The sequence below is a fragment of the Tenrec ecaudatus genome, chromosome 2 (assembly GCF_050624435.1).
Source record: "Tenrec ecaudatus isolate mTenEca1 chromosome 2, mTenEca1.hap1, whole genome shotgun sequence".
NCBI lineage: Eukaryota > Metazoa > Chordata > Mammalia > Afrosoricida > Tenrecidae > Tenrec > Tenrec ecaudatus.
This window is the reverse complement of record NC_134531.1, coordinates 170515512-170585184: the sequence shown is the minus strand read 5'-3', so window position 1 is coordinate 170585184 and position 69673 is coordinate 170515512. Positions and strand designations below refer to the sequence as shown.

General features: G+C 40.8%; 1 protein-coding gene and 1 non-coding gene across 3 annotated transcripts; both read right to left on the bottom strand.

The window, feature by feature from the left end:
• Positions 1-11186: 11186 nt before the first annotated feature.
• UBLCP1 (ubiquitin like domain containing CTD phosphatase 1) lies at positions 11187-38058 on the bottom strand. Of its 2 annotated transcripts, XM_075541910.1 has the most exons (11): positions 37904-38058; positions 31640-31854; positions 30792-30883; positions 30324-30409; positions 30125-30240; positions 28768-28866; positions 25437-25474; positions 24833-24931; positions 19505-19621; positions 13991-14118; positions 11187-12218 (listed from the first exon to the last, which is right to left on the bottom strand). In XM_075541910.1, the coding sequence occupies exons 2-11, from the start codon at positions 31791-31793 to the stop codon at positions 12191-12193; spliced, it is 957 nt and encodes a 318-aa protein (XP_075398025.1). In that variant the 5' UTR covers positions 31794-31854; positions 37904-38058; the 3' UTR covers positions 11187-12190. The 2 variants fall into 2 exon arrangements, with proteins under 2 accessions (XP_075398025.1, XP_075398026.1); XM_075541911.1 differs by lacking the exon at positions 13991-14118.
• A 19690-nt stretch (positions 38059-57748) lies between these two features.
• Positions 57749-57885, bottom strand: LOC142441556 (small nucleolar RNA SNORA9). Its single transcript, XR_012782927.1, has one exon. It is a non-coding gene; the product is annotated as a small nucleolar RNA SNORA9 (small nucleolar RNA).
• Positions 57886-69673: the final 11788 nt, after the last annotated feature.

Here is a 69673-nt window from a genome sequence, read left to right as displayed (position 1 = left end):
GTTCTTCTCAAGAATAATCCACACAGTCAAATGGCTTCGTATCGTCAATAACACTACTAAACATCTTTCTGGTATTCTCTGCTTTCAGTCAATACCCATCTGGCATCAGCAATGAGAGCCATTCTTCCAGAACATCCTCTTCTGAATCTGGCATGGGTTTCTGGCAGCTCCCTGTCAATGTACTGCTGCAACTTGTTGCTGGATGATTTTCAGCAAAATTTTACTTGCATGTGATATTAATGACATATAATCTGAGCATTCACCTTCTTTTGGAATCACTGCCAATATGGCTCTCTTCCAGTCGGTTGGCCAAGTAGCTTTTTTCCAAATTTCTTGCCATAGGCAAGTGAGTGCTTCTAATGCTTCATCAGTTTATTGAAACATTTCTACTGGTATTCCATCAACTTCTGGGTGATTGTTTTTGGCCAATTCTTTTAGTGCACCTTGGACTGCTTTTATCAATATAATGATAATTGATCACTCACTCCCTGCCATCACATCAATGGTGACTTGCAATGACCCTATAGAACAGAGTAGAACTCTACTGGTGAATTTCTGAGGCTGTAACTCTTTATGGGAGTACAAAGCCCTGTCGTTTTCCCAAGGAACAGCAGGTGGTTTTGAACTGCTGGCCTTGCAGTTAGCATCCCAAAGCATAGCCCACTACACCACCAGGGCTCCTAAAATAACCAATAGGTTATCATAAAAACACGAAGGCAATGAATGTACAGATGGGCTTTACACAATTGATATATGTATGGATCGTAATAAGAGTTGTATGCGCCCCTAATAAAACGATTAAAAAATAAAATAAAAACACACAAAAAACAAAGCTCATTGCATTTGAATCCATTTTGACACACAGTAGCACTATATAGGGTGTCCAAGATTGTAAATATTTATGGGAGCAGGCAGCCTCATCTTTCACTCTCTGAGTGCTGGTGGGTTTTGAACCACTGTCCTTGTTGGCAACCTAATGCCTAGCCCATAGCACCAGTACAGATCCATAGATTATGAAACTCACTATTATCAACTCTGTTCTGCCTCAGAGTAACCTCATAGAACAGGCTAGGCTTGCCCCTGTGGGTTTCCAAGACTGTAAGTAACTCTGGGGAGTGAAAAGCCTCATCTCTCTCCCGCAGGCAGCTGACATCATGGTTTACAGTACGGCTTGTAATAACCCTGATGCCACCAGATTCTTGCAAAAGTGCTGGGGGCTGAGAGTCACTGCCATGATGCGTTCTATGCAACTCAGCCATAGCAGGCAAATGATACAGACTCTCCTTGTGGGGTTGATGAACTAAGCCATTAGGTTGGAACAGCTGCTGTGGCAAACCTGGAGCCTGGAGCAACTGAAACCAAGAGACTCTCTCTGAGGAAGATCACCTACCAAAATCCCCACTATCTTTTCAGGTATGAAGCTGAACTGACCCATAAAGCCACGGCTCCATCTGGGCCCCATAAGTTGCAATTACCAGGGGCCCTGGAAGGACTTCTTTCAGGCCATTTGTCTGCCACACATTTTCACTGTCCCCAAGAGGTGTTTGATGTGTGGACACTCCGTTGTTCAACGATGTGGCTGGCAGCCAGTGAATTGCAGCCCTCTGCTTTCAATGATTTGCAGTTCTGTGGCACTAGGGACTACACTTCCCTGTGACATTAAGATTACCCTATTAATCAGGATGGACAATCATATGGTCTTGGGCTCCTGGAAATCCCTGAGAGCATCTGCTGATGAGAAATAATTATGGCATTTAGATACGGTACGGTGAACTTCTATTATTCTCTTGTGAAGGTGCGGGTAATCAGTTTGCTGGTGCCCCAGCAGCAGGATATATTTCAGAGACAGATGAAAGAGCTCACCTCCATCCTGGAGACAGAATCTAGTACAGTTCACTCATCCAGCATCCTATAGGGAAGTAAGTCTTACAAAGTTCTTCCTTTACAATAAGTTGTCATGAAATTACGTTCCTTACTTCAGTGTACACTTTTCCCCTATAAAAAATGGGTTGAAAAAATAAATAAGCAGAGATGCAAATTTTGCATATTCTTTCATTTGTTAATTCAGCCTATATTTGTCATGCATGTACCCAGCTCACTAGGTTCACTAGGTGCTTGGCAGAGCGAAGAGACAGAGCTTCTGCTTCCAAAGCCTGACAATACCACAGGATCTAGTTCAAGTCCAGGGAGTCACTGAGACGTGTTTCGTACATTGGTACATAAGCTGGGGGAAAGCCTGGGAGGCACCATCTCTCCTAACAATGGGAATAGTGTTTACCTCTGGAGAGTGGTATAATATGTATTTTTACCACTCTGTATTTTACCACTCATATACTTAGGAGTGGTATTATATGTATCTTACTAATTATCTGAATTTCTTAAATAGGAATATCCCTTCAGACTAAAGCATTGTGTGTAGTTATTTAAAATCTTTTAAGCCATTCAAACATGCAACCACCCAGTCAAGTCTGACTCCTGGAAGCGCCGTGTGCTTAGAAGGCAGAACTTCTCGCTACGGTTTCCTTGGCTGTCCGCCTTGTAGAAACAAACTGCCCGACCTTTCTTCAGCAGTGTCGCTGAACGGTTTCAAACTGCCGCTAGTATTTAGTGCCGCTGAACGGTTTCAAACTGCCGTTAGTATTGCAGTGCAAACGATTGGGTCAAACCATTAAGTCTAATACAACCTCCACAGAACCAAAGGACTAGTGAACTTACCAAAGCAAGGATGCACATTCTTCTTTGAGCAAAGAACCAATTTGGGGGTGGAGATGAGGAGAGAATATTTACATTGGACATTCTTTCGAAGAAATTCTATCTTCTTAAAATTGAGCGGCATCTGCAACAGTGCTCAAGCATGTCTTCATTATTTTCCAGCCCATGTTAGTTTAGGTTTGTGTTTGAATTGTGTTCTGTTTTGCATGGACCTAAATTTCACAGCGTTTATAACCTTGTGTTCTAACCGATCGAATTGGAATGAACACCGTGAGGAATCAGTCTGCAGGAGATGAGCCTCGGGAGTGCTGGAGCCACAGGCCTGGGATTGAGAACTAAAGAGGCCTCTGGTCTCGTCCTCCACACACGGATTCATGCACACCCCAGAGGCCCACCAGATCCTGGGGGATAAGTGAGGGTAGAGCAGTCAGAATGTGGATGCAAAATGCCGGGTAAATGACCTTGCCTTTCCTGTGTGATACAGCTAGAAGGGCATGCTCCAACTGCCACTTTCTGCAGGAGGGAACTGGAAGGAGTCTGTCTTCCAGACTGTGCAGGTTGCTCACTCCCCCACACTGTCACAGGTCATGTAAGGTCATCCTGGCCACTTCATCCCCAGCCAGCCTCCAGACAGGTGGAAAGCAAGAATTAGCACAGAGACTGAGAGTTCTCTACTCCCTAAACCAAGCCTCTGACTGAGTGTGTGTGTGTGGGGGGGGGGGGGCGCTGTGCTTGTCATGTAGTCATGAAGTCCTGTCCTGGCACCTCACCTGGATGTGGCACATCACAAGGGGCTGTGGGAAGGAAGATAGGAAATGATGCAATAACGGAGAGTGGAGATACCCAAACTTTCCTTCCGTCACTTTGAAAACCTCAGATCTAGAAAAGACCAATGAGCTCTAGTATGTTGTACTGATGCCTCCTTGCAATTCATTGTCCACATGAGTCAGCGTAAACCTTCAGACACATCCCAGGTTCTGAAATCAGGGCCTGGTGATGGTGACACAACTCCGTCAATATACTAAAAACCATGAAATGCACACTCCGGATGGGTGGCTTTTCTAGAATGGTCAGAAAGGCGGGGGTGGGGCAAAGGGGTGCTGATATCAAGGAGCTCACGGAGGAAAAAAAGGTTTTGAAACTGATTGTGGTGGCAATTGTACAGCACTGTTTAATGTGACTACACTATGGAATGATGTGATGTCTGGATTCATTCCTAATAAAATGGTTTGGGGAAAGAAAAAAAATGCTGTTAAAAGCAACTACATTCCCACTTCCCTGCTTAACACCCACTAGTGGTTTTATTTCACTTAGAATCTCCATAGAATTTTCCAGGCTACTTCCGGTATTCTGTCCTGTATAAACCTACCTTTTTGCTGTGGTTCTACCTCCATCCCCAACCTCATCTCCTCCAAGTGACTTCCTTGCTTCCCTTTATTCCCCAAACAGACCTGCGGGGTTCTTGCTGAAGCGCTTGCACTTGCACTTGCCCTCTTCCTCCTGTCCACAGTGTCTTCTCCACCATAGCCTGAGTGGTGACTCTCAGCACTCAGCTCTCAGTTCAAATGTGCGCTTCCAAAACTAACTCATGGTATTGAGTGAATCGCTGCCCTACAACTCCACTACCCCAATCACCTTCCACAACATTGTAATATATTTTTTAATTAAAAAAACATTTTATTAGGGGCTCTTACAACTTTCATAACAATCCATACATCAGTTGTATCAAGCATTTTTGTACATGTTGCCATCATTCTTTTTTAGACATTTACTTTCATATATATATATTCTTTTTCCCTTGCTAGTAGTCCTTCCCCCGACTATCATGATCCCAATCCTACCTTACAAATCCAGCTAGACTAGAGGATGTACACTGGTACAGATAGCAACTGGAAACAGGGAATCTAGGGTGGATCATCCCTTCAGGACCAGTGGTGAAAGTAGAGGGAGGGTTGGGTAGAAAGAGGGAACTGATTACAAGGATCTACATATAACCTCCTCCCCGAGGGATGGGCAACAGAAAAGTGGGTGAAGGGAGACATCGGACAGTGTAAGATATGATAAAATAATAATAATTTATAAATTATCAAGGGTTCATGAGGGGGTGGGGAAGGAGGGGGCAAAATGAGGAGCTCATGCCAAGGGTTCAAGTAGAAAGAAAATATTTTGAGGATTATGATGGCAACAAATGTGCAAATGTGCTTGACACAATGGATTTACGTATGGATTGTGATAAGAGTTGTATGAGCCCCCAATAAAATGATTTAAAAGAAAGAAAAGCATTGTTATATTAGGATCACACTTCTCACTATTTGAAATTATCAAATTATTTATTTTATAACAAATCTTCAATTTATTTGAAGCAATTGTTTCAAAAACTTTTAAGTTACAGCAGTCAGTCACAGAAAAAACGGGGAAGAGTCAGAAACAATAAAAGAATGATCAGGAGTACTGCATTTTTTGTTTGTTGTTTTTTAATAACTCATGTTTATTGCTGTCCAATGTATGCACAGAAGAACCTGCACCAATTTCCTAGCTTCTCCATGTATGACTTAGTGACACTGAGCACATCCTTCAGATTGTGCAAGCATTCCCATCCTCCCCCTTGGACCTGCACCTCCTCCATGAGTACAAACTCACTGCCCTCTCAGCTTCCAATCTCACCTTTCAAGTCGCTGTTGTCAATTAAATCCTATAGTTGTTGTGAAGTACTCGCAGGCCAGTTCTGACTCAGAGACCCCGTGGACAACAAACTGTGCCATCATCGGTTATGATTGAGTTCATCATGCAGCCACTGTGTCACTCCATCTTGTTTGAACCGTCTATCTAAACAGCCATCTCGATGGGGTGTCCCACAAGCTGGATTGTCAAAGAAATCACTCTTTAAGAGAGTTCAGTGCTCAAGGCAAAGTCTTTAGTAGTTAAATTAAGCCATTAGTTGGTTTCAAGAAGATTGAAGGGGCTATTTTTGGTTTAAAGATTCTCTCAGGGCAATAGCTTTAGGGGTCATGAAGCCTCAAGGCCTCCAGAAAGTCCAGAATCCATGAGAAGTTGAAATTCTGCTTCACGTCCCCACTTTTGATCTGGATTTTTCTATAGACTCTCTCATCATGGCTAGTTCTCATAGCAAAGGAGGTTCATCAAGGCAAGGTAGCCACACATTCCATTTCCTCCTGCCATCCTGGACTGTTCTTCCTCTATTGCTTCAAATGACTGGCAACCAATCGCTGTACCTTGGATGATTGCTTGTACGTTTTTAAGACCCCAGGTGCTTCCCAAGAAACTAAGAGAACAGACTTACTAAACCTATTAGGCCAGTTAACTGGAATATCCCATGAAGCCACCACCCTAAACTTCTGAACCAAGAAATCAAATCCCATGAGGTGGTTGGTTGTATATAAGCAGACTTACAAGCTGCTGCTGTTGTGTGTTTTATGTAAGCACACACATATATGCACACACAGACATATATACACATACATATGTTTTGCCAATACAACTATAATGATTTTCTATCACCTCAGTGTTACATAAGCAATAGCCCCAACTCCCAGAACCCTTCTCTTCCTGTAACCACTAATAATCTGTGACCTCTATACATTTGCCTATTCTTTTTTTTCCCCAATCATTTTATTGGGGCTTCATACAACTCTTATCACAAATCATATATATATCCATTGTGTCAAGCACATTTGTACATTTGTTGCCCTCATTCTCAAAACATTTGCTTTCTCCTTAAGCCCTTGGTATCAGCTCATTTTTCCTCCTCCCCGTCCCCCTCCTTCACGAACCCTTGCTGATCCACGGAGCTTACGCGGAATGTCTTCAGATTGAGGTGTGTAGCCTAATAGTATGTCCTTTGAGCATTTATTAGCAGACTTGACACAACTTTGTAACATGTTCTAATAAACAACTGAGCCCTGAGCATGTCTCGCTGGCATTTCAACTTAATGTCCTTAGTAAATTCTTTAATCATGAATTTTGTCTGTGAATTCTTTCTAGTCATTGCCATGGCTAATAGAACCCAGAGAAGTAAACTAGAGAACATTAAGATCGTATAGCAGCCACTGTGTCGATCTATCTAGGTGAAGGTCTTACTCTCTTTTGCTGACCCCCTACTTGTCCAGTCTCCTTCAGGGACTTTTGTCTCCTGGTAAAAAGTCCAAAGCATGTGTGATGGAGTTTCACCATCCTCACTTCTAAGGACCATTCTGACTATACTTCCTTCAATAAAGCTGTGGCCCTTTCACATCATTTTTTTGGTAATAGTTTTGTTAATAAGTACTTCACATATCATACAGTTAAATAGCTCAATTATATTTATAAGAATGTGCAATCAAGTGTCACAATCAATTTTAGAACCTTTTCTTCATACTCATTGTTAGCTCCCTATTTCACTCCGTCTACTTGTATGCATCTAACTAGGTAGCTAGTAATCCAGTTACTACCTCTACAGCTTTGCCTATCCTGGATTCATATACAGAAAAATCACACAAAATAAAAACAAGAAACAAAACCAAACAACAGTGGCAAAAGAAGACAGAGAAAAAGCTCAATTGAAAAGAAGACAGAAAATATTAAATGCTGAAACAATTTTAAAATGAATCAACAGGGAGCTCAAGTAATCAAAGGTGATGTAGTTAACCTCACTACATCTGCCATAATTGACTTTGCAAAGATCTCTGTCAGATAGCAAGGCTGTTCCTTCACATCCCTGGACGGTGGTCAGAGGGGGTTCACTGGGGACTCTGCAGATGGATCTTGGGTTTCTGCTGTCATTCATAGTTTCTATTGAAGCTCTGATACTGTTTGTTCCTCCAGATTTAGATCTTATTACTTGCAATAGTTGGTTGCTGTGCTTGCGTGGGCTTCATAGATACCTAACTTAGATGGCTGCTTATTATAGGACAAGACTTTAAGAGAGAGAAATATCTTCAGAGTGTACAGGCTCAGATAGAGGTTATGTCAAGAAATAATAGCTTCACATTATTTATATAAAGATTTATATTATTTTGTACCAATACTTTTTCACTTAGCCTCATATAAAACTAATTTCCAAGGATTCCTCTTTAGTCTCTGTTATGCTGGGTTCTCACAGGAAGCAAAAATATATGTGTCCCACACAGTTGTAAATGTAGGCTTATCCAGAGTTCCATGGGTCAGATGTCATACAGGAGGCCTCCCCTCACTCAAGCAGCTTTGGCAGTTGAACTCAAGATCAGCAGGATGCCCACAAGCTTCAGACACAGATTAATCCAAGGTCAGATTAGACAGCAGGCCACTGATGACTTCTGGTGTTGGCAGGCAATCTGTATGAGGTTGAGCATATCATTGGCTCAAGTCTAACAAATTGGAGGTGAACAAGCCAGATGCAGGTTCCAGACCCAGCAAAGAGCAAGCAAGGTTTCCCAGTGTCCATTTATATGAAAAGTAGGCCTATTCCCCACACTCCTACCCCAAAAAACTTCCTTTCAATTGCACGTGGGCTGTGGTCTAAGTAAGGGGTTGCATTCCACCACAGTCTATTTACAACGAATTGGCTTCTCACATCAGATCTGATTCTGGTTGATTACGCTGCATATAGAAAACAGCATGGGCCTCTTCTGGCTCCCCTATTGCCACAAGGCTGAGCTTACACATGCCTCCACACTTCATCCTTCTGACATCAACCGTTCCTCCACATCACTCTATTTCTATGCTGGGTTCAATAATTCATGGCAAAGAGACATACAACTCACAGACAATACTGACAAGGGTTTATTATGGAAGTTAACAAGTTACCACAAATCAGAGTAAGTAAACAGTAAGGATAGAGTCATTGATCCATTCTCAGCCAGCAGCCAAGTCTTTCTGGTCTGTAGCCTCTCAGCCACATGGTCCCTCGCCCTCTGCCTCCATAGACCAGGAAGCTGGACTGCTGCGCTGTCTCAGTTCTGGCATTTCTCTTGTCTCATGGTCTCCTTGCCTCAATTTCTGGTCTGGGTCCTGTGCTCTGTCCCATGGTCTCCACACCACAGCCTCTAGAATGTCTGGGCACAGCCTCCACCACATCAGACAGAGACAGAGAACGTACTCCAATGGTCTTGGGATTTCTGTTCAGAACAGTTCATCGGTCTAGTCAGGCCAGTGGCAACTAAGTTACCAATCCCCTCTGTTAGTGTTACACGTGCCCCATTTGCATCATCCACCCAATCATTTGATGGGAGCTACAGAGGCATGGGTCACTGCTATCTAGCTGACTCCAACTCATAGTGACCTTATAGGACAGGGTAGAACTGGCCCTGTGGGTTTCAAAGCATTATTTAAATCTTTCCACCTCATCTTTCTTCCAAGGAGCTTCTGGCGGGTTTGAACTGCTGAACTTACCACAGAGCTCCTTAGAAATCGGGTCAACTACAAAAAAAACAAAAAAACCTCACAGCCACTGAGTCGATTTTTGATTCATAGCCACCCTACAGGGCAGGTTAGAACTGCCCCTGTGGTGTTCTAAGTCTGTAACTGTTTACAGAAGTGGCTGTGGAAAGCCTCCTCTTTCTCCCACAAAGAGGCTTGTGGTTTTGAACTGCTGACCTTGAGGTTAGCTGGCCAATGTATAACCACACCATCAAGCCTTCTACTAGGAACATACAGACATGGGTAGATGAGCCATGATAAGAAATTACACTGTGCAAGGTCAAATCATGGAGTTTTATTAGACCTTAACTGTCAAACTACCAAGAATTCTAGCCCAGATACATCGATCAGTCTCTCAATTCTCAATGCCCAAGATCCACCTAACTTCCTGAATGCAGTCCCCAAAACTAGCATCCTTACATAAATATCTAACCATTTAATCTTTCGTGTTATCTCTTGGACTATTATCCCAATTAGTAAGATTAATGAATCTTGATACAGAAATACGAGTACTGCAGTGAAAACTCTTAGCAACCTATCTCTTGGGAGTTCTGTTGATTTCCTGGGATGAGAAAAACTCAGTTGCTTTATTCACTGTTCACGTTTTACTATTTCTGGTAACTCACTGTCATTTAAAAACCAAGCAATAAGCCAAGTAATTTGTCTTCCCCGTTTTCGTAGCTTTATTTCCTTGTCCACCACCCTCCCCAGAAAAAACCATTTACTTGCCCAGAATGAAGAACATTTTCGTTGTTTATCGTAATAGCCTGTGTGTCTGTTGTGTTCCTTTTTAAACGAAGTAGCTGCCGCAGGAATTAGTCCAACAGCTGATTTTCCTAAGAAGAACCCGAGGGGCTACTACATGGTCAACAGTCCTCTGACTCATATTTCATGATGCTCTCTAGTTTCTCAGTTAAAATACTTTGAAATTATCATTCTTTTAAAGTTTGGAACTTAAAAGATTCCAAATGTATCAACAAACAACTCATTTACTAGACTAGGTATCTGAATTAAGTTCTCTCTGGCTAGGCTGTAGAAGTTATATATCGCTAGATCAATAAACCAGGAGATGCAGAAGATAAACTAAAATACCTAAAGTGTAAACACATGTGACCTCAAATAAGCCAGCAAGGCCTACATTCTCCTACAGCTTAATGAATCCTATCCACTACGTAACTTTGCCTTGAGCACCACCTAATGGCAGAAAGAAAATGATTCCTTAAAATTCTACTTTGCTTCCTGGTTTTTTGAATTTTCATTTACACTGATTTAGAAAGTGCCTGCTCTTTCTTACCTATTTTCATATTTTTGTCAATTTTCTTCAAAAGATCAAATCTCTTCCGTACCTACATTGGAGTAAGCTACTATTACAGTGGAAAGCTGTATCAATGAAATACACTACAAAACTCTCCATATATTTAAACTTAGGTTCACAATTAGGAAACACTTTAATAACCTAAAAGCTCTCAAATTTTTTTGTACAATGTTTTCTTGTAATAAGCTGTCAAAAATATTGGATCTCTTTCTGAAACAAAATCCAAACCCAGTGCCATCTAGTAATTCAACTCGGATGAGACGTCAGTCAGTCTTTCTCCCATGGCACGGCTGGTGGGTTTGAACTGCTGACCTTTCCGTTACCAGCATCATCAGATCTCCTTACCTTTCAGAAAACAGAGTGCTTATTTTAATTAAGTAACTTAAAATGATTTAGTTACCTCATATATGTATACAGGATCCTGGTGGTGACATCAGGTAAGTGTAGCTATTAATTGTAAAACTCATCAGTTGAAACCCACCAGCCCCTCCACAGGTTACGGTTCAGGCCATCGGCTCCCTTTAAGATTTACCACCTTGGATACCTTATACAGGGGCATTTTGAATAAGAATTGACTTAATGGCAGTAGGAATGATTTTTTGTTTGGGTTAATTAGCTGCTAAAATCATTATTTAATATATTAATATAACAGTGACATACCTTTTTAAAAATCATACACATTATTTTGAAAAGGCTTTGTCTGAACCCACTTGTTTTATGATTCAACAAAGAGGCAAAATATTTGGATAACCAATGTTTTAAGAAAAGGTATTTATTATTTACACCACTGAAATAGTCCCATAAGAACAATATACACCATGTTCATTTAAAAGGATGAGATTCCTTTCAAATACAGTAACTCTATAAAGCAATACTGTCAACACAAAACGGCCAATTACAAAGCTCTAGTGCAGACGTAAGCAATGCAGTTTTTTACTCCTATGGTGATACTTTTACTGAAGCACGCTGTTTGCACTCAGACAGCTACAGCTGGAACAGAACAGAAACTGTTCATGCTTTTTAGGGTTCACACAATGATATGTCCCACTTTAAAAGTGACTGCCTTTAATTGCTTTTAGAGCAATTTTTTTCAGATAAGCGTGCTTTATAACACGACAACGAAGCACATTCTTTCCTTATTTATTCTTCAGTCTATGTTTTCTATTTCTCATCCTATGACCCATTGGTATCATTTCCAGTTTTACTCAAAGAACAGTGTCACACATACAGACCAGAGACAGCTCAGAATTTAGAGATCTAAGTTGTGGATCACACAGACAAGAAATTTTGTCAATGATAAATGAATTTTTTAAAACCTGGTAATTTAAACATACTTAAATACGAGGCCCATTATTCAAAAACTTTTTTTGGTTTTAAGAGGAAAAATTCAGTTTCAAGCTGGGTTTGGTCTTTGAGTTAGTGAGACAAAAACTTAAGACAAAAACACAAGATGTAACTTGTTTCCAAAATTACAAAATAACATCTTGGAGCAAATTTTCTGTGAGGTGGGTGGGGTGTAGGGGGAAAACTTACTAATCAATGCTGGGGATAATATTTCTTATATACATATAGGAAAAAATGGATTTCTTTTAAAGCATATTGCTATGATCTTCAAAAAATATAAAATTAAATTTACAAAACACTGGAAGACCAAGTATAAGCAGTCTGGTATTTGCTTCAGTGTCCAGCACTATCAAAATGATCTCTAGCATAACAGCAAGAAGTTCATGGGTCTCAAGTATCTTCAGTAACTGCCAGCATAACTTACAGTTACTGTCCTTGCTTCTTTGAGAGATACCTGTAAGAAATAAAGGAAAGGCGTCAAAGCAGTGTGGCCCTAAATTCCTAAATATCAAACTCTCTTTTAAAGACATAACAAAGCTTTAACAAGTAACTGTTAATGTCTAACATCTGTTGATAGCGTCAACAGGTTAATCAAATTACTCAAGTTCACACCGCTAGAAAGTGTCAGTGCTCAGATTCACAAGGAACCCAGAGCCTGTACGCCAACCACCATCACTCCTCTGCCTTACCTACAGATGTGGAAGAAACATCTTTAGCACTGTAGTTTCCAAACAGAACTCAACCTCCATTTATAAACCCTACTTTATTTATTTTTTGCATGACTATTTGTTTACTGTAGGTAAGCATAAAGAGGAGTCAAAGATACTACAGGACTTTAATTAAGATTGTTAAAAACGCATAGGAGTTGATTTATAAGGAATCTACCACCAAATTTAAATATGTGTATCTGTAGTTCTGATATAGAGGAGCCCCTGGTGGTATAGCAGGTTAATGACACTGGGCTACTAATTACAAGGTCAGCTGTTTGAAGCCACCAGCCACTCAGCTGGAAAAAAGATGAGGCTTTATATTCCTATAAAGAGGTACAGTCTCAGAAACCCACAAGGGCAAATCTACTCTGTCCTATAGGGTGACTATGAATTAGCATCAACTCAATGGCAATACATTTGAGTTCTAAGTTTACAAACAACATAATCCTTGACATAGGTGAGGAAAGTTCTTAAAGTCAGAAGTGGATGAGTTGAAGTGGTGTTGCTGCTCAGTGTGTGACATTTATTTCCTCCCTGACTCAGTGATATCACCTACAAAATGAAGATGGGAACAGAAATGCTCAGAATTTGCCGTATCTTCCTAACAGGATTATGTAACTCCTACAAGCCATTTGCCAAAGTGATCTGAGATTTGAAAGCCGAAGGGCTTTTATTACACAGCAGTGCATTTTTTGCTGTATTACTGGAACTGCTATAAAGTAAAGCAGTTTTAACTTTAAAGGTATCATGTCTACCTGACGTGCGGTATCTAATAATCCATTCCACTGGCCCAGAGGTGCTCCTTCCCCAAAATTGATGTTCATGTGTGGACTTTAGATTTGTACTTGTGCTTGGAAAACATGTGGAAAGGGGGGAGAGGAGAGCAGGGAGGGGGGAGAAAATGAGGAGCTGATGCCAAGGGTTTAGGTGGAGAGTGGGTGTTTTGAGACTGATGTACAAATATGCTGGACACAAATGATGTATGTACGGATTGTAAAAAGAGCTGTATGAGCCCCTAATAAAATGATTTTTTTTTAAAAAGTGGAAGACTATCTACCAACGTAATAGTGGTTCTCTATGAACAGGAAGATCCTGAATAACAGTTTTCTTGTGGAATAAGATTTACTGCTATGAGATTACATGTAAACTAATTTTAATTCTCTCCAGGAAAGATTTGTTTTATTTTATCCTGGCGGTATTTGATTATTTAAGAAGCGGGATTACATCTCATGTAAAGCATAAAAAAGTTAGTTACCAATTGTCTAAAAAACTTAACATCCTAAATGCGTACCCACCCCTAAAGTCCTCTCCAATAGAATATGTTTGAGTTTACTTAGATTTATGACCAAGTTAGAAGTTTAAGGGGGAAAAATAATCCTAAAAATATCACTCAATTGAACAAAGTTTGTAAAATTCGCACATTTTAAATAAAAATGAAGAGTTGTGTGATTACTGGTATCACCAATTTTTAATTTTATTAATATACGAGAAAAAGAATCAGCAATGAAACACTTACCTTTCCCAATACTTGTGATTAAGCTCCAAAAAATCATCTAATTTTGCTATTTCCTTGAGATATTGGGTCAACTTTAATAATTCTTTGTCTTTATCTCGATTTAGATGTGCTTTCATGAAAGGTCTTATCTATTAGGAAACACGCATTGTTCACTACTTCACATTACAAAACAAAAACTAACAAACCTGTACCATATTCTATGATTGTAATTGAGAAGGTTAAAGTGTTACCAGGTGGGTGAGTACTAAGAATTACTTTTACATTCGTCTCAGTTAAATAAATTCTTGGTATAGTAGCTATACTACAGGTTCAGGGCTCTTCCATCATTTTTCCACTTGCTGTCTTTCCAGTCTGAAACTGAAAGCACTAACTTTCCTACTGCACTTGAACCTCTATGTGCCAACCATACTTTGTAAAACGGCTCAGACTTCCCTTCTATCACTCCAGTTACTCCTAACTAGTTACATAATGTCACTCACATACATTTCATTCACAATAAATTAACCAAAGTACAGGTTGAGATAGATCAAACAGGGGAATGAGGATTTCCATTTCAGTATTCTATTAATTTTCATATAGCTGAGAGATCATGATACATTATAGCCTGCTTATCATAACAAAATTCATAAAAAATATTTTAATTGTACAAGAGTGTCCCCATAAAACTTTGTATTTTCCAGAATTTAAAGCACATTTTATGGTGAAAAGCAAGAATTTTAAAAGTACTAGCTCACCGGGGCAAAACACTAAGGGCGTGCAACAGAGCAGCAAGGCGAGCAAATCACTGAAGTCCCTGGAGAATAACAACAATAAACTTTGGGGCCAGGGCATGGTACCCCATCAGACTCAGCCTGAAAATACTCCTAAAGGTCAACAAACCTGGAACTATTTATAGGCTTGTCTTTTCTTTTGAAATCATTTTACTGGGAGGGTCATACACTTCTTACCACAATCCACAAATACATCCATTGTGTCAAACACATTTGTGCATTTGCTGACATCATCGTTCTCAAAACATTTTCTTTCTACTGAGCCCTTGGTATCAGATCCTCATTTTCGCCTCCCTCTTACTCCCTCCCTCATGAACCCTTGATAATTTATAATTATTATTTTGTCATGTCTTACACTGTCCAACACCTCCCTTCACCCACTTTTCCGTTGTCCATCCCCCAGGGAGGGGGAGGCTTTTCATTTTTTGTCATTGGATTTTTGTTGTTGTTTTCGTGGTTTGTTTTGCTTTTGTGATTATTGTCTCTGCATGTCTATCTAGATAAGATAGGCAGGATAAACAATCCAGAGGAGAAAACAACAGGATCTTGGTTCCAGGGAGAGAGGGAGAGGCGGAGGAAAGAAGGGGTGTCAACAAACCCAAGGATAAGGGAACAACAAGTGATCTAAAATCGATTGCGAGGAGGATACAGGATGCCTCGCAGGGCTTGATGAAGGGCAATGTAGCTAAGAGAAATTACTGAAACCCAAATGAAGATTGAACATGATCGTGGGACAAGAGGGAAGTCTTAGAAATAGAAATGAAGAGAGAAAAGAACTAGGAGGCAAAGGACATTTATAGAGGTCTAAATACATATGTATATATGTAAACATATTTTTATATAATGATAGGGAAATATATCTATGTACATATATTTATATGTTAAGTATTAAGGTAGCAAATGGCCATTGGGCCTCTACTCAGGTACTCCCTCAATGCAAGAACACTTTGTTCTAATTTCTGTGATGTTCACCTTCCCAACATTATCACTGAAGACAAAATGGGTGCATAAGCAAATGTGGTGAAGAAAGCTAATTATGGCTGGCTATCAAAAGATACAGTATCTGGGGTCTTAAAGGCTTGAAGATAAACAAGCAGCCTTCTAACTGAGAAGCAACAACGCCCACATGGAAGAAGTATGCCACCTGGTGTCGATGGGATCAGGTATCAGGCATCAAAGACCCAGAACAAAAAAATCATATCATTGTGAATGAGGAGTGCAGAGTGGAGACCAAAAGCCAATCTATAGACAATCAGACATCTTCTCAGAGAAGGGTCACAAGGAAGAGATAAGCCAGTCAGGGTGTAGCATAGCACCGATGAAACATACAACTCTCCTCTAGTTCTTTAATGTTTCCCCCTTGCCCCCAACTAGCATGACCCCAATTCTACCTTACAAATCCAGCTAGACCAGAACATGTACACTGGTACAAATAAGAGCATGCAACACAGGGAATCCAGGACAGATAAACCCCTCAGGACCAATAATGAGAGTAGTGATACCAGGAAGGTAAGGGGAAGGTGGGATAGAAAGGGGGAACTGATCACAATGATGTACACATAACCTTCTCCCAGGGGGATGGACAACAGAAAAGTGAATGGAGACAGCAGTCAGTGCAAAACACGACCAAAAAAATTTTACAAATTATCAAGGGTTCATGGGGGAGGGAGGGGAAAAAATGAGAATCTGATACCAAGGGCTCAAGTAGAAAGAAAATGTTTTGAGGATGATGATGGCAACAAATGTACAAATGTACTTGACCCAATGGATAAATGAATGGATTATGGTAAGAGCTGTATGAGCCTCCAATAAAATGATTTTTTTTAAATATTCCAAATATTAGAACTCCTGGGAGAAGGGACATAAATTCACTGAAATTCACTGCCACTCAGTCAATTCTAACTCACAGGGGCAGATTAGGGGTCTTCATCTATGGAAAATTAATTCCAATATCCCATACACTAGAAGTCCCTCATATATACTCTTTCAGATTCCTATGATGATTCTACTGGGTATTTTTCTTTTTTTAATTTTTAAACTTTTTTAGTATTTCTGTTTCTAAAACTCCCTGTTCTAAAGTAACAAGAAGAGCTAAATATTTATAGCATCTTTCTATGCATCAAAGTCCCTATGTAGTACAATTAATATATTTTGCTTCTATAACTAATTCAAATGTTGAAAGTTCTAATCCACCCAGAAACACCCCCAAAGAAAGGTGTGGCAATCTACTTATGAAAAACCAGCCACTGAAAATCTTAGGGAAAACAGTTCTACTTTGATCTACCTGGGGTCCCCAGGAGTTGAGTCAACTCAATGGAGACTGGTTTTTTTCCTCATATCAAGAGATAACAGGGTCCAAATGTTGACTAAGAAAAAAGTTTCTTATAAACATGCATAAAAACTAATCTTTAGGGTTTTTTATTTTAAAAACACTCTTTAATCTTATTTCCTTAGACAGTTAACAGGTAGTAAACTTGGGCAGAACAGGTAATAAGCCTTAATTTTATAATTAGCTTCACATCAATCAAATCTGAAGAATACAGTTCAATACTTTTATCTGGTGAACTGCACACAGGAATAGCACTTCTCCTAAAGCCTCCAACAGAAACCATTTTCTTAAGAGCAAAATAACCAGCAATCTACTTAGGCAATTTTCTTCCAGTTCACGTCCTAAATTATCATTCTATCTCAACTATCCCCATTCATATGGAAAGCCAAATCGACAAGCTGAAAGAAAAGCTTCTAAAACAAACTGCCCCCCACCCCAGTTATCCTCGTCTCTAAAAAGCCAAGAACACAGCTTGCTAGAAAAAAATTAGGACTAAGAATAAAAATCTTAGTGTCAGGACTCCCCACTACAGTCTCCATCTGCATTCCAAAAAATATATATATCATGACAGTAAGGGGGCAAGGGAGTAAAAGAGGGACCCCATCAGAAGGTTAGATATATAGCACCCCACCCCCAACTAGAGGAGGATGAATAACAGAAATGTGAGTGAAGGGAGACAACAGGCAGTATAAGACACAAAATAATAATATGTAATTGATAAGGATTTATAAGAGTGGGAGAGTGGACGAGAGAGTGATACCAAGGGCTCAAGTAGAAAGCAAATGTTTGGAAATGTTAATGGCAACATCTGTACAAGTGTGCTTAATATAACTGAATGACGGATTGTTATAAGATTGTTGTAAGAGCCCCGCAATAAAAAGATTGAAACATAATTTGAAAAAACCTCACTGCCATAGTCAATTCCAACTCATAAGCATTTCATAACTTGACACATAAGCAATTAAGTACCAAAAATTTAAGTTTCAATTTTTCTTTTACCAATTTGATATTGCTACTAGAATTCAGTGCTACCGTCAGGACTGCACAAGACTGCTTGTTAAAATCATCACTGCTCTAGAAACCAAGTCAGATAGAATTTAACCTAAATTCTGCCACTGACCAGTTACACACATGATCTTGGACAAGTTGAGAATTTTCTGATCCTCAGACTATCTCTATAAAGTAGGTGAACAGATTGTTGGGGTTTCCTCTAGCATGGATGCAGAGGCAACAAATTATTTTCATGTGGTTCTTCTAGCCAAAGTCTCTAACTTCCACCAAATGACCTTTTCCTGCATGGGTCTAGTATGAAGGGAGTGCTTGGGGGGCGGGGGCGGGAGAGATACTAATATGATTCACCTGTAAGTAAGTGTACAGTATTCCCTGGAATGCCACTGTACAGTGTATAAAAGGGGCCCTTTGAGGAGGAGGAGGGTTCTCAAGAGCAGGAGCGGAGTATGTTCTTTGGGCTCTTGGACCCAGCAGACAGCTATAACATCAGAGGAGCAGCAGAACCAGGAACCAGAGCCTGGAACAGTGGTGGACTTGCCAAGCCCTGCGGCAAGTAAAGCTCTGTGCTTTAGTGCAGGAGAGGCTGGTTGTGGAGTAGGGTGTCTCTGGGCACTAATTTGGGGAACTAGGTTTGCTGAGCCACGGGGCTTGAGCAATGCCTTCGGGTTAAGGCTTACAGCAGTGGTATGCTCCTGTAAGCATTTACTAGCAGGCCTCAAAGAATTAGTGACATGTCCTGACAGACAATCTACTCTGAGCACTTCTTACCAATATCACAACGTGTTAAGTTCTTAATAAAACTCTTGAATCTGAGTACTGATTATTAAACATTGTTGTTGTTAGGTGCCACTGAGTCAGTTCTGACCCACAGCACAAGAACGTTCTATGAGCAACAGAAGGAAACACTGCCTCGTCCCGAATCATCCTCACAACTGTTCCCGTGCGTGAGCCCACTCAGAAAATAAAGGAAACTATAGGACACTAATGGAGACAACACAACAGATATTTTATAATTCTTAGATCTACTTGCCCTCTGAATTTCAAAAACTTCTTAGTTTCAATTTTTTAAAATGTCCTTAATTGCCAGTTCTTCAGGTAACCAGATCATCAGAAAACTTAAAATTCCAAATAAAACATCTGACTATTTCACTTCTGATGTTAAGATTCGATGGTGATAAGCCTGTGGTGTGCCACAGAACTGCGTAAAAGTAAGACCCATAGGTGAGTTGTGTAGCCAAACAGAAAGGGAAGTGTGTCCAATTTTATGTTATGCTAAATATTTCCATTTTCTTCCCAGTGGCTATAAGAATACAGGAATTAAACAAATCCATGAAGCCCAACTACTACTTACACGTCTACCATACTTTCCGTATTATGGGTTCATACACTATAAAACTGTCTTACCTTTAGTCCATTCTGTGGGTTCATTAGAAAATTTCTTCCTATGTCATCAAACATAATGGTGTTTTTTTTGCTGTAAAACTCGGAAAACTTTCCCCATATGACACCAAGAGGTTTTACCTTAAAACAAAAGTTTAGATTTAAATCAAAAAGGCTGCAATACTTTAAAACACACAACTAAAATGATGCCAGTTTTCCCTTCTCCCTGTAATTATGACTGGCAGTCACCACAGAGACGACCTGGCCAGAGTGGGGGATACTATCCATTGAGGGGCACCAAACGAGCCAGGAGAGCTGAAAAAGCAGATACTTTATCCTGGATGATGGGCATAACACGAAAGTTTATAATTATGGTGTACACGCATAACTGAGTTCCAATACTTTCAAGCCCTATGTGTATCACATAGTATAACTTATGATGCTTCTAAATGAATTAAACCCATTTTAGATTTCCAATAATCTTAATATGAAGTTTTTGAGTCAAATGAAACTTATTTAACCTTTACAAAAGAATGGAAAGTATTTTTTTAGATGTCTACTACTCAAAGCAAACCCACCGCCATAAAGTCGATTCCAACTCAGAGAGGATCGGACTGAGTAGAACTGCTCTTCAGAATGTCTGAGACTGTATCTCTAAGAGTAGACAGCCTACCTTTCTCCTGTGGAGTGGCTGGCAGGCCTAACCCCACAGCTCCACCAGGGCTCTGAGAGATCTACTAGGCAAGCCCATGATTTCCAGGGCAAATTAAGTCCTCCTTAAATTTAAACACCCCTCAAAGCTGGTCACAAGGGATACTTTCAAAACTAGAAAACCTTGCTCTTGTAATTTATAACTTAGATATTTTGTCTGGGAACAGATGACTTTAACCAATTCAATGGCGCAGATGCATAATCTAGTGTATCCAACTTCTTAAATTCAAACACACCAGTTTGTGAAGTGTTGCTCTTATTTCTGAATCCTTACATTAAGGCATTAAATTGATAATCTCTTCTATGTTCCTATCTTCGGTACTTACATAAAATCTCGGCAAGATCAAGAAGTAATAAGACTAATTGTAGGGAGGGACTTAAGTGACATTGGATGAAGGTGGAGAGACGTTTTTCATCGGGCACTTTGTTTTTATTGTTGAACTATGTCATTCCACATTCAGAAAAGTTTTCATTTTTAAAAGAAAACGACTTTGCTGAAGGCAGGGACCTCATTAATTGGGATAATGATATATGCTGACAAAGGCTTCTTTACGAATTCCTGCTGGCTTCTTTAATAATGTTTTCCTCTTGCAATTTATTTTAATATGGAGAAAAACAATTTATTCCCTTAGCTCCCTATCTTTTATAAAACCAATTACTATTAGTGAAAAAATTTTAATTTTATTAAAATTTCATTTTACTGAATTTATGTATACTTACTTAGTACAAAACAATCCCTCTGAATGCCTGAAAACAAATACGACAGTGAACCCAAAAGCACGGCGACAGTCACTGGATGAACATTTGCCTAGGGACGTGGCAGGGAAAGAAGGGGGAACCGGGAGCTAACAGCAATGAGTAGGAGAAGATAATGTTCTGAAATCAGTTTTGGTGATGATTACACCAATCTTAATATGACTGAAGGATTAAGCTTTATTATATGTGAGACATATGCCAGTGAACCTTTTTTTAAGTACAGCTACAAAATTAGTGTCCTTTAATTCTACAAAAATATCAAAATGTGAGCTGTTTCTCAATACATATCCATCTAGATCTATAGACTCCTGAAGACAATGGTTCCATCTCTCTAAACGAGTGGTTCTTAAACTTCCTAATATCGCAACCCTTTAATACAGGTTCCTCAGCTGTGGTGACCCCCAACCATAAAATTACTTTCACTGCTACTTCATAACTGTAATTTTGCTACTGTTATGGATCGGGTGACCCCTGTGAAAGGGTCGTTCGACCCATAAGGGGTCATGACCCACAGGTTGAGAACTGCTGTAACCATTCCCTGAATAACTCGGTAGTCTTCAACTTCCATCCTATCAGAATGGCAGCGGAGCACCCTACTGTTGCTAGGTGCCTGTGACTCAGCTCTGACTCGGTTACCTCATGTACCCGGTCTGGCGCAATACTCAACTGTTAGGTTTGAGTCCACCGGGCCAGCACTAGGTTGACGCATCTACTTGAGGATCTTCCTCTGTTTTGCTCTCTACTTCAAGCATGATATTCTTTTCCAGGGACCAATCCTCCCTGACAGGACCACTGGATTGGTGTTTATGCATTGGGCTGTGAAGCACAAGGTCTATAGTTCAAAACCATCCACAGTTCCATTGGAGGAAACTGGGCTTTCTACTCTTTTCACAGTGACAGTCCCAAAACCTCACAGGGACAGTTCTGCCCTGTCCTGTGGGCTCACTATGAACTGGCACCACCTGATTACACAGAAAGGATCATGATATGGTATTCCACCTGTACTGCTTCTAAGACGGACTTTAGGGTGGGGGCAACCTAGAGAAACTCAAATTGGATTCCTTTTAAATGTCTTTTGTGTTTTGGGAACAAAGAGAAATCTGAAGTGCCAGTATCAATAGATGGGGAATAAGGTTCCCAAACAAATTCTTCCAGGACTGCCCTGGATTGATGAGAAGGCAAAACATTCTTAAAGCAACGCTCCAGGCCTTTGGTTCATCGACGCCGTCTTCAATCTTCTTAAAACTCCTCCATAACATGTTCCCATGACTGTCCTGTGTCCTTCAAGTAACTGTAATAAGATCATCTCTTTGGATCCCCAAAAATTGCATAACCTTCTGGCAGCTCTCTCCCTTGAATTTAACTGGCCCAGCAAATCGCCTGGGAAGTCACTAATCTAATCGCAACTTTTTTGTTTTTTAAGACCATCGTTGCAAATGTATGGCAAGTGTAGCAGTGCAAGAACTTGTCTGCATCATCCACAAATTGCAGAGACAGGTTTAAACAGGTTTTGTTTGGAATAAAGTCATGCATATATGAGCAAAATTTTGTGATTTACTTTTTTATATTCTTGGTTTTGTTAACTAACAAAAAGCATTAAGAAATGACAACAGTAGTCAGCCTTTATGCCCCTCCAGATGAGAAACCCTGCATCCTCCTAAATAATGCTGCCACTTTATAATTAAGCCAAGCATCAATTGTTCCCTAAAACAGGATCTGCTCTGTTTTCAATGATAAAATATTACTGCTAACTGCAAAAAAAATGTAAATGCATAACAGCACCAAGACACACCTAAAGTCACCTACAATCTAGTACCAAAGATGGTAACTAGACATTCTGGTACAGCCTCAGAAGAGTTCACAGAGATTCCTTGTTACAAAAAGGGGACTCTGGAACCAAACAAAGGTTAAGAATTATTTTCTCAGTTTATAAATACTGCAGAAATGGCTTTTGTTTTCTAAACATTTTATTAGGGACTCATACAACTCTTATCACAATTCATATATATATCAATTGTGTAAAGCACATCTGTACATTCGTTGCGCTCATCAATTTCAAAGCATTTGCTCTCCACTTAAGCCCTTTGCATCAAGTCCTCTTTTTTCCCCTCCCTCCTCACTTCCTCCTCCCTCATGAGCCCTTGATAACTTATAAATTATTATTTTGTCATATCTTGCCTGTCCGGCGTCTCCCTTCACCCCCTTTTCTGTTGTCCGTCCCCCAGGGAGATCACATGTAGATCCTTGTAATTGGTTCCCTTTCCAACCCACTCACCCTCTACCCTCCCAGAATCGCCCCTCACACCCCTGGTCCTGAAGGTATCATCCACCCTGGATTCCCTGGGCCTCCAGCTCCTATCTGCACCAGTGTACATGCTCTGCTCTATCCAGACTTGCAAGGTAGAATTCGGATCATGGTAGTGGCGGTAGTGGCAGGGCCGGGGGTGGAGGGGTGGGGGGTTAAGAGGAAGCATTTAGGAACTGGAGGAAAGCTGTATTCTTCATCGGTGCTATGTTTCACTCTGACTGACTCATCTCCTCCTCTAGACCCCTCTGTGAGGGCATCTCCAGTGGCCGACAAATGGGCTTTGGGTCTCCACTCTGCACTTCCCCCTTCATTCACTAGGGTGAGATTTTTTTTTCTGATGATGGCTTATACCTGAAAATGTTTCTTTTATTAAGAACTTACTATGAAAAAATGTTAGTGTCATTAAATATATTCTATAACTATTAGAATACATCCTACTAAGCCAGTGGTTCTCAATTTGTGGTGGTGACCCCCTTTGGGGGTAACAAAATTACAGTTATGAAGTAGCAACAAAAATAATTTTATGGTTGGGGGTCACTATAATAAGAGGAACTGTATTAAAGGGTCACAGCATTAGGAAGGTTTGAGAACTACTGTAGGAAGCTGTTTATATAACCGATTCTCTATTGTTGGATATAAAGATTATTTTAATTTGTCATAATTATAAAATGTTCCCAATTTTATATTTTCAAAATCTGTTTACTTTTCGATTTATAAAATGTCCCACTTTAGTATAAATAAATTATATGAATCATATATACAGTATTTCCTTTATTGAAAAGGTTTTATATACTTAAACTGGTTATGATTTTGACTTATGATTTTAATACTACCAAAGCTTTCCTAGGATCCTCAGTTCTTCCCAATTCCTACTAATTTGTAGGCTTTTAGCAGCCCTGGGCCAGATTTTCTTCATCTCTTTATTCCCAAAGTGCATGGCACAGAGCTCTGTAGGTAAGAGGAGCACGGTACTGAGTAGTCGCTTGATCAGAAACAAAAGAAGAACTCTTAATTCTTTCAACCATATAAACCTAGGGAAAGTTAAGTCAGGAAGAGGACTTGGATCAAAAATGAAATGGAATTCTTAAGGATGAATACGCTAGGTGTTAGTGGACTGAAATGGATAGTGTATTTGAATCAGATAATCATATGATTTCATACACAGAAAACAACAAGTACAAGAACGGCCCTTTCCTCTGCCAGTTCTTGTAGCCTTTCTCTTGGGCTGCGCATCCAACACCCAATGACACACCCAGCATGGTGGTTTGGCTGCTGGTTTCCTTGCTCCTACCTATGCTCCTTGCTGATGCCCAGTCCTTTCCTCACTTACTCTGTCTGTGGCTGCCAGCATCCCAGGACAATTTCCTACAGCCATGAATTCTCTTCTTGACATTTCCATCTCAAGTCATTAAATTTATGGCTAAAATTTAGGTCTGTCAGCTTTGTATATACCTCCCTATGTCAAAACACAACTATTTTTCACTACCCACGTGGATAGGTTTCAAAGTCCTATAATGTATTCTATCAGCATAAACAAAGCACACAGGTCTTTTGAGAGAAGGAAAATGACTTCTTACGTCTATGAGTCCTCGCCTCGGAGTATGCACTGTTATCATAGCAGCGCTGTCCAACATAAAGGTGATCTTATAGTTTGCATTTGTACTCACGCCCAGCTCCTAGAAACACAGGCAGTCATGGGATTAACATGTGCTTACACGACTGTGGAATTTCATGCTTCCCGAAGAGATCCCATCGTGTCAAGTTCCTGCCCTTCTGGTCACCACATCTTGCTAAACAGCAGCAAATGTTTTTGCTTCATTTAGTTAAGCCAAATTGTGGTAGTCTGAGGGAAATAAACTAACAACACATTACTTCCTATTTATCATTTCAGAAGGGAATTAACCTTTTGAGTACTATGCATAAGAGCAAAAAGAAGGGAATCAATATAATAAATTGGGAAAAGTAAATCAGGAGGACATTGAGTAATTCTTTGTCTTAGACAAGAATTACGTTTGCAACACATTCTATCATTAAATAGACTCTAAACACACTACTACTCCTGATATTTATATCTGCTTATGACTAAAGGCTGGCCAGTGAGAATGAAATCAATTCCTAAAATTTCCAACATGACAAATGCAGTTCAGAACATTTCAAAATGGATTGCTTTCTAACACTTACTTTCATTTTAGCTTCAATCCACTTCATATTTGTTGCAGCTAAAACGAGGAATGATAACAATACACATGAAAAGCTTGAATTTCACTTCAAAAACTTTCTACATAAGTTTTCTAAGACTAAAGTTTCAATGCATCACAAATAACCGTCCCTAGCATACATATAGTTTTCTTTAAAATATTCATAAGATAAATTTATTTTAGGCGTGCTCAAGACAAAATGAAAACAACTTATTCATAAGGTACAGGTAACCAATGTTAAAAAAGAACTCTGAAGCTGGGAAATTTATAAATCAAATTCCCTTTTGAAAATAGCCCTACCACTTTTATTATCAATTCCACACTTACATTTAGGGTACCTGAATGTCAACTTTCTTCTATGTTTTTACTTCCAGGCTATAGTGTATACACTATAGCAATATAAGCATATTAATTGTGCATCAAAAGTCACTTTGTTATACTGTAGTGGCTTCCATGTTTCTGTGATGCTGGGAGATATCCCACCAATATTTCCAATACAAACAGGATCACATGGCAGAAGATAGGTTTCAATGGGACTTCCAGACAAAGACAAGAGAGGAAGAAGTGGTAATCTAGCACTAAAATACTAAAAAAAAAAAAAAAAAAAACCTGGCCAGTAAAACTCTTCTCAATAGCAGCAGAACACTGTCACTATCTGCTATTGTGTCAGACAAACCCCTCTGGCTGAGGACACTCAAAGTACAAGTGGAAAAGAGCGGCCTCTTCACGGTACGGTCAACAGTGATGGCATTCCCAATGGAGCAAAACTCTCAGCACATGCATTTGCTGTTGGGCACAAACCAAACTGAAAAGAAACAGTTGCAACTATCCAGTAATAATCAGAGCATGGAATGTACAATGTATGAATCTGAGAACTGAAAGTCACCAAAAATGTAATGAAATTAATAAAGATTGATACCTAGGCATTAGTGAGCAAAAATGGACACTCTAACTTGAATCAGATAGTCATATGAATTACTATGCCAGAATGACAAACTAAAGAGGAACGGCATCACATTCACTGACAAAAAAAATCACAAGATCTAACCTGATGTACAATGCTGCCAGTGATAAGATAATATCCATACACCTATCAGGAAGATCAGTTAATATGACTCTTCTTCAAAAATACACACCAACCACTGATCCCAAAGATGAAGAAATGGAAGAGTTTTACCAACTTCTATACTTGGAAATTGATCAAACATGCAATCAAGATACATGATAATTACTGGTAAACGGAATGTGAAATTTGAAAACAAAAAGGATCAGTTGTTGGAAAATACTGCTTAATGATACAAACAGCATTGGATATCACATGATAGAATTTGGCAAGACCAACAATTTATTGCAAACACCTCTTCTAAACAGCAATTACACAAGTGGACCTCACCAGATGAAATACACAGAAATCAAATCAACTATTTCTGTGGAAAGGGATGAGAGAAGTTCAATATCATCAGCCAGAACAAGGTTAGGAACTGACTGGAAAAAATCCTTTGGATATAACTTCAAGTTGAAGCCGAAAAAAATTAAAAACAAATCCAAGAGAGCCAAAATATGGCCTGGACTACATTCCACCTAAGTTTACAGACCATCTCAAGAACAGATTTGATACACTGACTAGTAATGACCAAATATCCGACAAGTTGTGGGATAGCATCATACGTGAAGAAAAAGGTAAGAAAGAAAAGACCAATAAAGATGCCAGAAGAGAGTCTCTAACTTGCTTTTGAATGAATATAACAGCAAAGAACAGCAATCAGAAGAAATGAAGTAAAAAAGTTAAACAAAATGTGAAAGAGCTGCTCAAAAAGACAAAATATTATAATAAAATGTGCCAAGACCTATTGTTAGAACAAACAGAAGAACATCCCACCACATATCAAGCTAAAAGAAATGAAGAAAACGTCAATCCCTGCACACAATACTGAAGGATTCCATGGGCACATTAGGGAACCATGCAGGAAGCATGAAAAGAAGACGCAAAGAACAGAGTTCTGTATTGCGGTGGTCTAGACCCAAACCTGAAATATCTCTGAAGTCTACCTGTACCTGTACATGAGTGCTCAAAATAAAATTCTTTAGCACACATCAAGAAAAATACAAAAGAATCACGTTACATGTAGAACTTGTAGATTAATGTACCTAAAATAGAAATAGTTATGACATAGGAAAAAAGCATTTTTTAAATTCAGATCTATTTTCCTTCTATAATTCCCATATGAAAACAAACCCAAAAAATCAGCTAGTAAAATGCCCCAATTATTAAGTAACTATTACATGTCAAGCATGGTGCAAGTTGCTGTACTGATATTTCATTCTTACATCTACCCTGTAAAATAGGTTCGGTTATCTTCATTTCTCATAGGGGAAACTAAAGCGCAGAGAGCTTAAGTGAATGTCACAAAGTAGGGCAGTGTTGGATTAGAACCTAGTGTATTTAGTTCTAGAGTACCCTTTTGAACATAATACCCCGAAATAACTTATATAAACAATTAATTTTAAATATATTATTCTGAAAACATTCTCTGGGTTCCTAGCCCTACTTTAATGACATTTAGTGGGTGAGCTTTTTCCTCAAGTCAACTCAGGTGTCAAGAGCTGCTGAACACAGACAGCTTTCCTCCCTCTTCTAATTAAATCAGAAAACAGTTGCATTTTAAGTATGAGTGGAAGTATTCTGATTATAAGGAAAAGTAAAACCAAAATTTACAGACCACAAAGTGTATTAATCAACCGGTATAATTAAGTGCAGCATTTTTAATTATGAGATGTTACTTAACTTATAATCAGGATAGTTCTTCTCTACTTATGATTCTTCCAAGAATCAACTTTCAATGTTTGTGGGAAGTATATAAAGCCTCTGCCTATTACTTTGGAGAAAGTTTTGGAACAAAAAAGACATCCAATGAAATAAACAGTGAGCTCAGTAATGTTAATTTGCTTTCTTAAGTAAGTGCACATGGCCTTTTTCCTGAGGAATTTTATCACTTTGTTCTGTTTAATATACCTTCAAGAAAGGAAGTAACATTGTCATGAAGTGCCAAGAATTCTACTTCAAAAAGAAAAAAAAAATCTGCTTCAGAGTGGGGCTGTTGTAACTGGGAGGTTATGGTAATCCTGATACCACAATCTACTCTGTTTTATACTTAATTACTGCAGAGGCATATGGCAAATATGTATAAGTACATGTGATGATACGAGAAAGTTTCACTAGACATTTCCTTAAAAGCATGCATGTTATTTTAAGTCTTTTCATAAAGATTATAAGGAAAAAATCTTTATTTGCATAAACAAAAAGCATAGCTTACACCAAATAACAATGTCATAATCCTCATAGGCAGATGTTAGGAATTCATGAAGATATGGCCGCATTAATTCTACCCCAGTCTCTGCACAAGACCTGTGGTCTAAAAGAAAATCAATCACAGATGATGATTAGTTTACTGTCATGGAAAAGTACTTGTTTGTTATCAATGAAGCTTACAAAATGCAATATAAATACTTTTTGTTTAAATTACAAATTCCATTCAGGTTGAATTACTTAATTCACAAAGATATCTTTAAAAACATAAAACTTCCTATCTTGAGGTATAACCTATTAATTTTAATCAATTTTCAGAAAGTTACATGAAGAATTTAGGTTTCTATAGTAAATTTTAACAATGTTTTCCTTATCAAGTTTCTGAAGTCTAGATATTTGTTTATAATGACAAACTACATATCAATAAAACGAAAACTCACTGCCATCGAGTCAATGCTGACTCATGATGACTCCATAGAACAGAGTAGAACTGCCCCCATGGGTTTCAAAGACTAAGTGTTTACAGGACTGGAAAGCCCCACCTGGAGAGGCCAATGGTTTTGAACTTCAAACCACAGGGTTAGCGGCCCAAAGGATCAACACTCTGTCACCAGAGGTCCATCTCAGAACAGGCGAGGACAACCTGTAACTCACTTTAACCATTCCCCTACCAGTGTATTGAGTATCACCAAAATGACAAGCCTAATTAGTTTGATAATTAAACTTTAAAATAAATCTACATTAATATAAATGTTTAAAGTTCAGGATTCTAAATAAGTAAGGTCATCATAACAGATTTAAATTAATCATTTCTTGGCAGCACTAGAGCATGAAATGAGCATTTTACTTTTTTGATCGGCATAAAGAAGTTTAAGTTTTAGAATATTCTAGGAATACAACTGAATAGAATACCAAGGAAAATATTTAAAATAACTAAAACATTTTCTCACAGAAACTTTAATGTTAGCAAATGGGTATACTTGGGTGACATTAGGGTACATCCATAGGTAAGAGTATTGTGAGAGCCGCCACCACCACCCAAAAAACCATGCTAGGTGATGTTTAACATGAAACTGCATATATATTATTTAATATAACATTCAATATAATGTATTGAAATGTTCGATATATTATTAAATAAAAGAAAGTGGGGAAAGTGGAAACAAGCACAAACACACTCTGGAAAATACACATCCAGAGTGGTCAATGTGGGCTCTCGGGTTACAAGTAGCTTTTTGTTGCTGTTTACCTGTGTTTCCTACAATGAACGATTTACTTTTTAATAATGAGAAAGTTGCTGGGGAGTCGAGGAGGAACACTCTTGTGGGGGAAGAGAACATGAAGAGTATTTTTAGTTGACTTACCAAACAAAGTATAATCAACATCTAGTACCAAAAGTTTCTTCCCTTCCCTGGGAGGATTTAAAATTTCTACTTTGTACTCTTTAACTCTGCGAGAGATTTTCAGGAGGTTTTCTTCTCTAATGGGAAAAAGACAACCAGGTGAAACATTAACTTTTTCTATCCTTGCAGACAAGTTCCACTGAGAGGGAAAAGCACTCACCTATTCTCCACTTCAACTACTTCATCTTCAATATCAAAGTCATTGACAACATCATCATTGTCAGGGGGTGGACCTAAGACATCTTCCTAGTAAGATGGAAAAAAAGCTTTGCTTTACCACATTGTCTTTAATATAACAAACCTATGTCTAGAACAAAAATCAAATGAAAGGCACAATTTGCGTTCAAGCATCTCTCGAGCACGCACTGTGGGAAACTTCCCGTAAAGAACAATTCATTACATACGCCACTAGGCAGACATGTGAAATCTAACCATTTGGGTTACTACTCCACGCATGGCTAGCTATGTACTCAAAAGTTCCAACGTATTTATCTTCTGCTGGGTTCATAGTACATTCACTAAGCAACTTTCCTGCTCTGAAAATGTTATAATTAAAATACGATACAACAGGGTAGTGTAACTCATACTAACTTCAAAGAGACAAATGGTAACAAAAGTAAACATTTACCAAGCTCTCCTCACGAGTTCCCATCATCATGATTTTAGTATTTGGTTTCAGTTTGAGAGCTCCAAGCTTAACATCATTTTCTGCAGGTTTGCCTACAATACAAGCAAATGACTGTTTTCTCACTAAAGTTCAGAGGCTGGTTTCACTATTCCATTACACAACACCCTAACATTAAAAGGCTTGGCACAGTGTCCACAGCAGTAGGACTTGTATTGCTCATTCTGCTTTTCCTTACATTGTCAAAGCAGTACTGCTGAATCAGAGCTGTACCTAAGACTGAGAGGTAACAAACGACACCGCGTTGTTACCCTCTGATTCCATCTTAGAGGCACTACTTGACTCAATTAACTGAACCAAAGATATCATGGTTCATTTTGTTATTCAAGATGAAGTTAGCCTTTTCCAAAATATTTTGTGTTTAAAAAATGTCTACTCAAAACTTACCCTCCAAAGGTATGCCAGTTACACACACTATGAACACAGCCTGTAATTTGTAAGAAGTATTGCTTTCAAAAGGGAAAAGATCATTTGGTACAAGTACAACGCCCAAGCTCTAATGAAAAGGCTATGATAGAAGTAAATGTCAGAAAATAAATTATAGTGTTTCAACCTGGGACTTCTTGCCAAAAGTTTAACAAGCAAACACCAACTGTTAAAATTGAAAAGCAATCTCAATATTAGATGGTATTTTCTAGAAACTTTTCATCTTCCTGCCTTTACTACTAAACAGTAATTTCTCAAAAGAAATCTTCATGGGGAAAGATTTATTAAAGAATATTTTAAAATTGGCAAAAATTTAAATGCCAAAAAAAAAGAAAGGAAAGGAAAGAGAGATAATTGATCATTACCTTTAATTTTGAGTCCAAGTAACTTCTGGCGCTCTGGCAGGACTCCTGTAAGGGTCTTGAGAAACTGCTTGAGATCTAGCACAGTATCATCTTCGGATAGTGTGGTCACTGAATATTCCTGTCCACCCCATTTCACGATCAGAGGTACAGCCATCCTTGAAACATATGACGAGGCTGGGTTCAATCAGGAAAAAATCGAGGGGAACAATTTCAACCTAAGATAAAACACAGACAACCAAACCCATTAAAAGAAACATAACCAAATTTTCTGAGCATGTGCACTTTGACTCCTATTTTACAATTTAATGGCAGTGAAGTCGTTTTCTCCTTACAGCAATGCTACCAGAACACTAAGAATTCAAAGTTAAAGATAATTCTCCTGCCCTCCCAATTTTAGCTTCTCAACTCAAAACTAACTACCACTAACTCTGTGTCACGGTGAGCCTATAAAGGTTAGGGTAGAACTGCTCCCGTGGGCTTCTGAGACTGACCACCTAAGGAATTGTAAAGCCTCGTCTTTGTCCCTCAGAGCGGCTGGCTATTTCAAACTGCCAACCTTACAATTAGCAGCCCAACATGTAACCATTACTAGATCTCTGGGACTTGTGAAGAAGTACAATCTCAGAAACACACAGTTCTGAGTTCTCCCTCGTCCTGAAGGGTTTTTTATTAATCAAAATTGATGAAATGTTAGCATAAGAGTAATCCAAACACTGCCATCAAGTGGCTCCTGACTCATAGTGACCCTATATAGGGGCTTACAAGGCTGTACATCTTTAGAGGTATAGATAGCCTCATTTTTTTTTTTTCCTGCGGAGCAGGTGGTAGGGCTGAACTGCCAACCTCTTAGTTTCTGTTGTGTTGTTAGATGCCATGGAGTTGGAGGTAAGTCATAACAGTGCTATGTATCAACAGAAAAACACTGCCCAATCCCACACCATTTTCAGTTATTTGTCACTGTTGGAGCCACTGTATCAATCTGTCTCGAGAGCCTGCCTCTTTGGTACTGACCCTCACTTTTTCAAGCACATGTCCCTTTCTTGGACACCCAGAGGCAGCTCTACTGTGTCCTGTAGTCACTAGGAGTTAGAATCAACTCAACAGCTATGGCTGGCTGCGATACTGGCAAGTTCCTTTATCATGCATCACCTGTCTTCAGTTCACATTAAAGAGGTAGTACAGAGTAAGTCATTAGGAGCACAGATTCTGGAACCAGAGTACCTAGATTCAGATCCAACTTACTAGTTATTTGATATTGAGAAGTTACTGGACTCTTTGTGAGTGAGTTTCTTCAATGTAAAGTAGGGATGATAAAACAACTTAATTGTGCTCATGCAGAACCTATATGTGTACGCAAAACAGAATAAGGGGATAGTGCATGGTTTAAGCACAGGAAAGGCATGATTAGGGTTGTTTCCTTTCATCGATCTGTATGCTGGGCAAATAATCAGAGAAGCTGGGTAACATGAAGAAGAATGTAGCACCAGGATTGAAGGAAGGCTTATTAACAACCTGCAATGTGCAGCTGACACAACTTTGCTTGCTGAAAGGGAAGAGGGCTTGAGACACTTGCAGATGTGGTCAAAGATTGCAGCCTTCAGAATGGATAACAAATCAATGTAATGAAAACCAAAATTCCTCAGTTCAAACAATAGGTAAATCATAATAAACAGAGACTTAAGTAATCAAGGATTTCATCATGCTTGAATCCACAATCAATGTTCATGGAAGCAGCAGTCAAGAGATCAAATGACACATTGTACGGGATAAATCCGCTGCATGTGACCTCTTTAATGTATTGAAAAACAAGGATGTTACTTTGAGGACTAAGTTGACCCAATCCAATGGTATTTTCAATTACTTCCTGTGCATGTGAAACTTGGACCATGAATAAAGAAGATCAATGAATAGATGCATTTACATTGTGGTGCTGGTGAAGAATCTTGCACAGACACTGTCAAAAGAACCAAAAGATCTGTCTTGGAAAAAGTAAAATCAAAATGCTCCTTGAAAGCACATACTTTGGACATGTTGTCAGGAGAGAACAGTTCCCGGAGGAAAACATCATGCTTGGTAGAGGGCCATCAAAAAATGAGGAAGGCCCTCGGCCAGATGGTGTGACGCAGTGAGGACTGGGCAGTGTTGCGTTTGTACGTAGGGTGACTATGAATTGGAACGGACCCACGGGTACCTAACAACAACAATCCTCCTTTCTCCATTGATTTAGTATGAGGATTTACTTGACTACATTAGTACTTACAATGAGCACTTATATAAGCATTGGCTAAAGTGAAAACCAAACGAGACACTTGAAACCTTATTTATGTTCCAGACACTGTGCTAAATAGTAGTCATTTTTTTAATCGTTTTATTAGGGACTCATACAACTCTTATCACAATCCATACATACATCAATTGTGTTACATTCTTTGCCCTCATCATTCCCAAAACATTTGCTCTCCACTTAAGCCCTTTGCATCAAGTCCTCATTTTTCCCCTCCCACCCCACAACCCCCTCCCTCAGGAACCCTTGATAATTTATAAATTATTATTTTGTTTTATCTTGTGCTGTCCGACATCTCCCTTCACACACTTTTCTGTAGTCCGTCCCCCAGGGAGGTCACATGTAGATCCTAGTAATCTGTTCCCTCTTTCCAACCCACTCTCCCTCTACCCTCCCAGTATTGCCACTCACACCACTGGTCCAGAATGAATCATCCACCCTGGATTCCCTGTGTTTCCAGTTCCTATCTGTACCAGTGTACATCCTCTGGTCTAGCCAGACTTGCAAGGTAGAATTCAGATCATGATAGGGGGGGAGGCGAGGGGAGCATTTAGGAACTAGAAGAAAGTTGTATTTTTCATCGTTGCTACATTGCACCTTGACTGGCTCGTCTCCTCCCCTAGACCTCTCTGCAAAGGGATCTCCAATGGCCAACAAATGGGCTTTGGGTCTCTACTCTGCACTCCCCACCTCATTCACTATGGTAAATTTTTTGGTTCTGATGCCTTATACCTGATCCCTTCGACACCTTGTGATCCCACAGGCTGGTATGCTTCTTCCATGTGGGCTTTGTTGCTTCTGAGCTAGATGGCCGCTTGTTTACCTTCAAGTCTTTATAAGATCCCAGAAGCTATACCTTTTGATAGTCAGGCACCATGAGCTTTCTTCACCACATTTGCTTATGCACCCATTAGTCTTCAGTGACAGTATCATGGAGGTGTGCACCCAACGATATGATTTTTTGTTCTTTGATGCCTGATAACTGATCCCTTCAGCACCTTATGATCACACAGGCTGGTGTGTTCTTCCATGTGGGCTTTGTTGCTTCTGAGCTAGATGGCCGCTTGTTTACCCTCAAGTGTTTAAGACCCCAAACGCTACATCTTTTGATAGCCGGGCACCATCAGCTTTCTTCACCACATTTGCTTCTTCACCCGCTTTGGCTTCAGCGGTTGTGTCAGGAAGGTGAGTATCATAAAATGCCAATTTAACAGAAGAAAGTATTCTTGCATTGAGGGAGTACTTGAGTAGAGGCTCAATGTCCTTCTGCTACCTTCACACTAAACCTATAAATATAGGCACATAGATCTATTTCCCCATCCACATATATAAATATATTTGCATATGTACATGTTTTTATCTAGACCTCTATAAATGCCCTTTGCCTCCCAGCTCTTTCCTCTATTTCCCTTGACTTTCCTCCTGTCCCACTATCATGCTCAGTCTCTACCTGGGTTTCAGCAATTCCTCTTGGTTACATTACCCTTGATTATGCCCTACCAGGCCCCCCACACCCACCTCACCACCGATTTGGATCACTTGTTGTTCCTATGTCTCTGGGTTTGTTAACACCACTTCCTTTCCCCCCACTTTCCCCTATCCCATGTCCCCCCGGAACTGTGGGTCCCATGTTTTCTCCTCCAGATTGTTCATCTAGCCTATCTTATTTTAGACAGACCTGTGGAGATAATAACATGCACAAAAACAAGACAGAGCAAAACCAAGCAACAATATACAACAACAACAAACCACTGACAAAGAACAAAACACAACAAGAAAGAAAAGTTTATAGTTAGTTCAAGGATCGTTTGTTGGCCTTTAGGAGTGTTTTCCATTTTACTAAATATGATTTTTATGCAATCTTGTTTAATATTCATTAAAGATTATAAGATCAATTTTTTCCTATTTTATAATTGAGGAAACAATTCAAAGTCTACAACATATAAATGGTCAGAGCACAGCTGTTAAAAAACTGAGTCTTCTGACTAAATTTCGTTTCTTTCCCTACACAACTGTCTTTCTTGAACTGGACCTGCAGGAGGTAAGACACCTAAGATCAGTAAATACAAAGCACACTGGCTCACCTAAACATTATGTGGCATCTGCTACTCCTGTCAACAACATCATGTGCATATCCCCCCCACAAACTTTCTAAAAGTTGTCATAAACTCATTCTCTTCACAGGTTAGAAATTGTCTATTCTCATCTAGATGTGTTGGTATTTCCAAAGGCTTTCAATTATTTCATACATGTGTACATTGGACTGTTTATGAATCAAGAACAAGTGCTGCCTCAAGAGGCAAACTTTGAATCTCAATATACAAAAATCCTTGGAAACAAAATAGCTTAGGAACAACAGACAAGGACCCATAAATTCACCTGCATTGACTTTTTCGTGCTTATAATGTACTCTGCTGAAAATTGAAAGCAGATTATGAAAAGAAAACAAATGCATTAATTTAAGGCAGTGTACCTGATTCCATAAAGAACTTATTAATAGATATTAGGATACTGAAAAAAAATGTACAAATGTACCTGACACAATGTATCGACGTATGGATTGTGATAAGAATTGTAGGAGCCCCTAATAAAATTATTTTTTTAAAAAAAGGATGGTCCTAGGCAATTAGTTTGACACCACAGGGAACTAGTTAAGAATATAACTGAGAGTGGAGGCCAGAAACACAGTGTGTGGGTTACCAAGTCCCTCGGTGATTCTGATGCACAAACAAGTTTGAGGGCCACTACTCTAAGACAATTCCGTTTTCTTAAGGATGGGTAAGGAAATGTGCCCATGGGATGGGACTTCGATGCTCAGAAAAGCAGTTTACAAACGTTATGGATATGGATATTCCAAGTGGGCAAATGCTCTGAAGGGCCAAGCACAACCACCAGAGAAATTTAAAATGCATACAAGTCCTTCCGTTTTGAAGGTACTGAACCGCATTTCTTCAGGCTTCAGATCATTCCCACCAATCACAGCAGCACTATAAACATACCTGAATCGTTTTATTTTCACGTTGAGCCTTTCTTCCTTACTACTCTAATATCCGAAGTCATTTTTCACCCTACCAGAATTATCATTGCAAACTTATTAGGAGGGAGGGGCGGGCAATAGAACCCAAACAAATACACTGAACACGGAATCAAGAACAGCTGTGTGGGCTCGGGGGTCCCCTCTGCCTAACACACTGTGCCGATTTTGTTAATTCCTCCATTGCTACCACCGGGGCCCAAGTCTTCTCATACACAGGATGTGGCTCCCAAGATTTACTTGACAAGAACAGTGTTGCAAGGCACAAGATAGCCGCTGTGACCCGCGGCGGCGGCGGCGCTGGAGTACTGGTGACAAGCTGCACGGTTTAAACCGGGTATTCCGGGTACTCCTCACAATGTTAGAGAACGCGAGAAGTTACTTAACTTCGCAAAAGACCACACTAGAAAGCGGCAGAAGTTAAGAACTTGAACTGACAACACAAGTGCCTTCTGTGGAATCGACGGGAACGGCGGCTAACTGCAACAAGCCCAGGGGTGGTAGGGGGCTGTTGACGCCCTCAACTCCGTAGGCAGGACCGAGCGGTAGCCAGCGCGAGCAGGGACACACGCGGGGCGGACAAACCGTGTGAAGGGACCGGCTGGGGCCGCGTCGGGCGGCACCACCGACCCCGAAGGCCGAGGGCCGGCTCCTGAACGCGGAGCGTGGCCCGGAGGGGCAGGGGAATCCGAGAGGAGCGAAGAATGAACTTTGGAGGTGCCAAGCCCCCGGGGGCGCGGGCACCCCAGACACCGGCCACAGGCTCGGGCGGGAAGGCGGCGGCCCTGACGGGAGAGGGCCGGAGGCAAGGGCCCGGACGGCCGCCCGGGGCGCCCCCAAATCGCAGCCGGGAGCCGCAGTGGAGGCCTCTCGGGGAGCAGAGCAAGTCCGCTGGACCCGCGCCCCAAAGGCGTTCCGCCGGCACCGACACCCCACGTCCCCTCACCTGGAGAGCGGCAGAGCCAGGGGCAGCGGACGCAGGAATTACCACAGCGGAATCCCGGCGACCGACCGGAAGTGAAGGACGGGGCGCGTAACCGGCGGATGAACCGGAAGTAAGTGGCTAGAGGCGGAAACACGCCGGTCATTAGAGAGCTGCTGTCCCTGTTTCTCTTCGCGTGCGAGCCCTAAGAAGCCGCTGCGAGGATCGGCCCGCGGCTTCGAGAGCGTCGGCGTTTTCCGGAACTGGGCTGGAACCATGGTGCAGGTCGCCTCGGTCCCCGGCGGCCGCGGGGCGCGCTCGCCCTGCGCATGCGCCCGCCAGTGGGGCTCTGCCCGACCCGCGGGGCTGCTAGGGCTGCGCGAGCCGGGCTGCGGGCGCGAGCGGGGCGCTGCCTTTCTCCGGGGGGTGGAAATCCCTTGGCCTCGTAAGGCTCGATCGCTCTCTGAGGCCTAAAAGGTGACTTCCTCCGAGAACTGAAGGCTTCCGTCCCTCCCTAGCCCCAGGGACCACCAACACTATTAATTTCAGGGTGCCCCAGAGATGGCTTCTTGAGCTGCTCTCGGCAAGGTCAGCAGTTGGAAACCAGCAGCCCGCTGTGCCGGAGCAAGTCAAGCAAGGCCTCATACTCCCAGCAGTTCCAGCTCGGAATCTCACGGGGCAGGGTAGCTGTGTGTCAAAATGAACTCCATGGCCGTGCGTTTGAGCTTGGTAGCTTAGTGGTTACGGGCTGGGCAGCTAACACCGGTCAGCTTTTCCAAGTCACCAGCCGTTTGACCAGAGAAACATGGAGCGCCCTCTTCCTCCAAAGCAGTGGTTCTCAGCCTTCCTAATGCCACGACCCTTTAATAGTTTCTCATGTTGTGGTGACCCCCCCAACTCTAAAATTATTTTTGTTGCTACTTCATAACTCTAATTCTGCTACTGTTATGAATCTGGGGACCCCTGTGGAAGTGTCGTTCAACCCCCAAAAGGGTCGCGACCCACAGATTGAGAATGGCTGCTCGAAAGCGCTATCATCTTGGAAGCCCACAGGGCAGTTTTAGCCGGCTCCAAAGGGTTGCTATGAGTCCAGGGCAGAGAGTTTGGTTTGGTTTTGAAAATGCTATCCTGGGAGCTTCGGTGGCTGATGGTTTAAGCGCTCTTCTGCTCCCTGAAAAACCAGGTTGGAATCCACCCGCAGCACCTTGATAGCAGCACCTAGCTGGTGATCTGCTTCCATGGAGATTAGAGGCCAGGAAACTAACTGCTTGAGGCAATTCTGTTCTGCCCTGCGGGTTGCTGTGAGTCAGTGCTCAGCATGTAACACACTTGTAGTCATCTTGCCCAACCCAAAAGGAAACTGAGGAGCATCAGAAAGAGAAAGGGTGAGAGTAAGCTACACAAAGACACAAAGAACTAAATCTCAGCGAAAGCTACAATCGATAGACATATAACCAATCTCCATCCCTGGTCCTTGCTTTCACTCCAGCTCCTTTCTGAATGGGAGGAAAGCCAGTATTAGACTTGCAGAATTTCATGCTGTTCTGGAAATTCAGAGCAAGTCCTCAGCATGTCCATATTGTTAGCTCCCAAAAGAGTCCAGTTAAATGAGTGTTTTTGGCACCAAACAAAAGTTAGCCTTTAAAAAGAAGAGGAAACTCCCATATTTAAGGATTTCTGTACAAAAAGCAGACATTAGCAATCCAAGGAGAGAGACTCGGAAGCAAAGCGATTGGTCCGCAGAAGGAATCGTCATTGTGTCTTTTGATGCCTTCGCTTTTTTCCTTGCTTTGTTCATCTGCTAAGTAGCTCTTGGTCTATTTTTTTATTTCTCCTATATCATTAGACAAACTAATCATAAAGATGAACTAAAACATTTTAAAAATTTAATCTCTTTTGCCAAAAGCAACTGTATTAATCAAGAAGCTGTTTTTCAAAAATGGAATAACTGTATGGGGTTCAATAAATTACTGAACACAGCCCTTTTAGCCATAGTCCTCCACTTGGGGGTGTATTATAAAGCCTAGCTTCTGTGCCTGTAGGATTCCCAGTTTGGAGTGAGGTATCCATTACATTAATGAGACAAGATTAGGTGGAATGTTTCTTGAGCTTCTGACCTACTAAAGCAGCGAGTCTCAACCTGTGGGCCGCGACCCCTTTGAGGGTCAAACAACCCTTTCACAGGGGTTGCCAGATTCATAACAGTAACAAAATTACAGTGATAAAGTAATTATGAAAATCATTTTATGGTTGGGGGGGTCACCACAACATAAGGAACTGTATTAAAGGGTCACGGCATTAGGAAGGCTGAGAACCACTGGACTAAAGGATGTGACTCAAGTCAGCACTCTTAGTTTCCTTGGGAATATATATGCTCAAGGAATTAATCACTTTTTGATATCTGTGTTAAAACAAAAGCTAGCTTCCTTTTAAAAGTTGTTGCCTTACGATGAAACATAACTTTCCTCTAGTTCTTGACTGCTTCCTCGCCCCCTGCCCCCCACTATCATTATCCAGATTCTACCTTGCAAATCTGGCTGGACCAGAGAATGTACACTGGTACAGATAGCAGCTGGAAACACAGGGAATCCAGGACAGATGATCCCTTCAGGACCGGTGGTGAGAGTGGTGATGCCTGGAGGATGGAGGGAATGTGGAGTAGAAAGGGGCAACCGACTACAAGAATCTACGTATAACCTCCTCCCTGAGGGATGGATAACAGAGAAGAGGGCGGGGAAGACGTCAGACAGTGTAACATTTGACAAAATAATAATAATTTATGAATTATGAAGGGTTCATGAGGGAGGGGGAGGGAGGGCGGAAAAAGAAGAGCTGATACCAAGGGTTTCAGTGGCGAGCAAATATTTTGAGAATGATGATGGCAACAAATGTGCATATGTGCTTGACAATGATGTATGTCGGGATTGTGATAAGGATTGTACGAGCCCCCAATAAAATTATTTTTTTAAGTTGTTGACTTATTAGGTAAATTGCCAGCTGCCAGTTTAATTAAGAAAAGCAAGAGTCTGGGATCTAAGCACTGGCTGAGACTAGATCTAGGCCACTTCATGTTCTCAACTGTGACCATGTTCTCAACCTGACCATTTCACTTCATGAGACTGAAACATGCCTCCAACAGTACCCCAGACAGGGGCAAAGCACCATCTTTGTGACCCCCTCCTTTCCTAACTGAGAGTGTGTAGAAGACTATTTTTAGCAAGAGTCCCAGTACACTCCTCTGGCTAACCTTCCTTCACTTCCAGCAACTTGCCTCTCTGCAGCTGTGCTAAATACCTTTGAAAGTTCACTTTTTTTTCTCTAAAACTTACATCAGGCTTACTTCCATTTCACTTCTAGCTTTGTGAACTTGAGCAGGCAGCCTATTGCCTGACCTAATTCACCAACCTTGTGAGGGAACAGGCCAGTTTGCTGTGAGTATGGAGAATCCTCCAGACTGAACTATACCTGTGGAGGACTTGTCATCCTCCAGAGCCACCTTGATGGTCCATGAGTCCTGAGATCCTGCATCAAATTGCAGGACATTGGTGCAACTACTGATGTGCCCAGGGACTCTCCATCTCAAGAACCAAAGAATGATTCACAGATCACCCAACAGCAAGCCGGAAACAGAGCTTGTTTGGAAAGGAAAGAAGCACCTGACTAAGCATGTGAGGACTCCAGTGAGTTTCAGGTGGGTACAAGGCCTGTCTGTATTTTCAGGTTATTAATGGACCAATCCCTGCTCTGATCCTATTTCTCAGGTCCAATCGTAAACCTGGTCATGCTCACACCATGGCTGGGTCTTGCCTGGGCAAGGACAGGAAAGTAATTAGCTTGCAGTGTTCAGCAAAAAGAGTTTTGGGTTTGATGACCTTGAAGTTTAAAATCCATCTAGAGGTCTGATGCCTGCAGGCTTCAGATTTAAATTGTCTTGGGCTGTTGAGATCACTGTTCCAGAAATCCTGCAGCTCCCAATGCCTTGGGCCTCTTTCTCTCACTCGGCCTCCCTGGTGGCTGGTCCATCTCCTCTCAACAGGGAGGAAACTGAGGGGCAGTTTGATACCATGGTGTTGGTATCAGGGATCACAGAGTGGTATAGCATTTTGGAAAAGTCAGACACATACGGTAGCTTTAACCACCACCCCATAGAGGCCTATACTCAGTGCCCTCCAGTCAATTATGACTCGGTGACCCAGAGGAATGTAAGGATCGAGGAATGTAAGGAAAATTCTAATAGGGGAAAAAATAAAAAAATAAAATTCTAATAGGGAATTTTAACCTTTGGAAAAGAAAGCCAACACACTGCCTCATCCCATGTACTTCCTCACCCATCCCCAACCTGCTAGACAAGATTAATGGCCTTGTCTGCACTACAAATCCCTGCCTATTCCCCTTCTGTGACCTTGCTCACTTTTGTGACTGCTTCTATAGATAAAGTATAAAAGCTACACCTACCCATCATTGAGGAGCCCAGGTATTCTGAGTCACCTTGTCATTCTTGAGTCACAGCTTTGTTGTTACAGTAGAACTGTCCCTGTGGGTCTCTGAGACTAACTGTTTACAGGAGTAGTGAACCTCATCTTTCTCCCTTGGAGGATCTGGTGGTTTCCAACTACTGACCTTGAGGTTTGTAGCCCAACTCATACTGCTACAACACAGAGGTCAACCACATGCTAATCTGAAAAGAAATTATTCTTGTACCATGTTAAGGGATATAATAACTTAAATATTACTAGAGTGCAGATAATTTAATAACCACCAAGTGTTAATCAGGAGCATTTCTCAGAGCTTAAGGATAACAGAGTAATTTTGGACAAATTGTTCATATAGCAGATGATTTCATCTGGTGCCCATATCTCAGTTCCTCCAAGTCTATTTCTATGTTCCTAAACATTCATAAATAAAAAACAATGTTAAGAAAACACAGTAAGAAAGAAAACGCAGTAGGTTGAAGGTATCATTTGATTAAAGGAAAGAGATTCTTGTTACCAAAAAATGAATACAAAGTAGACTGTTAGATGCTTTTGAGTGCATTCTGACCCACTGTAAGGACAAATGGATTTGGCTGTATTGAGGTACAGGAATGATCTTGTACTATGCCAGTTCCTTTGTAATCACACCCACTCCAGTTCTTACAGTTTTACTAACTCCTGGCCACCACTAATCTGTTTTCCATCTCTATAATGTTGTCATTTGAAAAATGCTACAGAAATGGAATGTGCCTTTTAGGACTGGCATTTGTTCAGTCAGTGTAAGGCTCCTAAAGTTCTCAAAATATGTTTATATCAATAGTTCATTTCCTTTTAGGACTGTAGGATTTCATGGCATGGATGTACCATAATCTGTCTAACCAGTCACCTATTAAGGGGAATTTTGTTTGTTTCCGCTAGGGGATTTTGCAAATAAGGACATTTGTATTTAATTTAATTTAATTTAATTATTGATATATTATGTCTGGCCTCTGACATTTTATTTTTTACCTTCTACTTGCTTTTCTGTTTTTAGTTTTCTATTTTCTTCCTCTAATGTTAAAAAATTTTTAGACTGTTTTCGTGTATTTGTAGTGTTTCTGAGTAACTCTGTATAGGCTTTTTTAAGTAGTAATGTTAGGTTTCTGGAGTGGTTTATACTTTGGTTCTTACTTCACAACGCTGAAAGAATTGACACGGCAGAAGCATGTTTATCACCCAAGTGACTGAACAAGAAAGGAGTCAAAAAGGAATCAAAGGAGGGGAGTAAAGGGGAAAAGTCTTTCTGTGGCTGGCTTTTATCTCCTCTGGCTGGGAAGGCATGGTTGCAGGCATTGGCCAGCCTTATTGCCTGAGTTTAGGCCCACCTGTGTGAGGTCATGTGGCTGGGCCTAGTCTGTCCACCGAGGTGGACCTCCCCGCTGAACTTACGGGGCTTGTGTCTGAGCTTGCTCGGGTTGGATCTTGCCATAGGTGTCTAATTAATATGCCTGATTTCTTTCCAACCCTATGCAGGGTAGTTGTCCTGTGCAGGCATTGGGGAGACAACTCCCTCAGACCCTGTTCTGGCTACCTAACAGATGCACTAGGTATTACATGGTGTATTCAGAACTTACCACAGCCTACCGGTCACAGCATTGCTGCTGGTTTCAGGAATAGAAAACCTACCGCTCTTTCTGTCCTCATACTCACTCCACTTTATAATTGCCTTGACTACTCTCTTTATGTTCATTGAGAACCACATTAAACAATGCTTTAAATTTGCTCAATCGTTTAAAAAGTTAGAAAATTCAAGAAAAGAGAGAATTTATTGTATTTCACCTATTTTTACTCTGTATTTTTGCTTGTCCTTGGTTTTCTTGTTGTTTAAAACTCTCTTTAAATGCACACACACTCTGGGAGACATTACTGAGGACGAGCCTGAAGGAGCTACACTGATGCAGCCAGAGCCCTGGGAGCTGGAGGAGCCACTTGAAGACCCCTGCCAACGCTGAGATGCTTCCACCATGACTGGATCCACAAGACTTTCCGTCCACTGGCCTGTGATCTTCCTGCATTCCGCATCATTGCATGACAGCATGGGTCTAAAGAGGATTTGATGGACTAGTATTGGACATATGGGCTAATATCGGATTTATGGACTTGATCTGAACTGGGTTGGGATGTTTTCTCTATATTCAATTACTCTTATATATAAGGCTCTTTCTTATACCAAAAAATAAAAATTAGGGGATTTTTTAAAATAGAAGTCTGCTTATAAAACTTCGTTTAGCCATTGTTTTAGGATAGGTCTACTGACAGCAAATGTTCTTAATTTTCGTTCATCTGAAACTGTTCATTTCTCTTGGTTCTTGAAGGATGTTTTCACCAAATCTAGAATTGGGGGTTGACAGTTCTTGTCTTCTGGCACTTTAAAAATATGCTACTTTATCCTGGCTTCCATTGTTTTAGATGAGAAATCTAGTCATTTGAACTTTTTTTGGCATATAAGATGCTATTTCATTTTTGTTCTCGCTTTAGTGTTTTAGAAGTTTACTGTAATGTGTCTTCATGGGGATATTTGGGATTTACTCAGCAGTAAGGTTGCGTTCAAGCTGTAAAATTGGGCTCAAGTATCATAGCAATTCTAAGGATAGCACGGGACTGGGCAGTGTTTCGTTCTGTTATGCATAGGATCACTGTGGGTCAGAACCAGCTGGATGGCACCTAACAACACCAGCAGCTGCTTAAACTCAGAGCCTTCCTGAGCTCCCTAACTTCTGACCTGCTAGCTCTCTCAACACCTTGAGGTTAATAATTCACTTGAATGAGCCACAATTCACAGAAAGAGCTTTGCTGAAGTGCTCACACTTATGATTATAACTTTATTACAAAATGAAAAAGTTACCAGCAAAGAGATGCATAAAGAAAGATCTGGAGGCGCCCCACATGGAGTTTCTGTTTCCCATAAAGGACATGCTACCATCTCGTGTACATGGATGTCTTTCACCAATCGGGAAGTCCATAGAACTTGGATCCAAAGCGCTTCTTGGGGATCTTATTACATAATGCAAACTCCAGTCCTTCTTTCTTGATGTCAGTATCTCAAGGTGATCATGAGGTTGATCTTTCTAGACTGAACAGCCAGAAGTCACCATCCCAAGGTAACCTCATCACCTCACCCATCCTGTTAGGTATGGTCTAAAGTCCTTATCAAAGACATTTAAATACCAAAGATTTCTTTTTAGTTACATGTCTCAGAAACCTAGAACAAAAACCAAAACATTTTTGTGACGATAATATAAACCTCATATTTTAAAAATATTTTCTTCAGGTTCTCCTCTCATTCCAGAACTTAGGTGAAATAAATGTTAGATATTTTGTTACATATCTGGGACCTGAAAATCTGTTGTCCTTTTTTTTTTCCAAGCCATTTTATTAGGAGCTAATCCAGACAATATACCATTCCATAGTTCACTGACAGCAAGCAATGGTGTACAATTGCTACCACTGTTGTTCTTCTTTTTAGTTTAGTATGTTTTCTCTGTGTTGTACAAATTGGGTAACTTCTGCTGTTCTATCTTCAAGTTCTATCAGAAAATCTGTTTTAAAAGAAGTAGAGCCGCAATGCTCTATAGAAATGAGAACACCAAGACTCAGTTTCACATACCTTGGACACAGTATCAGGAAAAACCAGTTCCTGGAAAAGGGTATTATTATGCTTGGTAGAGGGTCAGTAAAAAAAAAAGCAGAAGACTATCCATGAGAGAAATTGACACAATAGCTGTACCAGTACACTCAATCATAACAGTTGTGAGAATGGTTCAGTACAAGACAGTTTCCTTCTGCTGGATACAAGGTCACTATGAGTCAAAAACCACTCGATGACACCTAACAGCGTCAAGTTTATTGATTCTTTCCTGTGTCCTTTCCATCCACTGGTTTTGTTTGCTTCAGAGACTATATTTTTTCAGTTGTAAATCTCTGTTTCTTATTTATACTTCCTATGCCTTTACTGCACTTTGTTATTTGGTATTGTTCCAAAATATTTGCTACTGCTTACTGAAGTAGTCTTGTGATGGCTGCTTTAAATCTTTATCAGATTCTTCCAAATCTGTATTATCTTGGTGTTGCAACTGTTAATTGTGTTGCCTCATTCAAGTAGAGACTTTCCTGGGTATAGGTGTAATGCATGCTTTTCTATTGTATGATGGACATTTTGGATATCATGCTGTGAGACTCTGGATCATATTTAAATTTTATATTTTACCAGGCCTCCTTTAACACCATGTTGGCAGAAGAAGGAGAGTGCTACCTTGTAACTGCTTGACTTGGGTGAAAATACAGAGTCCCTGTGAGGCCTCTCTTGACTACCCAGTTGGGAAAGAAAGGTACCTCATTATTTGTGGGGTTGAAGGGGAAGTTCAGGTTCTCCACTGATCATCTGCTGGAATCACCATGATCGGGAGTATGAGGAGAATTAATCCATGGAAGATGCTGGAAATTCTGGCTTCCCATTCAGCCTTCCCTAACACCACGCCAGCATAGAGGGATACTTTGTAACTGCACAGTAGAGATGAGAGTCCCAGATCCCCAAATAAATGCTCTGACAAGATCCTGGAAAAAGAACTGCAATCCTTCATTTAGCCTGGTGATGGTGAAAGTCAAGAGCTCTCAACCATTTACAGTTGTGTGCTGCAGATCTCCAAGAGTACTCCCGTGTTGATTCGATATAGAGTTTATTACAAAGCAAATTAGCAAAGAAAAATGCTCAGGGTGTAAAGTCTTTCGATCTTAAGCTTCTGAGAGTCTTGGCCCAGTGGGATCAAATAAGACATGCTTAATCCCTACAGTAATGAATTAGGACACATAGTGAAGTGTTGGTTACCATGTAAAATTATTAGAGACTCAGCAAAAACCTAAGGTTTTTATGAGGGATTGGTCATGTAGGCCCCCTCTGCCAGACTATTGTTAGGTGGCATTAAGCCAGTCTGACTCATAGTCACCCACTACACAGCAGAATGAAACACAACCTGGTCCTGCAGCAGCCTCACAATTTTTATCTTCGATCTCACTGTTGCAGCCACTGTGTCAATCCATATCCTTGAAGCTCTTTTTCCTTTTTTGCTTCCCCTCTACTTTGCCAACCATAATGCCTTTCTCCAGGGACTGGTCTTTTCTGACAACATGTCTAAAGTATGTAAGACAAAATTTCCCCTTCCAAGAAGCATTCTGGTTGTCCTTTTTCCCAGCCAGGGTTGTTTGTTCTTCTGACAGTCTAGAATACTTTCAATATACGTCATGCATTGATTCTTCTTATTCAATGTGTAACTTTCGCATGCATATAAGGCAATTGAAAACACCACGGGTTGGGTTAAAATTAAAATGAACGCAAGGAAACGCATGGCTTGTGTGAGGCACACCTTAGACATCAAAGTAACCTCCATCCTTGAGAGTGGGAGAAAGACTAGGCTCTCTACACCTGTAAAAAGTGCAGTCTATAAAGCCCGCAGGGGCAGCTCTACCCTCTCCCATAGGGGTTCTCAGAGTCTATTTGGTGGCATTAAGTGAGATCTCCCTTAAGAGTATTCACTCATGTACATGGGTTCTGCAATTCACCACAACAGCCCACAGAACTCATACAACTTTTAGGAAGGAACTGTCCCACATGGTGTTGGGGGCTGCTCAGGCAGAGATGAGCCAAATGGCAGGTACCAGTGTCAGAAGCCAAAAAATGTCCGAGAGTCACAGCGGATCTTATTCTAACAGTCAGCAAATAGAGATGGGACTTTCCAAGTGATGTGTATAAGAACTGTACCGTGATACCAGCACACATAACTCATCCAAATAAAACACAGGATGACGCATTAAGTCATAGCCTCCAGTAAAGTAGTCTTAAATATGCTCCCAATTAAACAAAAGGTGTGGCTTAGTTCATACCCACTACTATGGTAGAGTCCAAAATTGCTCCCAAGGAAAGAATATGCTGTGGTTCCTTCTACTAAAGGCAGTTCTTAGTACCATCCTAATTCTGTCCATGAGTCTAGTAGAAGACACCCTCCAAAATGGATTGTAGCCACAGGCCTAGTGTCCGCAATTATAACATCACATAAGGAATTAGGCTAGAGGAAGGCCTATTAGTCGACTACAACATACCATTGTTGAGTAGTCTTCAGCAAAACACTATTTGCATGTGTTGTCAATGATATTGTTCAATAATTTCCTAATTCTGATAGGTCACCATTCTTTGCAATAGGTACAAATATGGATCTCTTCCAGTCAGTTTTCCAGATTTCTTGGCATGCATGAGCGAGTGCTTCTAGTATGGCAAAGCTTGTTGAAACATTGCAGTTGGTATTCTGCCACACTGAGGCAAAACATTAAGGGGGTACAACAGAATAGCAATGGAATGGAGCAGTGAGGTCCCCAGGGAATGCTTAAGGTGAACTTTGGGGCCAGGGCGTGGTGCCCCAACAGACTGGACTGGAAAACACTCCTAAAGTCCAACAAACAATCCTTGAACAAGCTTTTCTTGTTGTGTTTTGTTTTTGTGATTGTTTTGTTGTTTTTGTTCTATATTGTTGCTTGGTTGTGCTCTGTCTTGTTTTTGTGCATGTTATTATATTTGCAGGTCTGTCTAAATAAGATAGGCTGGATGGACAATTGTAGGGAAAACAACGTTCCGTGGGGACATAGGAGAGGGAGGTGGGGGAAAAGGTAGTAGTGTTAATAAACCCAGGGACAAGGGAACAACAAGTGATCCAAATCAGCGGTGAGGAGGGTGTGGAAGGCCTTGTTGGGCATGATCAAGGGTAATGTAACTAAGAGGAATTGCTGAAACCCTGGTGGGGACTGAGCATGATAGAGGGACAGAAGGGAAGTCAAAGGAAATAGAGAAAAGAGCTGAGAGGCAGAGACCATTTTTAGAGGTCTAGATAAACACATGCACATATGCAAATATATTTATACATGAGGATGGAGAAATATATCTATGTGCATATATCTATAGGGTTAGTGTTAAGGTAGCAGAAGGACATTGGGCCTCCACTCAAGTACTCCCTCAATGCAAGAATACTTTCTTCTATTAAATTGGCATTCTATGATACACACCTTCTCGACACAACCGTTGAAGACAAAGAGGGTGAACAACTAAATGTATTGAAGAAAACTGATGGTGCCCGGCTATCAAAAGATACAGCGTGTGGGTTCTTAAAGGCTTGAAGGTAAACCAACGGTCATCCAACTCAGAAGCAACAAAGCCCACATGGAAGAAACACACCAGCCTGTGTGACCACCAGGTGCTGAAGGGATCAGTTATCAGGCATCAAAGAACAAAAAAATCATATCACTGTGTGCTCACCTCCCTGATACAACCGCTGTAGACAAATGGGTGCATAAGCAAATGTGGCAAAGAAAGCTAATGGTGCCCGGCTATCAAAAGATATAGCATCTGGGGTCTTAAAGGCTTGAAAGTAAACAAGGGGTCATCTAGCTCAGAAGCAACAAAGCCCACATGGAAGAAGCATACCAACCTGTGCGATCACAGGGTGTCAAGGGATCAGGTATCAGGCTTCATCAGCACAGAAAAATCTTACCATAGTGAATGAGCAGGAGAATGAAAAGTGGAGACCCAAAGCCCATTAGTAGGCCACTGGACATCCCCTTGCAGAAGGGTATTGGGGAGCAGAGGAGACAGTCAGGGTGCGATGTAACAACGATGAGAAATACAACTTTCCTCCAGTTCCTAAATGCTTCCTCTGCCCCGCCCCCCGCCCCTGACTGTCATGATCCGAATCCTACCTTGCAAGTCTGACTAGACCAGAGGGTGTACACTGGTACAGATGGGAACTGGAAACACAGGGAATCCAGGGCGGATGATCCCCTCAGGATCAGTGGTGTGCGTGGCCATACTGAGAAGGCATAGGGAAGGTGGGTTGGAAATGGGGAACCGATTTCAAGGATCTACATGTGACCTCCTCCCTCGGGGACAGACAACAGAAAAGTGGGTGAAGGGAGACGTGGGACAGAGCAAGATATGACAAGATCATAATTTATAAATTATCAAGGGTTCATGAGGGAGGGTGAGGTCAGATGAGTAAGGTATGTGGGCAAGAGAGACATTATATTTTTTGCCAAAAAGTGGCACACTGAGAAGGCTGCGTAAACAGGAGCATTTTTGTGGTAGCAAAACCAATCCCCCATCTGCCTCAAATTAGGCGTTGTCTCACACTGTTGTGCTTTCTTTTCAGAACCTCTAAATAGAAAGCTTGATTAACAGTCTGGCCTGTGGAACCAGGTCCACATTTTCATCCATTCAGGAAGTTGACAGATACCCAGAACCAGTTTTGTCATCAATTGACATTTCACTGTTTTGAAATGAGAAAAACATTTGTACACTTGAGTTTTTCCAATAGAGCTATCCTTGTAATCTGTATTCAACGCACATTATCTGTGGCATTTTCCCAAGCAGGAAACAAAATTTCACAGCCTCAAGCTGTTTTCTTAAATAGACATCACAATAACAAGGTGAAATCCACATGCATAGTTGCTGTTTATGTTGTTGAAAAAAGGTATTTTCAAAGTAGAAGTCATAAGTCTTGCAAAATTCATTCCCTCTGTTTTGTGTGATCAAAATTCCAGGCTCCCGGAAGGAGAGCATATAAACCATCAAATAGTTTTTGTACAACAAATCTCATTTGAGTGAAACCCTCGTAGAGGGAAAGTTTTAAGTAAAATTATTTTTTACTTGACTGTTTACCAGTCAAGTACTCAGATGACGCCTGAGTCAGTATGCAAGCAGGACTTACCAGCTGAGGCCTTCTATTTTGACTCTTTTTTTTACAGACGGTTATTAGCTAAATGTTACTTGATTGTTTGCGTGTTTTTTATCTGGCTAGGCTCCCCCTTTCCCAGTCCTATTTCTAGACTAGAGAAGGCTATCTTTTCTGGGGCACCTTTTTATTGTCTGTGCCCATTGTCATTTCCAGACTCCCTTCATATCCAGCTGTTGTTGAATGTTGTTGAATTAGTTCTGACCCAGGGGAAACAATGCCCAGTCCTGCACCTTCCTCAAAGTTGTTCTCATGTTTCTCTCTCTGTTGCAGCCAGTCTGTCAATCTGTCCCGTTGGGGGTCTTCTTTTGTGCTGCCCCTCTGCTTTAGGAAGCATGCTACCCTTCTCCAGGAATGCTCTCTTCTGACTTTGTATGCAAAGTAAGTGAGACAAAGTCAGGGCAGCCTAGCCTATAAGGAGCCTTTTGGCTGTAATTCTAAGAAAGGTGTGTTTATTCTTTTCTTTTTGATATCTCAGATCTTTTAAGTCATTTTATTGTGGCTCATACAACTCTTATCACAATCCATACATACATCAATTGTGTAAAGCACACTTATATATTCATTGCCCTCATCATTCTCAACATTCGCTTTCTGCTTGGGTTCCTGGAATCAGCTCCTCATTTTCCTTTTCCTCTCTCCTCCCTGCCCATTCCCCCTCCCTCATGAACCCTTCATAACTTATAAATTATTATTTTATCTTATCTTACACTAACCTGCGTTTCCCTTCACCCACTTCTCTGTTGCCCATCCCCCAGAGAGGAGGTTATATGTAGATCCTTGTTATCAGTTCCCACTTTCTATCCCACCTTCCCTCCTGGTATTGCTCTCTCCCCACTAGTCCTGAGGGCTTCATCTGTCCTGCATTTCCTGTGTTTCCAGTTATCATCTGTACCGCTGTGCATCATCTGGTCTAACAAGGTTTGCAAGGTAAAATTGGGACCATGATAGTTGGGAGGAAGCGTTTAAGAACTAGAGGAAGGTTGTGAGTTTCATTATTGCTACACTGAACCCTGAGTGACACATCTCCCCACTACTCCTCTGCAAGGGATGTCCTGTTGTCTACAGATGGGCATTGGGTCCCTATCACACGCTTCTCTCATTCACGATTATATGCCCTCCCCCCCCCCCCCCGCGCCTTTGGTGCTTGAAACCTGGTCCCCTCAGCCCTTCATGATCACACATGTTGGTGTGCTGCTTCCATGCGGGCTTTGTTGCTTCTGGGCTAGATGGCTGCTTGTTTACTTTCAAGCCTTTAAGACCCTAGACACTATATCTCTCAATAGCCGGCCACCATCTGCTTTCTTCACCACACATACTTATGCACACATTCATCTTCAGCATTTATGTCGGGAGGGTGATCACACAATGGTGGTTTTTGTTCCCTGGTGTCTGCTACCTGATCCCTTCAACACCTCGTGTTCATACAGGCATGCATGCTTCTTCTCTGTTGGCTTTGTTGCTTCTGAAGTAGATGGCCACTTGTTTGCTATCTTTTGATAGCCGGGCACCATCAGCTTTCTTCACCACATTTGCTTATGCAAACGTCTGTCTTCAGTGATCATATAGGGAAGATGGGTACCATGAAATGACCGCTTAGCTGAGCAGGGTGCTCTTGTATTGAGAGAATGCATGTGAGGAGGCCCACTGTCCACCTGCTACCCTACTACTAAACCTATAAATATATACACATAGGTCTATTTCCCCCATAATCATAAATATATTTCCATATGTGCATGCTGTATTTAGGCTTCTATGTATGCCCTTTTCCTCCTACTCCTTTCCTCTATTTCCTTATGCTTTCCTCCTGTCCCACTACCATGTTCTGCCTTCATTCTGGTTTCAGTAATTCCTCTCAATTACCTTGCACTTGGTCATTCCCTACCAGTCCTCTCATCCCCACCCTGCCACTGGTTTTGATCTACTCATTGTTCCCTTGCCCTGGGTTGGCCAACACCTCCTCCCTTCCCCTACCTCCCACACTCTCATGTCCCTCTGGGACCGTTGGTCCTGTTATTTTCTTCTCACATTGTCCAGCTTGTCTTATCTAGGTGGACCTGCAGATATAGTAATATGTACATAAAATTGGGGATGGCTTTCACAGCACCAAAGTGGCACATAAGAACATGGCAATGATGGCAGCAACACTGACAAGCTAACAAAGAAAAAAAGCAACTGATATGCAAAATTTAAAAGAAGAGACAAAAAGAACAAAACAAGAAGACACAAAAAAAAAGAGGGGGGGAAAAGCCTGTTAGTAGTTCATGGTCTGTTTGTTGACCTTCAGGAATGTTTTCCAGGCGAGTCTGATAGGGCACTATGTCCTGGCCCCAAAGTTCATCCTTTATACTCCCTCGGGACCTCCTTGCTTCCTCAGGACTTCCCCCACCACTCCATTGCACGCCCCCAGTGTTTTGCCTCAGTGTGGTGGGGTCAGTTCAGTCACATATCCCACACTGTCTCCAGTACTGTCCCGTGTAGGGCCAGGGGTCAGTGCAAGATGTCACATCTCGCCATGTGATTGGCTATATGGTCCTCTCTGAGCCAGGCTATCATCCTCTGAGCTTCGTGGGCCCAGGTGTGCTTCATTCTTCCTCCTTCCTTTGCTTCAGCTTTCTTCTGGGTGTAGTGTGGTAGGTCAGTTCCTTTCCCACACCAGACGATCTATTTTCATTTTCTGTGGTACTCCTTTCGATGGTGGGGGTTGGGCTAATTCTGTTTTGGGCCGGCATATGGTCCAGTCTTTGTGGATTCCACCACACGTTACATTGCCCTCCTGGTTTGGCGTGTCATGGTGGGGTCTGTATGCACGTTCCAGTTCTGTGGTGACACAACCAATACTCTCCCACTGGGTGGGTTAGTGCCCTGTTCCCCCCCTGTCATCAACTCATTTACTCCCCACCTCGCTTCTCCCTCCACCTGACCCCCATCCCCTTCTTTATTTTGGACTCTCATGGACCTCCCTAGGTGTGGCCTGCCCTCTCTCAAACTAGCTATGCTTCCACCGGTTTATTGTGAAATAGATGTTTATTGTTCTATTCCTGGCATGCTGATTGTACGTACCTCAGGGGACTCATGTTATACCAGTCCTTTTGAGTTTGACTTACCTCACTTAACGTGATTCCTTCCAGCTCTTCCCACAAAACGATGTGTTTCATGTGATCATATGTGCTTTTCAGTGCTGCATAGTACTCCATTGTGTGTATGTGCCAAAGCTTACCAATTCACTCATCTATCGATGGAAACTTAGGCTGTTTCCAAGTCTTTGCGATTGTGAATTGTGCCGCAATAAACATTGGAGCACAGATGACTGGTCGTGTTTTATTTGTTGCTTCCACCGGGTATATGCCCAGTAGAGGGATGGCTGGGTCATAAGGTAGATCAGTTTCCATTTTCTTTAAGTATCACCAGATTGCTTTCCACAGTGGCTGTACAAATCTATGTGACCACCAGCAGTGGAGGAGGGTTCCTACTTTACCACTGCCTCTCCACCACTTGTTGCTCTCTGATTTGCTGATTTGGGCTAGCCTCAGGAGTGTTAGGTGGTATCTCATGGTTGTTTTGATTTGCATTTCTCTTATGGCTAATGACCTGGAACACTTTCTCATAGGCTTATTGGTCATATGGGTCTCCTCCCTAGTGAATGTTCTTTTCAGTTCTTTTGCCCACTTCCTTAGGGGGTTAACGGTTTACCTCTTTTTGCAGGTCATGATGATGTTGTAGATTTCAGTAGTGAGCCCTTTGTCCGATGTGTCATTACTAAAAATCCTCTCCCAGTCTGTGGGTTGTCTTGTCACCCTCTTGGTGAAGTCTTTCGAGGTGCACAGATGCTTTTTTCTTATTAAATCCCATTTGTCGATTTCCAATTCACCTGTGTGTGCACCCTTCCCTATTGCAGTGAGCCTATGAGTTCCCTGGACCAGTGCTCTGAGGTTAGCCCCAATTCCCTTCTTGATGGGCCTGAGGGTTTGGGGGTTAACTTCTCGGTCTGTGATGCACCTTGAGTTTATTCTTGTGCATGGGGTGAGGTAAAAGTCTTGTTTCATCTTTCTACATGTGGATATCCACTGTTTCCAGCACCACTTGTTAAAAAGGGCATCTGCTTCCCACTTGATGGTTTTGGGATCCTTGTGGAAGATAAGTTGTCTATATGCTGATGGTTTGACGGTTTTATTCTTGGGCTTTCTATTCTTTTCCACTGGTCTGAGTATCTGTCATTGTGCCAGTACCACACTGTTTTGACAACTGTAGCTGTGTAATAAGCATTAAAATTGGGTAAGGTGATTCCTCCCTCCAACTGTGTCCTTCTTGCGGAGTTCTCTGCTAATTCTGGGTTTCTTCCCTCTCCATATGAAATCGGTGGTCAGTCTTTCCAATTCTTTGAAGACGTTTGATGGTATTTGAATTGGTATAGTATTGAACTTGTAAAGTGCTTTAGGTAGGGTTATCATCTTTACTATGTTAAGCTTTCCAATCCACGAGCAGGGGATGTTCTTCCATTTGTGAACATCGCTTCTGGTTTCCTGCACTAGGGTTTAAAGTAGTTTTTCTTGTATAGGTCTTTAGGGTACTTCCTTCTTGATTCCCTCTTCCATGGTCCTGTCCGATGTGTATAGAAAAACTGCCGACTTCTGTTTATTGATATTGTATCCTGCCACTCTCCCATATTCCTCTATCACTGTAAGTACTTCAGCTGTGGAGTTTTGGGGGTTTTCAATGTACAGGATCATGTCGTATGCAAATAGTGATAGTTTCACCTCCTCCTCTCCCATTTGAATCCTTTGATGTCCTTCCGCTGTCTTATGTTGTTAGCCAGAACCTCCAAAATGATATTTAATAGAAGTGGGGACAGGAGGCATCCTTGTCTTGAACTCTTTTTCAATGGGATTGTTTTTGTCTTTTCTCCATTGACTGTGATGTTGGCCGTTGGTCTTTCATTGAGAGCTTGTATCAGCTTGAGGAACTTACCTTCCAATCCTATCTTCATGAGTGTCTTGATTAGGAATGGGTGCTGGAAGTTGTCAAATGCATTTTCTGCATCTATGGATATTATCATATGGTTTTTATCCTTTTATTCTTGATTTGTTGTATAATATTGATGGATTTTAGGATGTTAAACCATCCCTTCATCTCTGGGATGAATCTTACCTGGTCATGGTGGATGATATGTTTTATATACTTTTGTATTCTATTTGGGCAATATTTTGTTAAGGATTTTTGCATCTATGTTCATTAGAGATATTGGTCTGTAGTTCTCTATACCTGTGGGATCTTTGCCCTGTTTGGGTATCCAAATAATTCTGGCTTCGTAAAATGAGTTTGGGAGTTTGCAATCTTTTTCTATGTTATGGAATACTTTGTAGAGAATCGGTGTCAACTCTTCCCTGAATGCTTGGTAGAATTATGCTGTGAAGCCATCTGGCCCTGGGGCTTTTTTTGTTGGTAGGTTCTTGATGACCCTCTCTATTTCTTCTTTCACTATGAGTTTGTTGAGGTTCTTGATCTCTGTCTGAGGTAATATAGGAAGAGACTGTTTTACCAAATATTTATCCATGTCTTCCATGTTTCTCAATTCATTAGAATACAGACCTTCATAGTACTTTGTGATTATCCTTTTAATCTCATTGGGGTCTGTTGTTATTGCCCCTGTTTCATCCCTCATCCTGGCTATTGATGTTTGGTGATTTCTATCCTTTGTAAGCTTTGCCAGAGGACTGTCAATTTTGTTAATTCTTTCTTAGAACCAGCTTTTAGCTGCATTATCTTTTGCATTGTTCTCTTGTCTTCCCACTGGTTTAACTTGGCTCTGAGTTTTATTATTTCTTTTCTTTTGCTATTGGAGAGTTTTTTCTGCTGGCTCTGCTCTACTTGTTGGAGGTTTTGTGTTAACGTATCTGTCATACGCCTCTCTTCATTTTTCATATATGTGTTTAATGATATCATGCTACCTCTGATAACTGTCTTTGCAGTGTCCCATAAGTTTTGATACGATGTATTCTCCTTCTCGTTACTTTCTAGAAACTTCCTGATATCCTCTCTAATCTGGGCCTGTACCCATTCATGTCGCAGGAGATCATTGTTCATCCTCCAATTGGTTGCCCTTGCTTTTCTGGACATCCTCTTATTAATCTCCAGCTTTAGGCATGGTGATCTGAGAAAGAGGTATGAATAATATCTATGTGTTTGAATTTACTCAGGCTGGTTGTGTCTTGAAAATGAGCTACGTGGATTGGAAAAGAATGTGAAATCCTTTGCATTTGGATAGAAAGCTTTATAAATGTCTATCAGGCACTGTTGCGTAATAACATTGTTTAGCTCTATGGCCTCTTTGCTGAGCTTCTTTCCCAGTGATCTGTCTTTCTCTGATAGCGGAGTGTTAAAGTCACCTACTATGATTGTTGAGTTCGTGATTTCTTTTTTCAACTTTTTAAATAGTTTGATGACATTTGCCACACCATTATTAGGAGTGTAAATATTCAATATGCTAAGTGCTTCCTGGCTTACTGAGCCTTTGAGAATTATGTAGTGTCCCTTTTTGTCTCTTTTTATGTTTGGGATCTTGACTTTTTTTTTTTTTCTTTTTTTTCCCTAAATGTCTGAAATTTCTATAACCTTGCTCTGCAGATATTGTAGAGCAAGACCTCAAACCCTTTCAAAGCTGCTCTTGCAAGCACTGTAGGAATGCACAGGGTTACTCCAAACCCAAGCACGCTGGGGGATCTTGACTTTTTTGAGTAGCCATTCGCTTGGTAAACTTTCAGCCATCCCTTTATTCTGAGCATATTCTTGTCCATGCGCTTAAGATGTCTGTCTTGCAGGCAACAGATTGATGGATTATGTTTTCTGAGCCAGTCCTCAAGCTTATTTCTTTTAATGTATGAATTGAGTCCATTGGAATTCACAGTTATTATCACTATCTGTGGATTCATAGTTGTCATACTCTGTTGTATGTTTTGGGTCTTTACCTATATCACTTCATATCAGTGTGCTGTGTTTGAGTGGAGAGTTTCTGTCTTGTCTTCTTTTCCATCTGAGACCCTATTGTCCTGGTCATTTTTGCTGGCATGTTGGCTTCTAGATGGAGATGGGCTACATGGTGGTCTCCTGTTTGTTCTTGGTAGAGGTTGATCCTCTGGTCATAGTGAGTCAGCCAGTATCTTCCGCAGGGTCGTGTGTCTTGCAGCATATTCTTTGAGTCTTTCCTTGTCCTGGAAGACCCTTATCTCACCATCTATCTTAATGGATAATTTGGCAGGGTACAGGATTCTGGGGGAGGCATTTTTTTTCTTTCAGCTTTTGGAAGATGTTGCTCCATTCTCTCCTTCTCTTCATGGTATTTGCTGATAGATCTGAGCATATTCTTACCTGCGCTCCATTGTATGTGACTATCTTCCTTTCTCTTGGTGCTCATAAAATTTTCTGTTTTTCCTCTAAGTTGGACAATTTTACTATTAAATGTCTTGGCATGTTCTTCTTGGGGTCTAGTCTAGGTGGCGTCATTTCTGCTTCCTGTATGAGTGCCTGGTTTTCCCTTGTTAGGGTGGGAAAATTTTCTTCCAGAAATTCCTTTACTATCTTGGCTGTCGAATTGTGTTGTGTGGTGCTCCGGTAGACAAATTATTTGAATATTATTCCTCTTCATAGCATCTGTCATTGATCTCAGGCTATCTTGTGTTTCTTTAAGTTTCCTATCTGACTGTCTTTCTCATATGGTTAGGTCTGTTTGAGTGTCCTTGAGACCATTGATATGGTTCTCTGCCTCTTCAAGCCTAGTCATAAATTCTGTGACCTTTTGTGTGGCTTCTGCTACCTCCTCTGTTAGCTCCTGCAGTTCCCTTTGGTGGGTGAACTTCATCCCCTCTATTGTGGACTTCATCTCCTCTATCATTGCATCCTTATTCTGGGTTGCTTCCCTTATCTCCTGTATTACTGTGAGCAGACTTCTGAAGATTTCCTTCTGTGGCAGATCTGTATCTATTTCTTGTATGAGAGATGTTAGCTCTGCTACGCTGTTTTGTCTCCCTGGTTGTTGTTTTTTTGTTGTTGTTGGGAGTGATGTGGTCTGTTGATTTTTCCTCGATCCTTTCATAGAACCCATGTTTCTGGGAGAGACCAGAGGAACCTTATCTGTGTTACTGTTAAGGATTCTTTCAGATGGCTGCCTATGGCCTACTATAGGAATGAGTCAGACTGCTGTGTAGGCAGAGTTCCCTGAAGGCTTAGTGACCAGCAGTGGTGAGATATTTCAGCGACTGGAGCGGGGGCTGGAGCCTCAGTTAGTGCCCCCAGACTGCTTTGACCTGGTTTGTCAGGGAACCCTTAGCAGCCCGTTTTTTTTTTTTAGTAATAAAAAAGAAAAATTGTAAAAGTTAAAATTTTTTAAATAATTTTTTTTAATTTGAAATGAAAAAGAAAAAATGGAGAGGAGAAGGTATAAAAGAGACAAAAGAAGTGATAATAGTGAAAGTGAAAGGAGAAAAAAGAGATAGGAGGCAAACCTATAGAAAAGAAGCAGAAGAGAAGTAACAATAATGTAAAAAAAGAAGAAGAGAGAAAAGAAAACACAGAATGTAAAAGAAGAAAACCAGCCAGAAATAAAAGATGTATATATATAAATCCCCCCCCCCTCTTTTCCCTTCAAGATCTAGTGATGCCTAATAGAAGGCAGAGGTGGGCGAGCCCTCGCTGCCATGGGATGTGGTGCTGATCTGGGCTCCAGAGCCCGGCAATATGGGGGGAAATGCTCTTCAGATCAACAAGCACTCCAGGTCCCCGCAGGCCTGTAGAATTGAGCTGTGGGGAGAGGCTTCTCAAACGGGAGCAGCCCCACAGGGGCAGGCCTCCTGCACTGGCCAGAAAAGGCTGGGCCCGCAAGGGATGCTGAGGGAGGCACAGGCCACAGCGCCTGCCTCCTATGCAGGCTGGTAAGGGCTGGGGTAGTCTTAGGAACTGGCGCTGGGGACCCCGCAGGGCACCACAGTGGTGAGAGCCCGTGGGAGTGCACAGAAGGCTCTGGCAGGGACCACAAAGCCGTGTCCTAGGCTACCTAGCAGGTAGGCGTTTATTGCTTGAGCCGCCAGCCTTGTAAGTCGAGCAGGCTCCTCAGTGACGTGGTCTGAGCCAGTTCAGACAACAGCGGCTCTGGCGGGAAACAGCAGCAATGGCAGCTGCCCTCATCCCTGGGAGGAATGTGTCACTGTGGGCTCAGAGCTGGGAGCTGCCGGCCGCTGGAAATCCCACAGCACATTGGGGAGGACAGAGCTGCTCTGGCAAGAGTGGAAAGCTCTGTCGCTCCCACTCCCAATAGGCATGGGCACCCACTGTTGTGCCCAGGACTGTCCGCGTTGGATGTGGCACTGTGCAGCAGGCAGATCTAGCACCCTGGGCCGCAGACACAGGCCTCCGTGGTCATGCAGGCCAGCCTTGAGTGGCTCTGGTGGCCGAAACACTGTGTATGGTGTAGAAGCGGGATGGGTTCCGCCTGCAGGCTGCGCCAGCGGGAAGTGTGCAGCTCCACTTCCCAGGCCAGGAGTGGAGTGGGCGCTAAGCTGACGCGAGCCGGTGGCCAGGCAAACGGGGTGCCGGGGGAGAAGTCCCAGGCAGCAATGGGGGTGTATGGTCCCCTGTGAGGGTTGCCCAGGCAGCCCCTGGTGACGTCTAGATCAGTAAACTGGGACTTGGATGAATGAAGGGAGGGATGCGGGCCCAAGGGCAGATCGCTGCCATGGGTAGAGGGAAAGGAAAGCTTCTCTTCTAGTGGGGTCCCACGAGCGGGCAGCTGCTGTAGGGAGTCCCGCAACCACTGCGCATGTCTTGGCAGAGCCGGCAAGCAACTCTGGGCTCAGGGTCCTGGTCTGGGGATGGAGTGGGGCTATCTAGCTACTCACAGCTACAATGGCAGCAGACTATTCACCTGAGATGTCCCACGAATGGAGTTCTGGATCACCGAGGCCCAGCTCAGGACAAACAGGTGGGGTGGGGGATGGGGTGCTATCTAAGAGGGATATTTCACTCACCGGATTCCTACTACTCTCCTACCTGGACACCAAACCCGCCTTGTTCGAAAGAGTCCTCAGAGTATGCGGGTCCCCTGGTCCGCCATCTTCCCAGAAGTCGATCTCTCAAATCTTATTGTGTTTGTTCTGTTGACAGTCCATGGTACTTTCAATATTCTTCTCTAGCACCATAATGCAGATGCGTGGATTCTTCTTTTGTCCTCCTTATTCAACGTCCCACTTTCACATGCATATGAGGCAATTGAAATGACCGTGGCTTGGGTCAGGTGTGCCTTCCTACTCAAAGTATTATCTTTGCTTTGGACTATATGAAACAAAAAGGAAACCAGGGAACTCTCGGCCATACCCCTATTAGCTCTACTGTTTTCTCTCCACCTTTTCACGTTGTTTTATTTGTTGCTCATAAATAATGTCAATTGTATTTAGCTGTATGTAACTAAAGGAATAGAAGAAATGAAACTATTTTGTATGGGACTGGAAGTCTCTTCATGCCTTTTATACTTCATAGTAATAAAAATACTTTTGGACTCAGCAAGGTCAAAAACTGTCATTAGGAAGAAAATCATTAGCGTGATTTGATCCCACTTATTCTAGTGAGTAAAACTTATTTCCCTCAATTATTAAAACATGTACTTGTTCAGGTCTGTCTAAATAAGATCGGCTGGATGAACAATCTGGAGGAGAAAACAGCGGGACCCACAGTTCCGGGGGGACATGGGAGAGGGGGAAGTAGGGAGAAAGGTAGTGGTGTAACAAACCCAGGGACAAAGGAACAATAATTGATCCACATCCATCGGGGGTGAGGAGGGTGTAGGAGACCTAGTAGGGCTTGATCAAGGGTAATGTAACCAAGAGGAATTACTGAAAACCTTGTGGGGACTGAGCATGATAGTGGGACAGGAGGAAAGTCAAAGGAAATAGAGGAAAGAGCTGGAAGGCAAAGGGCATTTATAGAGGTCTAGATAAAGACACGTACATATGCAAATATATTTATATATGTCGATGGGGAAATAGATCTATGTGCGAATATTTATAGGTTTAGTATAAAGGTAGCAGAAGGACATTGGGCCTCCACTCAAGTACTCCCTAAATGCAAGAATACTTTCTCCTATTAAATTGGCATTCTATGATGCTCACCTTCCTGACACAACCGCTGAAGCCAAACTGGGTGGATATGCAAATGTGGTAAAGAAAGCTGATAGTGCCCGGCTATCAAAAGATATAGCATCTGGGGGGCTATCAAAAGATATAGCATCTTGAAGGTGAACAAGTGACCATCTAGCTCAGAAGCAACAAAGCTTACATGGAAGAAACACACCAGCCCGTGCGATCACGAGGTGTCGAAGGGATCAGGTATCAGGCATTATCAGAGCAAAAAAATCTTACCATAGTGAATGAGGCGGGGGGGAGGGTGGAGTGCGAAGTAGAGACCCAAAGCTCGTTTGTAGGCCACTGGACATCCCCTTACAGAAGGCTTTTGGGGAGGAGAGAAGCCAGTCAGTGTGCGATGTAGCAACGATGAAAAATACAACTTTCCACTAGTTCCTAAATGTTTCCCCCCTCCCCCCCAACTATCATGATCCCAATTCTACCTTGCAAGTCTGGCTAGACCAGAGGATGTACACTGGTATAGATGGGAACTGAAAACACAGGGAATCCAGAGCAGATGATCCCTTCAGGACCAGTGGTATGAGTGATGATACTGGGAGGGTAGAGGAAGGATGGGTTGGAAAGGGGGAACCAATTACAAGAATCTACATGTGACCTCCTCCCTGGGGGATGTACAATCGAAAAGTGGGTGAAAGGAGATGTATGACAGGACAAAATATGACAAAATAATAATTTATAAATTATCAAGGGTTCATGAGGGAGGAGGGAGGGGGGAGCGGGGAGGGAGGAAGAAAATGAGGAGCTGATGCCAGGGGCTTAAGTGGAGAGCAAATGTTTTGAGAATGATAAGGGTAATGAATGTACAAATGTGCTTGACACAATTGATGTATATATGGACTGTTATAAGAGTTCCCCTAATAAAATGATTAAAATAAAATAATAATAAAACATGTGCTTGTTAAAGAGAATGAATTCTACTGTTCTTTGGAGAGGTTGTGTTCCTTTTCTTTCTGTAGTAAATAGAGTGGAAATTTCAAAGCTGAAACAATGGCAGAAAATACGTTCATTTTCTTCATTATTTTATAGGGAAAATAATGAGAGAAGGAGAGAATTTTTCCTGTAACTGAAGTTTAGAACTAGAACAAGCCTCCATGGATGGCCCTGTAGGCAGTTTCCCATGGCACTGTCTTAATATAAACAATAAAACAGGAGCTTCTTGTTTATATGCACCATCATGGGCAATGGGATAATAATATCATCTCAGGCATGGGAGTCATAATTATAAATGCCCCTATCCACAAGCTCTAGACTAGTGAAACCATTTCTCAGATAAAAATTAAAATGTTAGCCCATAAAATATTGCTTCCTAATGTGTGAGTTGAAATTGACAAAATTGATGGCAATAGATTTGGTTTGGATATTAATCAACATTCAATGTGAAACCTTAAACAAGAAAATCATATTGTTATGTTGTAGTTTTTCATATTCTGAGGGCAATATCATTTATTTTTTATATCCACTGCCGCGGTCCAGCCGCAGCGGGTTCGGGTCCCCCACTAGGTGGGTAAGGCTTCGACGAGTGGGAGACAGAAATCACACAATTCAAAGGTTGCGGTGACTGTTCCAATTTTATTCATGCAAAGCTTCAACTTATATATTCTTTTTCTTGGCTTAAAGCTTATGGCCTGAGATCATACATTAGGAAATTCTCAGGCCACAAGACCGTAACAAGTTACATCAATCACATCATGATTCTTGGTTAAAAATTAGTACATCTTGAAACTAAAACTTTCTCATACAAGGGTGAGACATAAACCTTCTAACAATAACTGAGCACACTTCATCCAACTAAGGCGCATTGTTCTAACTATGAAATCAACAAAGCATTAATACATTTTATTATCAAAAATTACTCGACAGGTTTGGCTGTTTTTTCTGTTCTTTCTTAGGCTGTTCCTCTAGGGCTTTCACTTCTTGTTCTTACTTTTCCACTAAGTTCACGTAAATTAAACTCCCAAAAGTCTTTCTGCACCAAGGTATGAGTTGCCTCACAATAGGTAGCTTTGCTTCAGTGGACTTCAAACATCACGGAGGCCCTCTTCTTGCTAACCGTTCCTTAAAACTTAAACTACTAAAAGGAACTTGTACACCTTCTTTGTTAACTATTCTTATGCCATTTTCATTGTAAGCCCCCGTATAAGGTAAATCAGGGCCAGGAACTCTATTTCTCTTTGGGTTATTTCCTGGAGGGGGATGCCGTATTCTGCCCCCTATGCGGTAACCAAGATAAGGAAAGGGAAAAACCGTGGGAAGTGGATGATAAACTTTTTTAGAATCTTGCACAAAAGCACTCCAAATAATTATGGCAAGGCCAATCAAACAAGTCCAAATACATATCGAGAGTGAGTTTGGGCAGCCAACTCCCACCGTCCAGCTTCTTTGAAGCTGGGCCAGGCGTCGTTCGACTCTGTCTTCAACGTCACGCAGCAGGACTGGTCCCCTCAATCCACAGTCACTCATAAATGGATACACTAATACCTTCCCTGCTTCAAGAAATGGTAATGAAATGTCTAGACTACGTCAATATAAACATTTACAACATGACAAAGCTAGCTCACAATAGGGCCCATTGCTTTATGAATTACACTTCCAATCTGCAAGAGACATTTCTTCTGTGACGTGTTTATGTTCAGAAAGTATTAGACAGAGTTTGAGAATTTCTTGAGTGATGGGTTTCTATGTCCAAGGATCATTAGACAGATTCTGGAAACAGCCTCCCTTCAAATTATCTTCTTGACTTTGAGGAAAACAATTCATTGCCTCAATCTCAAATTCACTATTGATATATTTTTTAAATTATGAAATGAACAAAAGATTGAAAAATAACAATGAATTTAAATTCTATATCTCAGTCTTTGTGGCTTTATTTGATCATTTTCAAACAGCATATGAACCTGTGCTAATTTGACATAGTTTTCATTCATTTTATACTTGCTAATAAGAAATATGAGATGTCATTAAAAACCTTATGGAAAAATTGAATGAAATTGTAATGGAAAATTTCTACAAGCTTTTTGAAGCCCTCTTATGTATGAATCATTCTTCATAAATTTATGCTCTCATTTTTCATAAGTGAGACTTTATGCACATGGAAATTCATGTTCCTCCTCTTTATTGATAACTATTGTTATTTATTCTCATAACAACCCTATAGGACTTGGTTGAATTCCTGCAGAGCTTCCAGAACTGTCAATCTCGTGGGAGCAGACAGCCTTAACTTTTCTCTCTCAGAGCTGCGGGGGCTTTCCACTGCCAGCCTTGGGCTGGGCAGCCACTGCCTAGCACTCTGAGTCAGAATCTGCTGTGGTTTGGTTTGCTTTATTATATTTGAATTTATCTCCTCTGAAAAAATTTTAAAGCATAGCTATTCATATTTCATATACTTCATAAAAATTTTATTTAGTACTTAAGATTTTATTGATAACATCAAAGTGCTATGCTTGTTTCTTGCGACCGTAGAAATATTACCTCAAGTTTATTCTCTTAAAATATTATTGTTGGCTTTAGAAACCAAAAACATAACCAGGCTAGCCTGAACCAAAACAGCGTCTGGGGTAGGGTGGGACAAATACTAGAAAGGTATTGGTGTGCCTGCTCTGGTCTAATCAGATTCGTAAGGTAGAACTGAGGTCATGCTAGTGGGGGGAAGGAAGCACCAAAGAACTAGAGGAAAGTTGTGTGTTTCATCAGTGTTATACTGCACCCTGACTGGCTCATCTCTTTCCTGTGAGCCCTCTGTGAGGGGATATCCAATTGTCTACAGATGGGCATTGGTGTGTGACCAGAAGTCCTGCTTTTGGCGGGCAGTCCCGATTTTTAACAATTTGTCCCGCATCCCGCGGCATTTTTAAAAATTCCCAATTTTTGGAAAGAAAGCACGACAAGCTAGGGAACGGCGGGAGAACGAGAAGGGAATAAATGGGTTTTGGCTGCCGTGTAGTTATTTCACCAGGATATGAGTTTTATATTATTTTTGTTAATTTTATAATATTACACTTTAAGAATAACAAATAATTGTTGAGAACTCATTATCGAGAACTGCTTATCAAAGTTTGCATTGTTGATCAGTTGTTAGAATTTGATGACCATTGTCTGGACTTAATGAACAATGGCATTTCTTGGCATTGGAAACGACGAAAACATTTTGTAACTGTCTCTCAGACCATACACATCGTACTGGGTGTTAGTGCTAGTTAAACAAGTGATGTCAACAAATCAGCTATTCAGATCAATTAGGTAAGTTATTTATTTATTTATTAAGTACATACATTTTCTTGAATGTACCAGACAGTACTCATATTATTTATATTTTATACACTAGCGCGGGCCTTGAAAAAGACACGTTACGTCAAATGCAGAGAAAAAATAATATAAGTTTAGTACTGCTATGATTTAGAAAGAAATATAGCATTAAAATTAAAATAATTTTTAAATATAGTTACTTTATAACAACCAAATTAATTCAATTTATAAACTAAATAAAATACGTTCATGAAATTATGTACCTACTGGCTGTGTTTTTAAGCAATATATACATAATAATTTATCATTTTAAATGATTTTTATATATTTTTAACATAATGAGTAAGAAAAGAGGATGCAAATTCAATGATGATCTAAGAAGTGAATTTCCTTTTATTAAAAAACCAAAAGCGAAAAAAAAAACAAAAAACCAAAAGCGATTACATGGTAAAATGTGAGAAATGTAGTGGTGAGTTTTTCTATTTCGCACGGCAGGAAGAATGATATTTCAAAGCACTTGGAGACACAGAAACATGAAAGATATTTAAATACTGCTGCATCTTCCTCCAAAATGCAGGATTTTTTTTGGAAAACAACTTATGGAGATGAAGAAAAATTAGCATTAGCAGAAGGACTTATGTCTTTTCATGCTTTTAATCACAGTCATTCCTTCAGATCTATGGACTGTACATCACAAGTTGTCTAAAAGTTAATCAACAAAAAATTTACCTGTGCTAGAACAAAATCCGAGGCAATTGTGTGAATATGCTTTCCCATATGCATTTTCAGAATTAAACAAAAATCTAGAAAAAAATTAATGTTATATCCATATAGTCTGACACATCTATTCATAAGGATATAAAGTTATTTCCAACCATTATTCGATTTTTTGATTCGGAAACTGGAATAAAAATTAGAATTTTAGATTTCATTTCTGTGCCCGGTGAAACTTCTGAAAAAGTTTTCAGTTTCATTATTAATATTTTGGAAAAAACAATTTAAAACATAAAATGATTGCATATTGTGCAGACAACACGAACGCAAATTTTGGAGGAAAAGTGAGAAGAGGTACAAATAATATGTTTTATAAATTAAACAAAAATCTTAATCAAAACATTATTGGTGTTGATTGTGCAGCGCACATAATACATAATGCCATTCCAACAGCTGCTGACTTGTTGCTTGTAGATGTGGAAAATATTGTTATTAAGATATATTCTAAAAAAAAGATATATTCTTATTTCTATACATATACTGTGCGCATTGAAATGCTTAAAGAATTTTGTGAAACTGCGGAAATTGAATATCAGAAAATATTTGGATACAGTAAAACACGCTGGTTAGCTCTTTTGCCAGCTGTTGAAAGAATTTCGAAAATATATGATCCTTTGAAATCCTACTTTCAATCACAGAATAAATGTCCTACAATTTTAGAAGAGTTTTTTGAAAAAGAATCTTCAAAAATTTGGCTAGAGTTTGTACACAATCATGCAGCTCTTTTTCAAAATGCTATAAAACTTATTGAAGGTGACAAAATTTTGGTAATTGAAGTAGCAAATGAAGTTAATAATTTAAAATTTCAGTGTCAAGAGCAGTTATAAAATAATTTTCTTCCGTTAACTATCTGTAATAGTATAAACCAGCTAGAAGAACAAGGTGCAGATATCATGAATCATGTTAAAAAGTTCTATACTAACTGCATAGATTATTTAGGAGAGTGGACGGTACATTACAATGATATTGAAAATTTTCATTGGGTTACATTAAAACAAGAGCTTAATTGGAATGATGTGCAAAAATCATTCGAACACATTACTCAAAATTTCCCATATAGTAATATTTTTGAAAATGATCTTTTTAATGAGGTGTCATTATTTTAAAATATCTTGATACGGAAAAGTTTAAATTTTGGGAATCAGCAAAAATCACAATAGAGAACAAATGGTTAGAAGTATTTCATGATTTTGAAACAAACCATGTTCCATACAATAATGCACCAAAAACTGTGGAATACATGCTGTCCTTACCAGGAACTAATGTTGTGACTGAACGCGTTTTTTCTACGGTACATAAAGTGTGGACATCAGAAATATCGCAATTAAGTGTTGAGACTTTGAAAGCCGTTTTATGTGTGAAATATAATTTAACAAATTCTTGTGAAAATTTTCATGACCTTTTAAACAATAAGCGCAATCTACTAAAAATTCACTCAAATGAGAAGTGTGCCAAAGAATAAAATAATACTATGCATAATTTTTAATGTATTATAATTGTAAATTGTTCTTATGTTGAAATTTAAATATATATATTACAATACTATTTTTGTGGTCTATGAAAATTTTTGTTGCTCCATATAGACCAAATTTTTTATCAAGAACTCCCCGCCCACCCCCACCACCAGTCAATAGTGTCCCGCTTTACCAATGTTAAAATCTGGTCATCTTAGCATTGGGTCTCCACTCTATGAACCACTACCCCCTCCATTCAAATTGGGTATGGTTTGGTGTTGGGTCTTTGATGCCTGATACCTGATCCCATCGACACCTCATGATCACACAGGCTGGTATGCTTCTTTTATGTGGGTTTTGTTACTTCTGAGCTAGATGGCCGCTGGTTTATCTTCAAGCCTTTAAGACCCCAAACACTATATATTTTGCTAGCCGGACACCATCAGCTTTCTTTACCACATTTGCTTGTGCACCCATTTTGTCTTCAGTGATCCTGTTGGGAAGGTGAGCATCACAGAATGCTGTATTGTTAGAAGAAAGTGTTCTTGTATTAAGGGAGTACTTCTGTTGAGGCCCAATGTCCATCTGCAACCTTAATTCTTAACATATAGATATGAATACATAGTTCTATTCCCCTCTTGTATATATCTATTTACATATGTACATGCCTGTATTTAGGCCTCTATAAATGTCCTTTGCCTCCTGGTTCTTTCCTCTATTTCCTTTTGCTTTCCTCTTGCTCCACCATCACGTTCAGCCTTCATTAGGGTTTAGTAATTCCTTGCCGCTACATTATCCTTGATTAAGCCCCACTAGGCATCCTACGATCTTGCTTCCATTTATTATAGTTCACTTGTTG

What these genes read in the sequence shown, in the direction of transcription:
- UBLCP1 (XM_075541910.1), bottom strand. Translation starts at nt 31,793, where the DNA reads ATGGCTGTACCTCTGATCGTGAAATGGGGTGGACAGGAATATTCAGTG. An exon ending in CGAGGCGAGGACTCATAGAC is followed by an intron (nt 19,622 to 24,832) that starts GTAAGAAGTCAT and finishes TTTTGTTTTAAG; the next exon opens with GTAAAACCTCTTGGTGTCAT. An exon ending in AATCACAAGTATTGGGAAAG is followed by an intron (nt 12,219 to 13,990) that starts GTAAGTGTTTCA and finishes TATTTCTTACAG; the next exon opens with GTATCTCTCAAAGAAGCAAG.